At 33.9% G+C, this 72089-nt stretch overlaps 2 protein-coding genes across 3 annotated transcripts; both read right to left on the bottom strand.

Moving 5' to 3' along the window:
• Positions 1-18554: 18554 nt before the first annotated feature.
• Positions 18555-21971, bottom strand: LOC117927451 (cytochrome b561 and DOMON domain-containing protein At4g12980-like). The gene is made up of 3 exons (XM_034846934.1): positions 21214-21971; positions 20314-20568; positions 18555-19044 (listed from the first exon to the last, which is right to left on the bottom strand). Exons 1-3 carry the CDS (start codon positions 21832-21834, stop codon positions 18760-18762), a joined length of 1161 nt encoding a protein of 386 aa, XP_034702825.1. The 5' UTR covers positions 21835-21971; the 3' UTR covers positions 18555-18759.
• Positions 21972-32651: 10680 nt separating this feature from the next.
• LOC117929342 lies at positions 32652-50925 on the bottom strand. Of its 2 annotated transcripts, XM_034849629.1 has the most exons (8): positions 50719-50925; positions 50525-50638; positions 47949-48130; positions 47551-47725; positions 47244-47458; positions 44676-44801; positions 44480-44583; positions 32652-33117 (listed from the first exon to the last, which is right to left on the bottom strand). In XM_034849629.1, exons 1-8 carry the CDS (start codon positions 50784-50786, stop codon positions 32947-32949), a joined length of 1155 nt encoding a protein of 384 aa, XP_034705520.1. In that variant the 5' UTR covers positions 50787-50925; the 3' UTR covers positions 32652-32946. The 2 variants fall into 2 exon arrangements, with proteins under 2 accessions (XP_034705520.1, XP_034705522.1); XM_034849631.1 differs by lacking the exon at positions 50719-50925 and having other exon boundaries at positions 47949-48143; positions 50525-50608.
• Positions 50926-72089: the final 21164 nt, after the last annotated feature.

Genomic DNA, 72089 nt, shown 5'->3' with positions numbered 1-72089 from the left:
AAATAAGAAAGGGACTATATCAAGGAAAATACGTGAAGATGAGATAGATAGTGACTGTAATGGGTGAGTGGTAAAACAATGTGCATGAAGAATGGAATGATGATATAATGGACATTAGTGTGGCTACGCATAGCCATGCAAAAGTGGAAGGAATGGGTTTGAAGGGCATTTGAAGAAAAATGGGTGCATGATGTGGTATAGAGAGAGAAGTGGGTAGGAAGCAGATGATGAACTGATTAATGCAAGAAAATGGATTCGGTGATAGTGGATATGATAGGTTCGATGGGTGTGAGTGAAAGATGCATGAGGGCATAGCGAGTGGGGGTATGAAGGATGAGTTTATGTGAAGACGGGTGTGGGGAGGTTAATGAGAAATGAGTATATAAATGATGACCATGCATGTAGGAGGATTGGTGAGTGGGTATCGGTAATATGATAAGAGAATGGGTTAGTGGGTGTGAATATGGGTATGGTGGGGTGGTTCACAGATGGCATGAAGAGCGGAGGTGAGGAGTGAGAAATGGGTTTAATGGATCAATAAGGATGTGTGCATGAGAAGAATCATATCAGAGTTCAGGCATGATGGCATCTCTCATACTTTCCCAAGGTTGATGATGTAAATCCCATTATAATAGTGCTTAAAGACGTAATCCTCGATCCGGAAGTTACAGTTCCTGGTTTTGAGGTGGATCCATGTGGAAAGCATAATCTGGATGTCTTGTTCTTCTGAGATAGGGCTCTTGGTCATATCAATTATAGCAATATGGGTTAGCAGATGAGGGATTCGATCATGGACGCAAGTATCTGAGTAGCAGCATCTAAGGGAATAGGACAGCAAAGTGAGTGTTAAAAACACTACAGGCCAAGATTCCAGTGAATAAAATTTCAAGTGCATGTTTGAGATCTGATATGCGCAAAAGTGGTTGAGAAGAAAGCAACCAATTCTGTATATGTCATTCTACTCCTCTCTACTGACGTTTCCAATTAAACAAGTCGAATGAAGAGAAAACTCCTTGGTATACATCCCATTTTGTGGTATTGAATACAGGAAGTGTGATTAGCCTCTACTGTCACATGTGTGTCTTTGGCAAGAATTATCCATTGAAGCTAGGCCCATGATTTGAGCACCAGACGTCGGACCCATGAACGAACCAAAAGATGAGTATCCAGGAGGTGCGACAGGAATAAGCAAATGTTGGAATCCGAACGGATGATGTAGGACATTGGGGCATCACATCACCCCTATGCATACAGTGGTTCATCCTTGGAGATACCAGCCTCAAATCACTAGTGGTCCAGTCAATCTCGCGAAGTAATGAAGCAAACTCAGTTTTGGCCAACCAAGGAGAGGAAATGGCCATATCTTAAAGGAATGCCTTACCTCCAGGATGAATCAAAGTGAGAAACTGGGCCCATCAACTGTGTTACTATAGTCTACCAGGTCTAGCTTCAACCCGATTTCTCCCAATCTTGAAGCCTTGAGTATACATTTAGGGGAAAAACAGTGGAACAAGAGGATAGCAATAGGAAAAAGAACATGAAGACTTTAACAAGCATATTGGACCCATTTCATCATTTCATCCACGGATCCAACAATCTGTGGATTAAGAATAGAAAAATGTTTGCAAGAATATAGCACAAAATGCAGCAAGCCATTCAGATATTAAACTAATAAACATCAAAGCACAACAACCTAACAAACAGAGTAGAAATCACAGAGAATGAGACATAAGAGATATGAAAAAATGAAAGTACACGGGAAAACCATAACAACCATGCCTAAAAGTCTTTTTTTCCTAAGCCCTCTAGCAGCTTCTTCTCCAGCACACCTCTGGCTTTTCTCTCAAGCTCCGAGACAATTTCCTCTCCCCAAAGCCCTTCGCTCTCCTTAAGACTTGCCTCCCAAGAAAAGATCCTCCCCAAAATATCTCCAGCCAGCCTGAAAACCACATCTCTCCCTAGCTTGATATGCTCCTCCATGACAGAAATATGTTTCTCCTTTACAGGTGTCACCTTTCCATTGGCTTCTCAACCCACTAACCTGATTGTATAAGAACCAATTGGGAATCAACACATGGTCATCCAAGATTGTGACACTTGTCAAAATTGAGCTGTAGAAAGTGAGCCCCAAATGAGAATCTACAAACAAACATCACAATTGTCCCATATTAAATAATTTAAATTGGCTAAGCCCATATCAAATATTCAAGTTATCCAACAAATTTCATCCATATTGTGGACCCAAATTTTATATCAATTAACAAGTTCACATTAATAATACACATTATAAAAAGAAATAATGTCTTAAGCTCTATTCAATAAGCCCAAATAAATAACCAATAAACAATAGGCCTAAGTCCAAATAAGATAAATAATATGCATACCAAAATCTTAAAGCTCAAACATATGACCCACAAACAAATATAAATGCATAAGCCCATATCCAAATCGTATAGCCCAAACATAAGACCCACAAACAAACACAAACCCAAGTTCAACAAGAATCACTATTAAAATCATAAGAAAAAAAAAAACTTACTTAATTTCAAATTTTGGAAAGATGAGAAAGTTGAGGAAATGGAAGAATGAGAGAGGAAATGAGGGAGTCACCGACTGGGATTGATGGTTTTTTTTTTTTTTTTTTGGAAATTAAAAATATGTAAAAAATGAAAAAGAAAAAAAAAATGGGAAGAAGGAAATGAGAGACGTGTGGAAGTGTATGGTGGAGGAAGAAGGGGAATCAGAGATTGAGAAAAATGGAAAGATAAAAATGGGTCGGTCACTGCGTGTGGGAGTTGTGTGTGTGTGTGTGTGTGTGTGTGTGTGTTGGGGGGGGTGAAGAAAAATGAAAAAAAAAAATGAAGAGAGGAAATGGGAGCACCCGGTTGGGAATGAGAGTCGGGGAGAAGAGAAAAAAAATGGAAAAAGAAAGGAAATGAGAAGATGGGGGAGCCCGCTGGGTGTGGTGTTGGGTGAGGAGCAGAAATGAAAAAAATGGGGAAGAGATGGGGAGTCGATTGCCTTGGGAATGGGGGGAGAAAAAAACTAAAAAAAGAAGGAAAAGTTGTGTTTCAGGAGCCCCATTTCCCAATAATATTGTTTTCAAAACCCAAGTTTGCATAACCTAAGATATGTCCACTATTTTAAGAAAAATTTTCCTTTTCATGCACTATATATTGTTTATAATTGCATTTTCGAAATTACCCCTCCATGCATTTCCTTTTCTTGTTATGTTTTTCAGAACATTAAAAACCCATTTTAATAAAGCCCAACAGCTGCAATGGGAGGTCTCGGTTTTCTGTGTCAATAATTTACTTTCCTTACAGTCAATTCTCACCAACCAAACAGAGCAACAAATGTAACACAATCAACACAACCCACACTTCTCACCTATTTTTTCGTAGACGAGTAGTTTCTCAATGCCGACATCGTAGGCCTAATCCTCTCCAACGACTGCCCCAAAACCTGATACAAACAACCATCAATTCACCATAACCACACTCCTTAACCAATCATTCACAACAAATCCACTCCGCAAACCAAACCATCAATATTCTCAACTCTACCAAAACACCTACTCACCTTCCGACTCACAATCCCCAACATCTTCGTTTCCTTCGATCGAACCTGCGCTAACCAAACATAAAACACACAAAACTCAGAAAAATTAATTCACCGCACAGAGATCTAACCAAACACTCAAAATTCCACAAACTGATGATTCGCGACCACGAAAATAGAAAGAAAATGAAGGTGCGAAGCGTCTATACAGATCGATTGATCCGAAATTGATACAGATCATAGCAAAGGTTTCAAAGGCGTATCTCAGGTGCACCTTGAAGCGCGCCTTAGGGTGAAGCGGGGCAAAAACGCCCTGACACGTAAATAATAAAACGCAACGCGAGAAAGGCGTACGCCTTTTCTAGTGAGGCATGTCTGAGGCGCGCTTTTTATGCTCCGAGAATAAGGCGCACGTGTTGTAGAAGTTGATGTGGCCATGAAGAAATTAAAAAGAAAAAAAAAAAACCTTAACTGATCCTTAAAGCAAAACCCGAGTCCCAATTGAAGGCAAACAGAAATTAGGAGAAAAACTCCAAAAGGAAACCCTACCTGAAACGGCGACGGAGTGCTCAACCTCAGGCGATGACCAATCGTAGAGCATCTTCTTTAGCGGCGATCCCTCTCGTTCATCTCCAAGTATATCGCGATCTCCGTTTCTTCGTCTCCGATGCTTCCCCCTCTCGGCTTCATCTCTTCATCTTTTTCTCTATCTTCCATGGCAGTCGACAAATTGACACAGAGGCTGGCTCTCTTTTGGTAGTCGAGGTCTCCCACTTCATCAATTTTTTTAGTTTTAATCAAATGTCTCTTCATCCAATATATATGCATATATATTTAAATCATTTGACCCCTCAGCCAATAATTTTGACCAGCTCTCAGTCTCAGACTCTCAGCCAGTCGTTTCTCCTTCATCCATTTCTATTTTGTAAATATTCCACTAAATCCTTTACTTATAATTATTTTTATATTTTTGGTTTAATTTTATTTTTCACCCAAACCATTTTTATTTTCTAAATATTCTGGTAAATTGTCTACTTAAAATAATTTTTTTATTTTTGGTTTAATTTTATTTTTCACCCAAAATTTCTTTATTTCATTATTAAATTCCAATTAAAATTTATGTGTACAATTTTTAAATTCCTCTAAAAAAAATTGGTTTTTTTAAAATTAAAACCAATTAAATTTTGAATTTCATTTTTAAATTCCTTTCAATTATGTCTTGTTATTATTTTTTAGTCAATTATATTGTTATATAGAAATTTGAATATTATTATTGGTGTTTTTTTTTTTTTTAGAATGAGTTCCTCCGATTTGAAAAATTCAAGAAAATATTTTGTGTGGAAGTATGTTATTAAAGTTGTCGGGGAGCAATATTTAAGATGTAAATTTTGCAATCAAAGATGCACGGGAGGGGTGAATAGACTCAAGCATCACTTAGCCGGAACTCATCATGGTATGAAACCATGCAACAAAGTTAGTGAAGATGCTAAATTGGAATGCAAAGAGGCATTGGCCAATTTTAAGGATAAAAAAAATGAAAAGAAATGAATTGCTCCAAGAAATTGGTATGGGTCCAACTTCAATGCATGAGAGTGCCTTGTCTAAAACAATAGGGACATTAAGGAGTGGGAGTGGGAGTGAGGAACCTATTCCTAGGGGACCCATGGATAAATTTACCACTTCACAACCTAGACAAACTACTTTGAATTCAAAGTGGAAGCAAGAAGAAAAGAAGGAAGTGTGTAGAAAAATTGGTAGGTTTATGTATTCAAAAGGTCTCTCATTCAACACTGTGAATGATCCTTATTAGTTTCCTATGATAGATGCTGTTGCAAATTTTGGGCCTGGGTTTAAGCCTCCATCTATGCATGAATTGAGGACATGGATTCTTAAAGAAGAGGTGAATGGCCTAAGTATCATTATGGAAGATCACAAAAAAGCTTGGAAACAATATGGATGTTCAATTATGTCAGATGGAAAGAGTAGGTGTCTTATCAATTTTTTGGTGAATAGTTCTGCTAGCACTTGGTTTATGAAATCAATTGATGCTTCTGATACAATAAAAAATGGGGAATTGATATTCAAATATCTTGATGAGGTGGTTGAAGAAATTGGAGAGGAGAATGTTGTGCAAGTCATCACTGATGATGCCTTTAATTATGTGAATGCTGGAATGAGGCTTATGGAAAAAATGAGAAAATTGTGGTGGACTCCTTGTGCTACTTATTGTATTGAATTGATGTTGGAGGATATTGGAAAGCTTAATGTTCATGCTACTACACTATCTCAAGCTAGGCAAGTAGTGAAGTTCATATATGGGCATACTTGGGTTCTTAGCTTGATGAGAACATTTACAAAAAAATCATGAACTTCTTCGTCTAGCAATTACACGATTTGCTACTGCATTTCTTACTCTCCAAAGTCTTTATAAGCAAAAGCAAGCTCTTATAACAATGTTCTCCTCAGAAAAATGGTGTTCAAGCACATAGGCTAAAAATGTAGAAGGTATGAAAACTCGAAGTACAGTGTTGTTTAATCCAAATTTTTGGCCTTATGTTGCTTTTTGCATAAAGACCACTGTTCCATTAGTTAGTGCATGTCTTGAGAGAGGTTGATTCAGAGGAAAGACCAGCCATGGGTTATATTTATGAATTGATGGATTCAACTAAGGAGAAGATTGCATTTAATTATCGGGGTGTGGAGAGAAAATATGGCCCAATTTGGCGAAAAATTGATGCAAGATGGACTCCGTAACTTCATCGACCTTCCATGCAGCGGGTTATTATCTTAATCCTCAATTGCAGTATGGAGATAAGTTCTCTAATGCTGATGAGGTGAGGAAGGGATTATTTGAATGCATGGATAGGATGTTGGATTATCAAGAACGTTTAAAAGCTTACATTCAGTTGGACTCATATGACCAAGCAATGGGTGAATTTGGGAGTCGTGTTGCAATTGATTCTCGAACATTAAGAAGTCCTACAAGTTGGTGGATGCGTTTTGGGGGTTCAACACCGGAGTTGCAAAAGTTTGCTATTCGAGTCCTTAACCTTACTTGTAGTGCTTCGGGATGTGAAAGAAATTGGAGCACATTTGAGTCAGTAATACTTCTATTTTTGTAAATTTTTATACATATATTTCTATTTCAATGTTAGAGAACCTTATTTCATTTTAACACATAAATTTGTTTCTTTTATTATTTGTAGATCCATACAAAAAAAAAGAAAAAGAAATAGACTTGAACATCAAAGGTTGAATGTTCTAGTGTATGTAAGATACAACACTAGATTGAGAGAGCGAAGTCTACAAAGGAAACAAAATGTTGAACTGATTTTGGTTGAGGAGATTGATTCGGATGATGAATGGATTGCGGAGAAAGAAGATCCCCCCCCCCCCCCCCACTTGATTTTTGTTGGCTTCAAGATAATGAGTTATTCAGTGTTGATGCCATTAGAGTTGTGTCATCCAACTCCCAAGAGACTGAAACATCATCGGATCACATGGTTTCTTCACATTCCTACAAAAGGAAACATAATGAAGTACCAAGTAAGTACTCAAAAATTGAAGTCATAAATTTGATTAAATTTAATAAAAAAAAACCTTATAATATTTACACTTAATTAATTCTTTATGCTAGGTACAAGTGGAGGCAACGACAAAGAGAAGGAGTTGAATTTGACACCAATTGATGAAGATGAAGAATTACATGAAACGGGGATACATGATAGTGGACATTTTCCTACTATTGATACATTGGATGAGGATGATGATGACCTTGGAGATGAGGATTTAAGTTGAAAGAATTGACTCTAGTTGTTATTTCATGACTTAGTTATGGATTTTTTGTAAAAGTTTAGAATTATTATTATGGTTGACTCTATTTTCTATTTCATGACTTAGTTATGGTTTTTTGTTAAAGTTTGAAACTATTAGTATAGTTGAATCTAGAATCTATTTTATGACTTTGTTATGGTTTTTTTTTGTGAAAGTAGGGTATTAGTATGCTTTTTTTATGATTCTAATGAATTGTTTTCATGTTTCTATTTATGCTATTTTATTTTATATATTTAAAAATATTAATTAATTATATAATGTGAGGCTAAAAAAGCTTACGCCTCGCCTCATGAACACAAAAACGCCTCGCCTTACGCTTTCGCCTTTAAAAACTTTGGATCGTAGAGTGAGAGACTAAAAAAAGGACGCATCTGAGCTTCGTCGGAGAGTTTGGTCCGCTAGGTATAAGGCGAACGGAGCAGTGATGGTCCAAACGACACCGTTCTGGAGGGTGGCTTGATATATTTTTCTTTGTCCTTTGCACTGTTCATTTAGTAGTTTATTATAGGGGAAAGTTATGTTTGCAGTAGAGCAGCCTCCCCTGACGGAGATAGATCAGCAACAACGTTGCCGGCGTGAGGATTGGACAAAGATGATGAAAGAGAGAAAGTACAGAGAAAACGTGAGGAAATATACGATGTTCCTCCACTATTAAGGAAAAAAATTGTGCGATGGTTGCTGACATGGAGATCGGTGGTTGCTGACAAGGAAAACTAAAGGGCAATTTTGGAATAGCTTACCGAAACAGTATATAGTGCACAAGAAGAATAATAGTTTTGTCATTAACGATCAAAGCCCATATTCCAATTTCTTTGGGTTTGATTTCCATACTACCTTCAAATGGGCCAATCCAAACACAACTTTCCCAAAAAAGAAAAAGAAAGAGAAATGAGAAGAAAGAGAAAAGGGAAGAGAGGAGAGAGTAGGGGGAAGTGACATGGGGGTATGGGAGGAGGGAGAGAGAGAGTGGGTGGGGTGGTTGAAGAATAGGGAGAGAGAAAAGAGAGAAGAAAAAAAAAAGAAAAAGAAAAAGAAAAAGAAAAAATAAAATAAAACATAAGAATAATAAAATACAAAAATACAAAAATACAAAAATAATAAAAATTAAGAATTAAATGGTGAGTGAGTCAAAAATATCATATGTAATTGGGATTTAAAATTTAAGGATAAAATTGGGCTCAAAATTAATATAAAAATAAAATTGAGACAAATTTTGGGGTCTACATATATATATATATATATATATATATCAATTTCTTAAATAAAATAATTTCAAAATATTTATTATTTTTTAAAAATTTATTTATTTATACTTTTTCTTAACATTTTCATGAGTTTTTGATCAATTTTGATACAATCTATATTTTGTATCAAAATTTCCATTGATACATACATAAAATTGAGTTTATCGAAAACTAATATTTTCATCTAGGGATGGAAGTCAATAATTATATTTTAAAAATATATTTAATATTATTTTAATATTTTTAAAATTTTAATAAAATAAAAATATGAGATGGTGAATTTCACTTATCCCCTTAGTTATCATAAGTTTGAAATTTCATTTTATTTTAAATCAAATGGAAGTGAGTGAAAATAACAAATGTAAAGAAGTTGAGAGGTATTTGATGAATTTTTTAATTAATGTTGGTTAAATTGATTTAACTCAAATCCAATAGTTATATTCCAATATATAAAAAATGCATTTTTAGTGTATTTTGATATGAAAAAATAATAATAAATAATAATAAAAATAATAAAATAGTATTACAAAGATATTTTGATAAGGTTTACAAGATAAATAAATATTTTATTTAACATTAATATAAAAAAAATCTTATACATAATTTCTAAATAATGAAATATAAGTTTTAAATTTAAACTTTAAACTATCAAATATATTATTATAATTAATATTTAAAAGGGATAATTGTGTTTTGAACCTAGTTGAGTCCAAAAATTAAGCTTTGGTCCATATAAGTTCACTATTTAAGCCCAAGACCTAAAAGAAGTGTGAAAATTGGGAAGAAGAATATGAATTTTTTATCTTTTCAAAAATAACCTTTATTGGCTGTGAAAAAAAAGAAAGAAAAACATTAATTTAAATTTTATTCATTTTGCAAACCTTAATAAAATTTAATATAATTTAGTGATTTGGAAAAAAATACATCATTTTCCAAAAATTAAAAAAAATTATTATTATTTAAAAATCAAACATCTTGGAATATATATATATATATATATATATATATTTAAAATTATGTATATAAAAATAACTAAAAATATGTCAAATTTATTTATTTTAAATGATATATTTTTATAATATGTATTTTTTTAAATTAGTTTTCTAAAAATAATAAAATTTCAGAATAATTATTAAAAAAAACTTAAGATAAAAAAGTTTCTCAAACATTATGGTAGAAAAATAGTTTTGAATGGTATATTGGTCTCTTCATATTTTATATCATCTCCATCAATTATGCAACTTTTATGGGCCAAGTCTTAATTTTTGAGCCCAATTGGGTCCAAAAGACAATTGTCCCTATTTAAAATCATCAAATATATTATTTGTGGAATAATATTTTTTTTCCATTATATGTTTATGTTTCTATTTAGTTTTTTATTATTAACTATTTATTATATATCATCATTTAAATTTTAATATGTCCAAAAAATGATTAAAATCAATAAATAAGAAGAGATTAGAGTGTGAAAAAAAAATGAAATTAAAAATGTTTTATGAGAGAACACATAAGCATATTAAAAAAATTGTCAAAGGAAAGAGAGAAAAATAATAATAAGAAATAGATAGGTGGCAATGGATATGGTGGTGAGCCAAAAAAAAAAAAAACAAACAAAAAGAACGTGGCAAGTGAATTAGAGAAGATTTGAGGGTAATTTTGAAATAAATTAAAAAATACTATTAGAGTGCATGAATAAGTGATTTTTTTTCAATGGTGTTGGATTGATTACTTGAGTCCACGTTCCTATTTTTTTTCTTTTTTATAAGAAGGATTAGTTTCTAAGCAATTTCATTTTTCTAAATATTTTTCATGGTCAAATTCCTATTTTCTTTTAATAAATTTTTATTTAAAATTCTATTCAAAATTAATTTTGTTTCGGCTTTTCGTAGAAGTTCACTCCATTTCTTTTTTATCATCATTCTCAATTAACTCAATATCACTTACCAATGTTTATTATTGATTGATTGTACAACAACGTTGAGGACTTATTGGTGATTTAAGTCACATAAAAACATATGGTAGTAATTCAAGATCAATGAAACAAAATTATCAATTTAATTGAGAGTGTGTTTGATAATAATTTTAGAAAGTGCTTATATAATAAAAAATTTTAAGTATTAAAAATATTAAAAACACTTCATAAAATAACTATCAAACACATTTTAAATAATCTAATACATTAACACAAAAAATAACATCAAAATAATTCTTAAAAAGAGGTCTTTAGAAAAAGTTTCAAAAATAATTCTCTAATATTTTCCACAACAAAAGTTTACTTCAGAATTTAAAATGTTCTCAATTTATTTCTATATTTTTAATTTTTTAAAATACATTTTTATAAGAAGTAATAATAATTTTTAAAAAATAAATTTTATTTATAATGTTTTATTTTTAATTATTTTTAGTACGATTATTTTTTAAAATAACTACTAAACAATAAGTTAAATTAACTTAAAACAATTAAGACACGTTCTTAAAAAATATCCTATTTTTAGAATAAGTTCTCAAAAAAATGTTTTCTTAAAAAATAAAAAAAAATTATTTTTCAAAATAATTCCCAAACAAACTTTAAAGGATTGATTTTTTTTTTCTTGTAATTTGATAAAACAAATTTGTTTAAGACTTAAGACATTTTAGAATTATTTGTCTTTTAACTTATCACTTTTTATAACACAATTTTTTCTTAATAAAAAAGTATTTTTAAAATTTTAATTTTATTGGAAAAGAGACACTTCTTTTTTCCTTTCTTATTTCAACATTGAGTTTTATTATGATACTTAACTCCACTTTCTCATATAAAATGAAACCAAATTATTTTCTAATTTTTTTTGAATAATTATGGTCTTAAATTAAATTGCTCAATTTTTTGCAATTTGGATGAGGAATGGATTTAATACAAATAACAAAGTTGTCATAAAACTAAATAAATAAATATGATTGTAATAGAATTTATAATCAACAAAATTAAAATCATTTTAATTTAGATATGAAATTAATGAAACATAAATTTACAAAATTGTAAATCCAAAAGTGAAATTCTACACATGCAACTATTATGCTTGCTTCATAATCCATCAAATTCTTAATGAATTAAATTTTATAAATTTATATAGATTCATCATCCTTCAATGGGTGAAGTTGGTGGTTCAAGGGGAGGAAGAAGAAGTTTCGTGGTGGAGGCCAAATCTTTTGAAATCTTGATTGAGGAGTTGGGAGGCAAGCTGAGAGGTTGCATTTGGGAGAGGAGCAAAGGGGTCTCCTCATGGATTAGATTCGGGGAGGCTAGCTTAAGATGTTTACTTGATGGAGTGGAAGTTTACTGTAGAGAGGTAAACAATAGTGTTTGGGCTACTGGCTGGGAGGAGGGGAATAGAAAGTATAGGTTGGAGCGCCGTTCGAACGGGGCAGGTAGGTTCATCTTCTGCTCAGTTCGCGACATTGATTCAAAAAAGCATAGCATTATTGTCCCTGAGGGAAAGGGTCAGTCTTTTGGTTGGAACTCCTTGGCTGAGAGGCTGAGAGCTCTTGGTGTGACCCCCTTAGGTGGCTTGCAGGGTCCTAAAGGGTCAGAGGACTTGTTGAGGTTGAAAGGGGGCTTGAAGGTCCAATGGAGGGAGAAAGGGGTGGAGCTGAAAACATATGCTGATGCTGTTAGGAAAAGCCCGGGAAGGGTAGGCCAGTCAGTTTGGATAGAGGTAGGGGAAGGAGAAGTGCGTGGAAGAATAGAACAAATGAGTTGGTGTCTGGTACGCTGGTGGGGACCTAGTTCAGCTCTTTGCCCTGAGATGGAGTACGTTAGAAGCTGGGCACCAAAGTATTGGGCTTTGAAGGGGAATCTGAGGGTGGCCACGCTAGGCAGAGGATTATTGCTATTTGACTTCGAGTTACCAGACGAGGCTGAGCGTGTTTTAGCCAGAGGTCTGAGAATCTTCAAGGAGAATGTTTTAGTCTTGGAGAGATGGAACCCTGAGGTGGGGTATCTTCGCAAGGAGCCCACGACAAAAGATGTTTGGGTAAGGGTGATTGGAATCCCTCTTCATTTAAGAAGCTCGGAGGTGCTTAAAAGAATTGGAGTTGAATGTGGAGGATTCATAGCTAAGGATAAATCATCTTTGCATGAGATGCAATGGGCTCGGTTACTGGTGAGGTGCGTGGACAGGGAGTTGCCTAGCACTGTCCATATTGTTCTGGGGTCGGGTTGTTATTCCCTTCAACTTTGGTGGGAGTCTTCTCCTTGGTTCACGCAGGTGGTGCCGGTGGGAAGCTTCAGCGGGGAAGGTAGCTCAAGGGAAGGAGAAGAGGCTGGTGGAACTGTTCGTGATCTTAGTCGTGGAAGTCAAAGGGAGAAGGTGGAGCAGTTGAGGTTGCAGAAGGGAAAGAGTGCCGTGTCAGCCTGTGGAGGCGATTCTACCCCCTGTCCCGCTGTGCTCTATGAGGCAGGGGATGCAGTGGAGGGTAGAGTAGGGTCAGTTGATGGACAGGTTAGAGAGGGAGACGGTTTCTTTTTTAATAAGCTGGAAAGCCCAGCTTTTAGGCCAAGTATCGGGCCAAAAAGGCCAACCATGGAGTGTCGTTGGGTCTTCCTCAATTAAGTGGGCTAAGGCAGGGGTCTTTTAAAGAAACCCAGGAGGAGTTGGGTTGTGACTTAAGGCCCAATGTCTCTTTCAGGGAGAAAGGAGAGGGTGTTGGGCCTGTAGGGCCTGTTGTAGAGGAAGGAGGAGATTTAAATGGGGAAGGAATCTCGAGTCCTCGAGCTAGGGCACAATCGCCAGGCGTGGAGAAAGGCTCAGGAGATGTCGTCTTTCTCCGTGGGGAAGCACCTTCGGCCTCTCGTCCTTTAACTCAGGTATTTAGCTCGGAGAGTCAAACTTTTATAGTGGAGGACCCCATCGTCGACATTTTGAGAGCTGCGTCGCAGTCGAAAGCCTTTGCGGTGCCGAAAATGGATCAAGCACTACGTGATGAAGCTTCCAGGTATGGCAGATTACCTTCGCCTTCTGTGGGGGGTCGGGAAATTTCTCATTCTTCTCTTTTTTCTGGATTCAATCGGGCGGGGACGAATGAGGGGGTTTCGTCGGGCTTGATTTCGGAGATTGAGGGAGATGAGCAACTCTCTCTTAGCATTATTCTGACAGATGGCTGCAATGGGGAGATGGGCCCTGAGGGGGAGAGACCCTCGGGTGATGAAGGAAGGGGGGATGAGTTCGAGGTATTATTACAAGAATTGGAAGGAAAAGGATGTCGATGGGATGATAGTTGCCTGGCGAGATTTAGCAAGTTCCTAGGCTTTTCGACGGAAGGATTTGAAGGAGAAATTATGAACTTGCTTCTAAGGAACAAGAAAAGAAGGGAGCAGAACATTAAGAAAGACATTTCGGGGTCCACTAAGTTTGATCGTGAGTTGAAGAAATTAGAGTGGTCCATCAATTACAAAGGGGCGAGGAAGGAGAAATCTCTGGTTAGAGATGGTGGGGACATAACCTCGAACCTTAGATGAAGATAAAGATCATATCTTGGAATATAAGAGGGGTCAATGATAGGGATAAAAGGAAAGTTATTAAGGCTTTGATCAGGTCGCAAAGAGCAGATTTGATGTGTCTACAGGAGACCAAAATTCAAGATATGTCCAGAGGGATTGTTCACAGTCTTGGAGTGGGAAGATTCTTAGGTTGAGGTGCTTTGAGTGCAAGGGGGGCAGCTAGTGGGGTAGTAGTGTTTTGGGATAACAGGGTTCTGGAGTTAATGGGCATGGAGGTGGGTCGTTTCTCAATTTCCTGTCGCTTTAAAAATTGTGAAGATGGCTTCTTGTGGACCTTCACGGGAGTATATGGACCCACTATGAAACAACATAGAGAGTTGTTTTGGGAAGAGCTAGGAGCCATTCGAGGGTTGTGGTCTGACCCTTGGTGAATTGGCGGGGATTTTAACGTGGTCAGATTTCCTAGCGAGCGTAGTAGAGAAGGAAGACTAACTAGTTCTATGAGAAGATTTTCGGAGGTGATTGAGGAGTTGGCTTTAAAAGATTTGCCTTTCCATAGGGGGGCTATTCACGTGGAGTGGAGGGCTGAATGGTCTTTCAAGGTCCAGACTAGACCGTTTTCTGATTTCGGAGGATTGGGAGAATCATTTCAGTGGGGCGTCTCAGTGTTCTCTCCCAAGACCGGTATCCGATCACTTCCCAATCCTGTTAGATGGGGGTGGGACGAGGAGAGGTCCAATTCCATTTCGGTTCGAGAATATGTGGTTGAAGGAGGAAGGGTTTAAGGAGTTGTTGAAGGGCTGGTGGCAAGGATTTAATTACAGTGGGTCCTATGGTTTCATCTTGACAGAAAAATTGAAGGCCCTGAAAATTAGGCTGAAGGAATGGAATTCGGAAGTCTTTGGCAAAGTGGGGGTGAACAAAGGGCTGGCTCTGGATAAAGTATCCTACTGGGATAATCAGGAGCAACTTAGAGCTTTAAATGAGCAGGAGCTAGAGGCGAGAAAGGAGGCTAGGGAGGAATTTAAGAAATGGGTTCTAATGGAGGAGACTTCATGGAGACAAAAATCGAGAGAAATTTGGCTGAAGGAAGGCGATAAGAACACGGGATTCTTCCACAAGATGGCAAATTCGAGCAGAAAGAGGAACTGTTTGAAAAAAATCAAAATCAATGGCACCTGGATTTCAGAAGAGCATGACATTCAAAGGGGAGTAGTGAGGGCCTTTAAGGATCTTTTATTAGATCCTGGAGGATGGCGTCCTTGCTGCAACAATATTGAGTTTGACAACATTGGGGATGAAGAGGCAGCCAAGCTGGAGGAGAGTTTTTCTGGGGATGAGGTGTTCTTGGCCCTTTCAGATCTGAATGGGGACAAGGCCCCTGGTCCGGACGGTTTTTCCCTTGCATTTTGGCAATTTTGTTGGGATTTTGTCAAAGATGAGGTCTTGGGTTTCTTCACGGAGTTTTATGAGAGGAGAAAATTCGTAAGAAGCCTGAACACCACCTTCTTAGTTTTAATCCCAAAGAAGTGTGAGGCCGAAGACTTGAGTGATTTCAGACCCATCAGTTTGGTGGGGGGTCGCTACAAGTTGCTTGCTAAGGTCTTAGCCAATAGATTGAAAAAGGTAGTGGGAAAAGTGGTGTCCTCTTCCCAAAATGCTTTTGTTGAAGGTAGGCAAATTATTGATGCTGCATTAGTTGCTAATGAGGTCATAGACTCCGTGCTGAAAAGAAAGGAAAGTGGGATCTTGTGTAAATTGGACTTAGAGAAGGCCTATGATCGGATTAATTGGGATTTTCTACTATCGATGATGCAAAGAATGGGTTTTGGGGAGAAATGGATTGGGTGGATTAGATGGTGCATATCCACTGCCTTGTTTTCGGTTTTGGTCAATGGTTCTCCTACCGGTTTTTTCCGGAGTTCCAGGGGATTAAGGCAAGGAGATCATCTCTCTCCTTACCTTTTCATGTTAGGAATGGAGGCCTTAAGTAGTCTCATCAACAGAGCAGTGAGAGGGGGCTTTCTTTCAGGCTGCAGGATAGGGGGAAGGGAAGGTGGCAAGATCCAAGTTACGCACCTGTTGTTTGCCGATGATACTTTGGTCTTCTACGATGACTCTCAAGAGCAATTGGCTTTTCTAAGTTGGTTATTAATGTGGTTTGAAGCCACTTCCGGACTACGCATTAATTTGAACAAAAGTGAGATTTTGCCGGTGGGTTATGTGGAGAATGTTGAGTTACTGGCAGCTGAACTGGGCTGCAAGGTGGGATCTCTCCCTTCCACCTATTTGGGGCTCCCTTTGGGAGCTTCGCATAAGTCTGTGAAGGTTTGGGACGGAGTGGAAGAGCGGATGAGGAAGAAACTTGCCTTGTGGAAGAGACAATTCATTTCTAAGGGAGAAAGACTCACTCTCATCCGGAGTACTTTGGCGAGCATGCCAACTTACCTTATGTCACTATTGCGCATGCCAAGAATGGTTAAATTAAGACTTGAGGAAATACAAAGGGACTTTCTTTGGGGAGGGGGAGCGTTGGAGAAGAGGCCCCATCTTGTTAAGTGGGCTGTTGTTTGTACTCACAAAAAGATGGGTGGATTGGGGATTAGAAATCTCTCCATTCTTAATAGAGCCCTCTTGTGCAAATAGAGTTGGCGTTATGCGGTTGAAAGAGACTCATATTGGAAGCTTATTATTAGTACGAAGTATGGGGTTGAAAGAGGAGGGTGGAGCACTTGTGGGGCTAGGGAGGGCCATGAGGTTGGGCTTTGGAAGGAAATCAGCAAGGAAGGTCTGCTACTGCTCAATAATGTATCTTTCTCGATGGGGGATGGTAAAAGGGTGAGGTTTTGGAAAGACATTTGGTGCGGGAACACCCCCCTTTGTGAGGCTTTTCCCTCTTTGTTTGATTTAGCGAGTTCTAAAGATGCGTGGGTTGCGGACTATTGGGATCCAATGGGGGAAGTGGGAGGGTGGACTCCACTTTTCCTTAGACCTTTCAACGATTGGGAGGTGGAGGAGGTGGAGAGACTCCTATCGTCCATTTAATGGAAGAGGTTGGATGTTGATGGGGAGGATAGGATGCTGTGGAAAGGGACGAAAAATGAGATTTTCACTGTAAAATCTCTTTACAAGTCTCTTGATCATAGTTGTGCAGTCTCGTTTCCGGGTAATATCATTTGAAGTCTGTTTGTTCCTTCAAAGGTGAGTTTTTTTGCTTGGGAAGCTTCTTGGGAGAAGGTCCTTACTCAAGATCAGCTTAAGAGGAGGGGCTGGATTTTAGCCAATAGATGTTGCTTGTGTTGCGTTGAAGAGGAAACGATAAACCATATCCTTGTTCACTGTTCTAAGACGAAGATTTTGTGGGCTCTTTTGCTTTCTCTTTTTGGGGTCAATTGGGTGTTGCCGTTTTCGGTGAGACACTCTATTAAGTTGGTATGTCTCTTTTAAGGACAAGAATCATAGAAAGGTTTGGCGGGCAGCTCTTCTCTGTTTATTTTGGACAATTTGGAAGGAAAGAAATAGGATAGTCTTCGATAACGAGGCTTTGTTGACTCAAAGATTGAAAAACTCATTTGTTTGTAATCTCTTATCCTGGGCTAATTCTTCTATAGTTGTAGGCCCTTTATCTTTGTTTAACTTTGTGGATTGGTTGGGTTCTTGTTGAGGGTCGGTGAGTGCTTGTGTTTTTGTTGCTTGTTTTAGGTGTCTCTTGTATACTTCCTGTATGCTTTGGGTTGCCTTTCAAGCTCCCTTTCTCAAATATATATCTTTGTGCTTTTGCCTATCAAAAAAAAAAAAATAATGAAAATAATAATATTAAAATCATAAAATTTGGATTTGAAATGAGCTTACTATGATTTTCAAACTTCAATCTCTTACCATGCAATAAAAGTTAAATAAACTATCACCAATTCTAATATATATATTTTTTTAATTAGAACCCTAAAATATAATGCATTGTGCTTAGACTATTTGATTAAAAATATCATTAAAAACCTAAATTTGAAAATCTAATATTTCATCCTTTTTTTTGGTCTCATTTCAATAAATTAAAGTATTAGATGTAAATTTTTCTTTTAAAACATTTTTTGAAAAACATTTCAAATTCCTACTTTTGTTCTATAAAATATCAATAGAACAATTTTAAAATATTATTCTCAAACTATTTTTCAAAATTATTTTTTAAAATAGTTACTAAACAAGGTGTAAGACCGACTTTATTTGGGAAGTTCTTTTAAAAACATATTTGAAAATTTATTTTTAAAAACTATTTTATAATGTTTCATAAAACAAAAATTTGTTGGAGAACTTAAAAAACTTTCTTAAAAACCCTAGGTTATTTTATATTTCATCATTTAATTCACAAAAGCCACCTTCCATAGCGCCTTGTAGAATTTCTACATGGCAACAATGTTAGAACTTCCAAGAAAGAAGAGTATAACCAAAGATAAGTAGAAGTCTGAACTGCAACTAGCATTTGTGAACAAAATCCCTATGTAACAAACCAAAAACAAGCCTTTACACAGGAAAGAGATCAAAGAGAAGTTTCAGGAAATAGATAAAAGAAAAAAGCCTAAACATATATGAAGAAGAATTTGCAGAATGTGCTTTGTGAGAAACTAACACGAATCTAATGGAGGATCATGTTGTCTGTTGCCCATGGTAGGGCATTGTAGACTTACGGGACTTCCTCTTCAACACAACAGCCCAGGTAATTAATTCCAGAAACAGGGCTATGCCTCCCAAAATTGCAATCACAATTATGTATGCCGATTTCCACTTCTTTGCAGGGTCCAAAATGTCAAGACCCTTGAAGACGTTCAGGATTCCCAGGATGAGTATTGCGTATCCAACTCCATGGTGGTAGATGTTCCAGTAGAACCGGAACTTGTGCTCCTTCTTTGGTCTCAGAAACAATGCAAAAATCTGCACCAAGCCATGGAGGGGAAAATTTCGATCAGCTTGGGACATCTCAAAAAAACTATGAACCAAACAAATGCCATCACAATGAGCACGCAATTCTTAACATTCAAGACTTCAAATATTTCATTCATCATTTTGAACAAGCAATTCATACTAGAATCTCCATTGGTAGTATTCAGGATTTCGTTTCATTTCAGTTTTCTTCGCACTATAGAACTACATATGGATACCCATTATCAAATAGAGAGCAAAAAAACATGATCAAAACACATTGAACATATTAGTTACAACTTCCAAGTTCCACATTAGTGACGACACCAACTTGGACAGGTTGGTCAGATTGATAACTAACCCAAATTAAGAAATAATTAATCCGACCTCAACTTAACTCGAATTTTAATCCGAGGTACTCAACTCAAGCCTAACTCAACCTCATTTTTCTAAACTTAGGTTGAGCTTGGGTTGTTTAAGTTAGACTAGGGTTGATCTAGTTAAACTCGAATTGATATAGTTGCATAATTCAAAATCCATCTACAATATTTTTTTAAAACTTTTTCAATGCATTTAAATAGTAAATATGACAAAATTTCAAGATAGCAACAAAAAAATAAACATAAATTTATATATTTTCTAAAAAAATGAAAAATATATGATATAATATAATTTGATTTTTTTTATTAAAATAAAAAAGGAAAATGAATATTATTATATAGGATAATATGCATTATAAATATTATAAAAATATTCAATCAAGTTTGAGTTAGGGTCAAGTTGTTTGAATCTTAGCTTAAGCCCAATCCAAATTGAGCTCGGGTTGAAAAAACCTAACCTAAACCCAATCCGAGTATTGAAAATGATTGCCCAAGCTTGCCTAAACGACCGGTTGGGTTTGGGTTAGGTTGGGTCAACCCAACCAAGTTGCACCCTTAATATTTGCCATATATAGTCTGTTTTTCATATGAGAAATGCTGCCCTAAACAGATAAGAGCTATAGCAAAGAGGAACTCTGATCAATTGTGGTTTCAATGCATCTGAAATTTTCTCAATTTTGGACCATTTTCAGAACTTGTGGATCTCAAAATCTTGAACAAGTTCTTCAAACCAAAATCTTCAGAACTAAATCCTGGAATTTCTTTTCAATTTTTCCCCAACAACAGAACACATGCTTAGGAAATATTAGGAAACTGATATTTACTGGAAAATGCAAATCCCAATGAAGACACAGGCTCAGTTACAACTTAAACCGGCAAAGATGTAAGGCGATAATAATACCTGCACAGTGGCAAGGGAGAAGAGAGCGATCCCAATGTTGCGATGAGTAGTGTACTGTATACCCTTGGATTTACTCCCAAGCTGAAGGCCGGTGGCCCAGCCAGCAACTCCAATAGCATAAGCAGATGATTGGCAGCCAGCATGAAGATAGAACCACGCTGGATCTGCAGACTCGAATGTCCTAAGGTACCTTGCAAGAATGACTCCTACTGGAAACAAAATTCCCCAGCTCACTGCATTCAGAATTCCATGAATCTGCCATCAAGAATCAACCAAATTCAGTGATACCCAGAAAGAAAAAATTGTCAGTTGATGCAATATTCAGGCTTCTGCATTCAGTGTGTAGTGAATCTGGAATGAAAACTAGATCTATTTCCCTTCCTCTCTGGGAAACTATGATCCATTAGTCTTATATACAGGGCACTGCATTCAGCATTGGTAAATCTGGCATGAAAAATAATCAAATCCAGTAATTGCAATACCGGGGAAAAAGGCTAGAAGCAAAACTCGACCAAAACTTCAAGTTTCAACCGTCTGAATTGAGATCAATATCAGCAAGAAAAAAGAAAAATAAAAATCATAGAAAATTTGACAAGAAGAAAATCAAATTCACTGCAATAATTTAATTTATTTTATTATTAGAATTTAATTAATAAAATGAACTTCCCAATATACTTTTAGAAACAAGAACAAAAAAGGATTAAATTCCGAAAACGGAGGAAGAAAATGGAAAGAGGCAGAAAATTGCTGAATTGAATCGTTAATATATTGAAAACGTAAGATGAACAACTCAGAGAACTTCAATCAAAATTTCTAAAATCTCTTTTCGAAAATAGGAAAAAAAGCATCCAAAAAATGGAATGAAATGAGATTTGTAGACAAAAGAGAATGGAGACTGACATTCCTCTTTCTGATCCTTGAGTCGCCGCCGGTATTAGTACCGGTTTGTCCTCCCACCAAATCTAGAGTTCCTTTGGCATTCAGATTCGGCGTCTGAGTATCATGAATTAATGGTCTACCATCGGTGACCGTACTCCCGACTTGCCACACCTGGTTCACAGTCGTCCAGTTTGCCGGCAGCCGGAATGTGGCGAAGATCATCATCTGACCGCCGGAGCTCTCGGCGCTCATGTCGGAAACCTCCAAGGTGAGGTTCTTCTGCTCCACTGATTGGTAGTTGTTCAACCTGTAGGGCCTCACCGTCATGGAGCCGTCGGTCTGCTTGAACGCGATGAGCGACTGCGCTCCGATCATGCCACTTCCAGTGGGGTTTATGGCCCACGAGATCCAGCCATCAGACTTCGCCGGCGGCGCCACGAAGGCAATGGAAAGGCTCCCATCGGCGTCGTGCGTCCAGTGGAGGGAAGAGCTCAGCGTAGGGAGGTCGCTGCAGTGTTGGAAGAGCTTGTTGTTGCTGAATTTCCGGGTAGCACAGGTTTGTGCCTCCGCGGGTAAGACTATCAAACCCGCCACTGAAAACCATAGAAGCAGACCTACAAGACGAAGATGAAGAGCCGGCATTGCAAAATGGCCGAGGTTTTCCTCCGAAAAGCGTAGGCCCAGTATATAAATATAGAGGAGTCTGTATTAGAGACATAAAACGGTGTCGTATCGGAATCCTAGCAGATATTGCAAGTCGACGGAGTTTTTTCAACGAGAAGCGTGTGCTGAGCGATTTTAAAGAGCAGAGAGGCGTGGGGGATGAAAGTTGAGCGAGCGCTTGTTATACACCGGCCAATTGGTGCATGAAACGTGGAGGTTATGAGTGTGTAGGTGTTAAAACGACGTCGTAGCGAGTGTGAAAGCGGAATTTTGAAAAGGTGGGAAACGAGGAGGGTGAGGGCCAGCTCATGAGGGAGGGAGGAATATAAAAGGGAAAAAGCATGTGAGTAATGAGTGCTGCACTTGCTCACCCTTTACTCATCGTGCAATGATTTTGACTCCTTTTCCTACTTTCTTCCTTCTCCTTTTTCCTTTTTTTTGTTTTTCTTTTCCCACCCCTCGTTTCTCATATTACAACGGCTAAAAGTATTTTATTATTTTTATTATTATTTATATATTAAAAATAAAAAATTAAATTAATTTTATATATAGTCATAACGGACAAAACAATATCTAAATTCTTGAACTCATCCCAAGTTTAAAAAAAAAAAAATCATTCTCTCAAGTTTATTTATTTAAATTTCAAATTTATCCCAAAAAACCATACTAATACCCAAAAGCACCCTCCGTTTCTTATGAAGGTATGTGATAATAGAAAAAAAATAAAAATTGAAGACAAATTTCCACACAAATTTGAAAATTGATGAATGGATAAATTGTCTTATGTTGATGCATATTATTTTTGGATGATAACAAGGAAAATATTATATGGTTAATCTTTAAAGGAATGGGTATAATGACTTGGAGTTTATGTTAAAAACAAAATTTAAGGAAATGGTATCTTTGTGATCACTCGTGATTGTACGTTATCCTTATTTGTTAAATTCTAATAAAAATGGCATTTTTATTCCATAAAAAGAAAATCTTAACAAAGACTCTAAAAGGGTTAAAAAAAATTGAGTTATCAATTTTTTTTTATATAAAAATCAATTTTATTTTACTTTTTTAAGAGCTTCCAACAAGGATTTTGAGTTAAGATACCTTTTTTTTTTATATAAATTAAAATTTCAATAATATTAAATATCCACCGAAGAAATTTAGCTTAAATTACAATCTCCTCATGTGGAGTTGCTTCATTCTTTGAAGAAACTATCAAACGTTTTTATGACTCCACCCTTGAGATTCTTAGTGTAGATATATATATATATATATATATATATATATATATATATATATATATATATATATATATATATATATATATATATATATATAGAAACCAAAATACCCAAAGTAAAGGATTCTTTAACTTACCAATAATTGCTCTATTTACTAGTAAGTTTATTGATGAATTTTGAATTCGATAAACTTTAAATTCTAAATTTAGATTTCCAACATCTCCCACTCATCCACATTGATTAAATAAAATTTTTGTCTTATTTTCCTCTCAATATGGAATCAAATCATTTTCTTCATACAAAAGATAGGATGTGTGAGGTAATGAGAAGTTGTAAAGGAGGAGTATTTTATACTAAGTATGTTGGGATAAAGCCTACAAAAACAAAGACATGATTTAATAAAGAGAAATTTTATTAATATATTCATATATTATGATTTTTGTTTTCATTATTTTTTATTTATATTAATTATTTATTTGAGCATCTAGAGTTGCATCACTTAAATTGTACATTATTTCGATATATTAGGAGTTGTAGGAAATATCTAAATCATAGGTTTACTGCAAGTTGATAAGTGATTCACAATCGATTCGTGGACTTAGGTAATCCATTTTAGGTTGTAGTGCACTAACTCATAATTTGATGGATCACTTATCTTGGTTATTTGTATGATTTTTTTTATTATTATTATAAGTGCACTAGTTTATATAGTTACATATTAGATAGCACCTACGGTGAGTCATGATTTCATCAAACTATTATGATGCATGAGGTCTCAACCTTAAGAGAATATTAAGTTAGTGTTAAGATCTTTAATGGTTTGTTATATGGGATTTCCTCATATTGTCGTATATTCCTTATGAATTAGGTCACTATTAATTAAAACAAATGATAATAAATATTCTTAAGATAAACATCATGATATCTCATGAATTTAAAACAGTATATCCCCCTAAGGTGGTCTTAAGGATTTGTGATCATAAAATTTATGATGTTATAGTAAGTTTTTTAGTGACATATATTCTTAGTAAGTTAGAGTATATCAATTGATCACATAATGGGAGTATTTGAGACTCAATAATGGTAAAAGTAATCTTTAAAGGTTGATAGCATCTACCTTGTTAGATTATGTATGTCAATTTCTAAGGAGCTTACATGTTGAGATTAGTAGGTCACATACTTGAGTTTCATATTTTAATATAATATTATAAGATACCGAAGTGCAATTGACTCTTTATAATGAAATTTTGAATAAACTTTAGAATTAGATTCTCAAAGAACCAGTATTTTTCTATGGGTCTCCATGATCCATGCTCGAACTCACTTTCCTTTATGCACATTATTAGAGGGATATTTGGATTCTTTATTCATGTGTACATATGAACGTTTTAGTAAATATGTAAGGTTACATAAAAGTTTATGAATCATTTTTTGAATTGAGCTAATTAATTTATTAGATCTTAATAAGGCTAATTAATTAATTAAAACCTAATGGGTTAACTTAAATTACTTAAGCCTAAGATGAGCTTAAGTCACTTAAGCTCATAAGGAAATCTATATAAATTTCTTTAAGAGTTTAAGATTACACACTTCATTCATTTTGTCTTCTAGAGATAGGGATCCCTCGCCTTTATCGCCACATAGAGTGAAGTCCACCCTTCTACAACACCCAATTTTGAGATAGAGCCATTAGGTGGAAGATCTATGGGTTTTTGAGATTCCTACATCAACTAGACTATGATCTAGGAATATCTAGATCCAAAGATATGTTTTCAAGCACTTATATCTAGTGTTTTAATTTTAAAATGCTTCCACTACCTCAATCTAGTATCCTTAGGATGATAGTTACATACACCTTATGATCTAGTATCCTTAGGATGATATCCATGAAGAATAAATGCATAATGTACTCCTAAATAAAATATCAATACAAGAAGTGTCCAAAAATAAAATACATATTAAAAACTACAAAGTCTCAAACTCCTAATATGAGCTTGAGAGACATAACTAGCAACAATTTTAGTAAGTGGATTAAACATCGTTTTACTACTTAAGATATGTTTCAAAACAACCTCCCTCCATGCAATAATGTCCTAAATGTAGGTTATGTTTGGTTCCCGGAAAATACTAAGGAAAGAAAAAAAATGCAAAGGAAAATGATTTTTTTTATGTTTGGTTGTCCTATGAAAAATATCAAAGAAAATCAAATATGATTAAAACTAATTAAAAATTTATGTATTTTTAAATTATTTAATTTTTATATTGATGAGTTAAAATAAATAAAATGAGTTTGAAGTAACAAAAAAAATAATTTATCAACTTTTAATCTATTTTTTTATTTTCCTTCACTTTTTCTTTCTCTCTGCTTTTCCTTTGTATTTTCTTTCTCTTGCATTTTCCTTCAAATTTTCTGAGAACCAAACATAGACGTAGTAAAAAAAAAATGAATATTTATGTGTTTAATCCTATCATGGTATTTTGGATCCTTACTACATGCTCGAGCATCCATTTTATCATTGAAAATAGTGATAAACTCTTCGGGTAGAGTCATGAGTCTCAAGCATTGGAAGAATCTCCTTAACCAGATAGCCTCATGTACTTGTTAAACTAAGGTTTGATTAATCTCATGTTTTGATAATAACAAAATAAGGTTGGATGTAATAGTTACATTTAAGTATGATAGGTAATAAGATCTCCTTAGAGTCATTAAGGAAGAAGATACATTAAGCAAATGAGAAAATTAGGAAGAATCAAGAACAAGTTTATCGAGTTCATAATTTAGATAAATGGGGTGCACTAAGTTTGAATTGCGTACTTTTGTTAAGCACCAAAACATTGATGCATAAATTCTTAATTGGTTTTATACTTTTATAATTTAGACAAAAAATCATTTCAAAAGTAAAAAGACTTAGGTGATGTTTGTTTTTTTGGCTTTTTGCTGAAAATCATTTAGTTTTAGAATTTAGGTTGTTTGTTTTTTTACTTTTTCAAATAGAAAAAATAACACAATAGTTTTTTTTACTTTTTAATACTTAATAGAAATAAAATACTACAAAAACAAACAATCTAATATTTAATACTATTAAGTATTAAGGTTCTATTTAGAATTAAGTAAAAAAACAAACACCACCTTAGCCTAGGAAACTACCTTGGATCTCAAGCATTTATGAAAATCTTTTAAGGTTTCTTAAAAATCTCATCAACTTAACCAAATGATGTTATACTTGAAAATCTCACTACATATCAATTTAAGTTTTTGTTAAAGATGGTCTAAATTCATAGGATTTAGTAAATAAGTCATATCCTTAAAACATGTATAAACTTAAAAAAATATTATGTTAGAGCACATGTGAATGATAAGACAATCATCCACTTGTTATATGGACAACCAAATAGTCATCGACTTGACATGTGGGCAACCATGTGACCTTCTACTTGTTTTATTTTCTTTGGTGTATATATATATATATATATATATATAAATCATAGAAGTTATTTTAGCCCAAAAACTCTTAAATTAGGAGAGAAACATGGAGTGAAGATTTTAAATTTTATGGAAATTTTTTCTTTTTATTTTTTAGTATAAAATAATATGAAAATAGGAAAAGTGGAATTTTATTCACTAGTATAAAAATATATGAAAAAAACCTCAAAAATTTTAAATTAGTATTATCTTAATCTATTTAAAAATAATTTAAAATACATATATTTTTTAACCAATCATTCAATTATTCCAAAAAAATATCATTTTATTTGTCATATTATTCAAATCAATTGACAACTAAACTCCTTAATATAGATGTTACATTTCCTTTTAATATTTTATTATCATTATTATTATTTTATTATTTGAGTTTTTTTCTCTGGAACCAACACCTCATAGGATTATTGTTTTAGTTTCCTAAAAATTTAGGAAATATTGTGCAAAAAAAAAAAAAAAAATCATATTTAAATAAAATTAATATTTATTTTTTTAATTTCCTAAAATTTTAAGAAGAAATATTGTCAAACAAATTCTATTTAAACAAAATTACCAATTCAAAAAGTAAAAAAGTTGTTTATTAAATAATATATAATTATTTTAATTATGATTATTTTATTTAATATAAAATATTTATTTATTTATTTTTATACTATATATCAAAGTACAACCATATTGTAAAACATTTTACAATTGAAAAAACTTATAACAAATTTTATTCTCTATTATATTAAACAATTGTTAATATTATATAATAAATATAAATTTATTATTGATTTATTTATTATCAAAAATATGAATTTATTTTTAACTTATTAATATTAGAATAAACTTTTTTTTCCAAATTCTTACTTTATAATGTTTCTAGAATAAAATAATAAAAATAAAATATCTAAAAAGAAGGAAAACATTAATATAGAGGAGTCTAATTAGAGGACATGTAAAAGGAATTAGTAAGTATTATGTTTCGTAGGCTTCTTTCATACAAAAATAATAATAAATTTCAATGTAACCTCTAATTAACACGGGAAATATGTTAGGAAGGTTTTCCTTGTGACCCATACCGCCCTGTCACGTATGTTTGATGCATTGAATGAGAAAAAACCAATAGGAAATTGACACGTAACACTTTCAATGTACGGACTTGGAAACGGTGTCGTATTTGCAGCAGTTTTGGAAGGGAATTCTATAAAAGGTAGGAAATAAAAGCCAGCGCGTAGGGGTCCAGAGGATACATGATGATGAAATAGAATAGCACGTGAGTAATGAGTGCCACTGCGACTTTCCCGCCCTCACATGTATAAGTCAACCTTTTTTAAATTTTAATAAAATTATGGGTAAAAGAAAGAATCATAGGTGGGTTTGAGAGGATGTGAGGTGTAATGACACGTGTTTTCATCTACCATATGGAAAAGGAAACAATCTAATTATTTGTTGTTGATACAATATTGACCACAAAATAATTACCCATTGTATAGGAAAAATTCATTATTATTCTTTTAAAATTAGTAATCAAGTACAGAAAACTTGGGAGTTGAGTGGTAGATGTTGAGGTGTATTATCAATAATACAAATTAATTGTTGTGTTCTCGAGAATATAGTATAAATTTGGTTTTGCTTATAGTATAGTGGTAGGAGGGGACAAAACTAGTTGCTTAAGTCTAAAGGAAATCAATAAAAATGAGTGTTAAAATTTGGTTTTGCTTTCTCAATTTATGCTAAATACATTTATTTTATTTTGTTTATTCTTTTCCTTATAGTGGTTATACTTGTAACCTATATTATAGGTGTACCAAGAAAATTATGTAAAAAGAAAAAAGGTTGAGAAGAAAAAAAATAAAATAAAAAAATTTATAGACTTGATAGCAGGAATGATAATGCGTGGGTTTGGGACGCGTTGCCCCCTTTTGAACTCGTCTCATTTATTCAAAATTATTCTCATTTCCATCTTATTAAAAAAAATTAAACAAGAGAGGACGAGATGCGTATGCGAATTTCCCATTCTTACCCTACTCTGCCTTTTTAACTTTTTTTTTTTTGAAAAGAAATTAAAATTTTTAATCACATTAAAATAAATTATTTTATAAATAATTAAAATATTATAACTTATTTTATTGTAAAGTATTTTATTATTATTATAAAAAAATATAAATTAAATTAAATTAATTTTAAATATAATCAGGGTGGAAGGAGGGATAAGACACTATATGAACCTGCCTCCAACCCATCATAAATTTTTAAATAAAATTATAAACTTGTCATATTAGGGATGAAACGGAATATGTAGTTGAAAAAAAAATGCTTTATCGTTATCCCTATTTATAGAATGTACGCATTAAAGATTTTTAGCCTAAATGAGATTAGTCCCTATACACACGAGAGGTTCCCACCTACCTTTCCATAAGTCTATGAGACTAAGAAGGTCTATATAAAATTTCCCCACTTTTAAAAGTATGATATGACACTTTCAAGCTTTTCCACTTTAAAAGATACACACTACACTTTTCCTATCGAATGAAATTCTTTTTATTAACTTGTATGTGAAGGTGCGACAATCTCTTCCATCCCGGGCATCAAGAGGTACTCCTTTTTTACGAAAGATAAGTAGGGCAAACCTAATCACACGACTTGGTGGGACAAGATAAGACAATATCCGAACTCATCCCAAACCCGTGTCGGGTTTAAAAAAAAAACTTTAATTTATCATTTATTTAAATTTTAAATCCGTACCTCCACAAGACAACTCAAAAAAAAAAAGAAAAAAGAAAAACTACAACCATCCCTAGGCAAGAGTCAACAAAGACTAAAAAGAAGAATGAATTAAACGGTGCTTTGGATAAGGGTCAACGAAATTTCGGAGGACTTAAACAGGTGGTATGAAGAGATGAGAAGAGGCTAAACCCACTTGGGCTTCTACCTAAGAAGGCTGGGCCTCGGGCAACTTGGACCTTATACTTCATGGAGTGCGCTTTTCCTTTTCTAGTTAATATTTTAATTCTTTAAATATGTTAATTGACTTTAATTGAAAATGCCACTTTGCATTTGTCTCTTCTCCAATTTCTCTTTAACAAGTGTTATGATTTGTGATAGTAATTAAGAAAGACAAAGATAATATATATATATATATATATATATATATATATATATATATATATATATATATATATATATATATATATATATATATATATATTTGTAGTGTTTTTTATTTTATTTTTTATTATAGGACAATTCTATAGCAATAATGAGATACATATTAGCAATATATGCCAATGGATGGATCCATATTGGTCTTGGATTATCTTAACTTGGAAAAATATATAGTGGAGCACCTCATTTATTCAAAATATTTAATCTTGTTTTAAATAAGTGGTGATAGATGATTTTAATGGGTGTTTGGTAAATCAATTTAATAAATTAAAGTAACTTAATAACTTAATTTAAGTTATTAAGTAAATTAAGAATGTTTGGTAAAATAACTTCATAATATGAATTAAAGTAAAAAATAACTTTAAATAATAAGTGAAAATAATTAACTTATTTTTAAGTTCACATTTTCATTTTATCCGTTTACCCTTATTTACCTTAATTCTCCCAATGATCTTTTTTACTATTTCATGATCTCCATTATTACGCGACCTAATTTTTTCTAATTATAATTTATAAATATATATAAAGATAAATATATTAATTTAATGATTTAGAATAAATTTTAAGGTAACTTTATTAAATAATTTTAATACTTAAAGTAAAAATTAAGTAATAAGTTTTAAGTCAACAACTTAAATATAATATAACTTAAAATCAATTTAAATTATTAAGTAACAAGTATTAAGTTTTACCGAATATTCTCTTAATTTATAAAAAGATAAAAATCAAATAATTGGAAAAAAAATCATTTTATAAGTAATATTATATTATTGTTGGGTTAGGAAAAGTAATGGCTAAGATAAAAAATAGTTGTGGGCAACAATAATGAGAGGGTTGAGAGATTGCGCCCTAATCGTGTACTTGTTTGGTTAGAAAAGTATGAAAAAACCGTTGGTAATAATAATAATTTAATGTTGGGATAGGGTAAGCAATGGCCGACATGTAAAACGACTGTTGACAATGATATTGAAACGGTTGAAAAAGTAGAAGAAAAGTGGTGGTAAGTTGAAAAAGTAGAAGAAAAGTGGTTGTAATTTGTTAAGTAAAAATGATAATTTGTAGTCAGTTGATTGATGATGCTAATGAAAAGTGGTGGTAATTTGTAAAGTTAAAATGATATGATTGATGATGATGATGATGAAAAGTGGTGATAATTTATTAAGTTAAAATGATAATTGTAGTTAGTTGATGCAAGACGACGAAGACAAAGACGACGACGACGACAATGATGGTGATGGTAGCGTAGTAAGAGATAATAATAATAATAATAATAATATTTCATCCCATTCATATTGTAATCATATTATTTATATTTAATCATATTTTTCATATTCTACACTACGATTTTTAAATTATAACTTTTTTTATATGTTTATACATCTCAGTAGGATGACAATAAGGATGGATTCAAGATAGTTCACCGTCGTCTTGACCCTTCCCAATTATTTAAACTTATTTCTATTCCTATCCTAAAAAATAATTTAAACACAATTAAGTATAAGTTTTTTTTTCATACTTTTTCATACTTGTCCAATCCCATTTATTTATTTTTTTTAATTTCACTTGTTTTAATCTTTTAAATTTTAATTGCATTAAAAATAAATAAATCTTATAAATTTTTATAAGAAACCTTTTTATTTTATGTGTAAAAAAATTAAAAATTATATATAAACGGGAACTTTATCTAGGATATAAAAATAAAATTCTCTAACCTAAACCTAACGGTTTATTTGTATCTCAGACTTATTCTATTAAGTCATATAGACATCTGAAAAAACCCATCTCATAGTTATACTTAATGTTCAACTTGGTTCCAGTGGGAGAATTGGACTTTTGGATTTGCCTTATTTTGGTTTAGGAACCTAATGACTCGTATCCTTTATTTTATAACAAAATATTAATTACCAAGTAGGATTTGGTTAAATAGTTTAATTGCTTTCCCCTTCCTACCATTTTGGAAGGGTTACTTAGACCAAATTTATACCCTTATAGATTTATATACCATTTCTATTTAAATGAATTATGATTTTAATTACATTTAATTTATTTTTATAAAATGTATTTGTGAATATGGCCAAAAAATTATAGATTTATATGCCATTTCTATGTGTGATTTTATTCACACTAATATCAACCCTGATCTAGAATTTCAAAAAACAACAAAGTATTGTATTATCTAAAAAATAAAGAGATAATGAAAATGAAAATACACCCACTTCTTTGGTGGATGGTGTTTCCAAAAGTGTGACACTCCAACTAGAGTTTATTCCAAGACTCAAATTGACCAAATTCATTTTTCTTTTAAGCCAAAACACATTCTTAAAGACTAAGAAACCATCAAGAAATCCAAAATCTTTATATATTCATTTTGTCACCATTCCCACACTATAAGTCCTGGTTTTTACTCATCCCTCTTGAATAAGATTTGAAATAGAATGCTTCAATTGAACACATTGCTCATGCCCTAAGCTCCAAAACTAAACAACCCTACCCATGAAAAATTTTCCACCCTAAATCCATTTAAAAAAAACAAAAAAAAAAATTATCATCATGAAGTCACCCCCTCAAATCCCCTATGTTCAAGGGGCCAACACCTATCACATACCTAGATATATCCAAACAGTCACCATGCATTCAAGCATTTACTAGATATATCTAAAAAAACTCCTATCACATACCATCTGCTACAACTAAAAAGAAAAAAAAACCTCAATGCATAATCAGAAGAGTTAATGAAGACATCATACCTAATCAACCTTACAGTAGCTGAGAAACTTTACCTTTAAAGCCATTGATCACTTTTCACATTTTACAAGTAGTAATTTGAATACTTGAATCTGAATAATTATTGAATCATCAACTCCAAGTGAATGAGATCTAGACCATGGAGCCCAAAAATCCAGGAGGAAAAGTTCAAGCACAGGAAGTGTAGACAACACACAGATAAACTATCCAACAATCTTCATGCTTTGGAACAAGTTTGTTGTATTCTGCCTATAAAATAAATACTAGACTTTTCTTACATAGACAAAGTTAAGGGCTAAATAATATTGTCTTAAAGACACTTTGCATGTTTGGATGTCCGACAGTCATACACAATGCTTTTTCAGTAAGATGAAAGTCATCAGTTATAGAACAACCAATACATGAATATATACAAACTTACAAACAGTAACCACTGAACTAGTTCTATACATATCTTAGGTTGACAGGCAACTAGTACTACCACAGGTGTCGGATTGCATGCCAATCGATGTGAAATTCTGGAGGGAAATCAGTGTGAACTTTTGGATGGGCACGACGCATATGGACATGATAAATGCGGGTTGAGGCAACAGAAAGCCACAGGATTATTAATAGAAATATGCATGCCATCAGAGGTACTACACGACCCTGCACAAAATTCATGATCAGCCCCATCATGAAAATATCAATAATTTGTAGATAAGAGAAGACCATCAGACAGCTCATTTGTAAAGAGTTGCACATCTAGAGTTTAAACTTCATGTCATTTGTTGAGCATTATACATACATGTAATGTAAACAACTTTAAGCATCTCAACAGTGTCAATGAACACATTTCCTTTTGTTTTCCAAGGCATTTGAGGGAACACATCCATCCCTTACAATTAAATGGATAAACGAGTCTATGGACTCATGTAACAGTGACCTGACTCCCCACATCTGCATCACCTGTCTCTACAGAACATTGTAGGTCCTTAATACCAATATTAATGCAACACCCTAAACTTAACACTAGGGGTAAAATAAGAATTTTAAAATAAAGAAATATATATGATTAAATTAAAAGGAAATAGAAAGGTCTTTTCACATTAAGAACCCTAGATATGAATAATAAGATCTTTTGACTTCACTGTATCGAAGTCCAGCACAGAGACTAGAGAGATTAGATAATATAGATTTGAAGATGTGAGAGTGTAGAATCTGAAGGTTCGTTTTTCCAAGTAAGATTCTAATCCTTTGATTATTATTTTAGATTCATTAAATAGTTTTGAATAACTTAAATGTTCTTTTGGAAATCTAAATTTATATAAGGCTTTGATTTCTTTAAAAAAATTATTAAAAATGCATGAATTTAGATTGATTTATTCATGGATAAGAAATTTCAAAGATTTGATGAGTAGAAAAAATTAAAAAAAAAAAAAAAAGTCCAATACGCAACAAATAGTAGGATGTTGGAAAAAGAAAACAACTATATGATGGTTGGTTGTAGTATTGTGTGCAGAATACTTTTTTGAAGTTTTTTAAGGGAAAAATATGTTTTTGCTTTCTCTGAACATGAATATAGTAACCCATAACTTTTCAGTTATAAGATGCTTGTTTGAGTCATTTGCACTTAAGTCTCCAAGCTTGAAGTGTGAAATGACCATCATGCCCTTATAGTAGATGAGGGCGTGACAGTTAAGATTCATACTTTGACATACATAGATGGTTATTGTTGAAGAGTATCTCAGATTCCTTTCTTGGGTCAATTTCTACTTCCTTGATATTATTCTATTTGGAGATATTTTTGTAACGGAGCTTCCATTCTTATTATTAAAAGATTTTACTATAGACTTAAGTTTCTTTAGTAATTGAGGAATTGATTCTTTATATGAAATATTCCTATATTATAAAGGAAAGAATTAGTGAAAGATTTTAACATAAATAGTCTTTTGAAGTATATTTGGGCTTTGGGATTTGAGAATTCTTAGATTATAATCTCCTTGCATTTTACTAACATTTCTTTGTAGCCCATGCCCCTAGATACAAGCTTTGCACTAAGCCACATAGATTGTTGTAACCATACAAATTGTTGTAAGCTTTATATACTTTCTATTTTCCTTTTCTTATTTTCTTATTATGATTTATTTTCATTTGTTCTGGCTTGTTACAACAAATTGTATTAGAGATCAGTTTGAAAAGTTGATGGAAGAAACAATTTTAGTTTATGGCGCATCAAGATGCATGCTTTGTAGCTTTTCATAGAAATTCTATAAGACATTGAAAGGTAGGAAGGCTCTACTAGCAACAATGATCAACTAAGAGAAGAATGAACTTGTGGAAAAATCACCTAGTGCTATTATGTTGTGCTTGATGAATGGTGGAATGGCTCCCTAGTTAAGGTTTTCACGTGCATTTTGTAGCGTTATGCGAATCTGATTCCCTTATAGCCAAATTTTAAGCTAACGGTAAATGCTCGGCTATTTAATGTTTTACAAACTTTTGATGTACATGCAATTCCCTCACTCATGGCTGATACTTGAGTCCTCGAGAGAGTTGCCATGTCATATTGGAATGAAAGGAGCAAAAACATTGAAGAATCAGCATAGAGGCCATATTCATCCCACATCCCCATAAGGAGATGGATTAGAGGGTGTATTCCTCTAGCATAAAAACACTAGCAGTCCAAAAATGAATCTGCAGACCACCATAGGTGCGCTGATTACCCCGTAGACATTCAATTCCCCAACCACTGCACTTTGCCCTATTGGGCTATCCTCCTCATCAAAAGATTTTGCAATCTTTAAACCATCCAATCTTCCACACACTACTGAGAAGTCTCCACATGGAAAGCAATCCAGGGTTTCTTTTGGAGGGCTATAAAATATCATTTTTCAACATGGAAGGAGAAAGAGACAGTCTTCAGCTAGGGGTTTGACATGCCTCCACTTTCAGCTCACATTGAACTTCAATTTCTTCATTTCAAATTCAATAGTACACACTATCTTGTATCAAACATTAATAGCATCTTTTAATATTTCATTTTGTTCCAATTTTTGTAAGTTTTCATTTTTTCTTCTCCATTTCTTTTGGGTTGTACCAGCATATATTTATGGAGACTTGAAAATCTCATTTTGTTAGCTAGCTCGCCAAATAGCACAAGGGGGCCTCATTGGGCTGAAATCCTATGAATTATTTCTGCCATTTTTGTCCATGAATTTAATGCAATATAGATCAGATTCATTTCCTTTCATTTATTATTATCTTTCTCTATCTTCTCTCAGTAGGGCTTAGGTTTATTTAATACTTGATAACTGGACATCCCAGGTGCTTAGTGTTTAAGCACCTCGACCTAAGATTTCAAGCTTGATTAGGTAATTCCATGGCTGGTAGTTGGAGGAAAATAGGTAGTCTTCCATGATCAAACCAAGACTTTGATTTGAACTACATGTTTGTGAAATGTCTCTAAGAACCACATTGCAAAATCTTCCAAAGACCACTCATTAGTACCTCAGTTGTGATTAAATATTAGTATCATTCCATCAAGGGTACACAATCCCTAATGCCTACATCTTCTTTTGACATTGGCTTAGCTCAATCTCGCATCTAACAATTGCCTTACCAAATCTCTACACAACATCATAATCAAACCCATCACTAGTCTAGCACTTTAACCTCCAGTCTTCCCTTTCTAAACTGCTTTTGAGACCCCCATTCTGTGTGGATCTAAACCCACCTCACCATTTGTTATTACTACACTTGACATCCTGTGCTTGAGGACATCTGAGACCTACAATACTAGGAATAAGCAGTGCATGCGTGATAAGATACTTTGCAAGGTTGAAGAAGGGGATATGACAACTAGGTTATACTTGAAGATAGAAAGTTTGTACATGACAAAGTCTCTCAAAAAATAATTTGTATTTGAACAAATAGTTGTCCACTCCACATGCAGAAATGAGCAGTGTAATACAAAACATGACTTAGGAGTAAGAGCAAAAATGGAGCTTGTTTCAAGAAACATGGAAAAGAAGCTTTTTAAAAATCCAAATAAGCAAGAGTTGCAAATCTTATTAAGGAAGAATAAGCACACTACAAGAGGTTGATTAAACCATCGCAAAGGTACATCAATATAGATATGCACATGGTGTAGCAAAAGGTATTGAGGAGGAGAGCCTTCATACTTAAGTGAGTTAGGTTCTCATGTTGTTTGAGGCAATCTATAGATTGAAAATCAATTTAGAGAAGAGTGAATTAATCCTAGTGGGGTAAGTTGCCGATATAGGGGACCCTGCTATGATTTTAGGATGTAAGGTGGGAGTCCTCCCCACCTGTTATCTAGGCCTACCATTGGGAGCTCCTTTCAAATCTTCTCAAGTTTGGAATGTGGTGGAAGGAAGATTTTAGAATGGTTTCCTATGTGGAAGATACAATACTAATCAGAAGGGGGAGACTAAATTTGCTAAAAAGCATTCTCTAATATCCCAATTTATTTCAACTTAAGCCTAGAAAAGATTCAAAGGGGTTTCCTATGGGGAAGGTTCTATGGAGAAAAACCTCATCTAGTAAATTGGTCGACAATTTGCATGGAGAAGAGGGAAGGGGGTTTGGGCAATAAGGCACTTCTAGGTAAATGATGTTGGAGATTTGCAACAAAGAGGAAATCTTTTTGGAAGAAGGTGATTACAAGGAAATATGGAAAAGAAGAGGGAGGGTGGTGCTTAAGAGTATCTAGAGAAAATAATGGAATGGTAGCGTGGAAGACAATTAGAAGGAGAGGGGAGAATTTCAATAATAGGATCAAGGTTGAGGGTGGGCAATGGACGAAGGATAAAATTTTGAAAGGATAAGTGGTCAGCTAGGTTTCCCTTAGAGAGGTTTTTTCTACTGTATTTTCCATAATCACTGCCAAAGATGCTTGGGTAGCTAAAGTGTGGGCACAAGGGTAAAGAGAATGTTAGAGCCGTTATTTCTCAAGAGAGTTTCATGATTGGGAACTAGAAGAAGTGAAGGGTTTTTCAAGAATCTACAATTATGATGTGTTGACAAGGACATTGATGATAAAATGGTTCAGTTGAACTCAAAGGTCATGTTTGGTTGACTGGATATAGCATGAGATAGGATAAGAGAAGGATATTATATCTTATCCCATGTTTGATTGGTAATGGGATATGATAAGTTATCCCGTCACTTGTCTTATCCTATGTTCAACCAAACATGGGATAAGATAAGTGGTGAGATATATTATCCACCATTTTTTTTATCCTTTCTACATGAGATATGCTAATCTTATGTATCATAAATTTATTTTTTTTTTATCAATTTTTATTTTATTTTTTATATACTCATTTTGAAAAATAAATTTTTTATTATAAATTAAATTTATGGTTAAAAAAGAAAACTAAAAAAATTTATAAACTAATATTAATATATAATATATATAAATTATTCTTATATATTGAATAACATAATATAAGAATTTTTTATTTATAAAGTTTAAATATTTTCATCATGAATATTGTTAAGTATAAGAGAAATTTCAATTTTTTAAATAGAAAATATTGGAACGTGATACAATTTTTATTTTAAACACTGAAAATAATATATATTTCATATTATTTTTTTATTCATTTCACAAATTAAATATAAACATAATATATCTCATTGGATATGCTACTTTAAAATATCATATTTATGGAATATGTATATCTAAGGATATCATATCCCATTGGAAATCATATCCTAGGATATGTATGTTTTATCCAATGGGATATGACATCCTAGGATCCTATCCTAACCTATCCCGCCAACCAAACGTAGCCAAAGAGTGGTATTTTTTCAATGGACTCTCTATACTCCTCTTTGTCCAATGGAGGTTCAAAAATGTTTCCTTCTAAGACTATTTAGAACCCTTAGGGCCCATCAAGAGTCAGCCTTTTTGGTTGGGAAGCCGGGTAGGGAAAAACAAAATGAGAGGATGGATGATGCCAAAAAGATGTCATAAGAAATGATTTATCACATCACAACTTGACAATAGTAATCTTGTGGTAGTTGACTTTTGCTTTGTTTGGATTAGAGTGAGGTAATGGACTCCTCAATAAAGAAGGTCCTCCTGAGATTGCAGCGCTCCTTTGTTTAGGCAAAGAAGAAGATAGCTAGGAGAGTTGTTCTCTTATGTATTTTCTTAACCATTTGAAAAGAGAGAAATAAGTGAGCATTTGAGAATACTGAAAAAGCTAATCGAGCTCTCAAACAATCATTTATTTATAACTTTTTAGAATTGGTTAGAGTGTACATAGCAGACCACTTTGTATCCATGTTGAACTTTATTGCTTAGCTCAACTCTATGTAGTGTATGGGAGTTGTTCTTTGTGTATCTCTCCACTTGGTTATGACCTTTTGGTGCCTTTGTAGACATCATGTATACTTAAGTATGCATTTTTTTGTCTATCAAAAATATATAGTGAGTTAACACGAATAAAGAGTTTACATAGAAGATTGTTGCCATGAGTGGGGAAAATGAATCTCTACTAAAGAGCTAAAACTTGGGAACTAGTTATGAAGCCTAAGAGAAAAGACTTCTGCTCGTAAATGGGTCTTTAAAATAAAGAAAGGAATTCCAATTATGGAGAAAGCTAGGTGGTTAGAACTACACAAAGGATGTGAACTCTAACTAAATGTTTTTTTTTTCAATTGTAAAGAATAGCTCAACCAAGATTTTACCTAATATGGTTGCTTTATTTGATCTAGACTGCTCTTCTTCCAAGTAGTATGAACCATGTTTACTTGTTAAAGAAATCTCTCTATGGCTTAACCAATATCCTAAAATGTGGTGTAAAAGGTTTAACACTTCTATGATTGGTAATGACTATTGTAAAAGCAAGTATTACATTTACTTTTGTCATAGAAAATCGTCTAATGATTTCTTTACTTTTGCGTTGTTGTTTGTGGATTACAAGTTAATTGCTTTTTAGAATGTGTTCAAGATCAATAGGTAGAAAGCTTAACTTAGGGGAGAGTTTCAAATAATATTTGAAGTTGTAAAGAACATATTGGATATTAATTTTATATGGATCAAGAAGTGGGTGAATTGTACTTATGACACAAAAAATACACACAAAAGTGATAAAACGCTTTTATATGCAAAGCTTAAAGCCTGTAAATATCCAATTAGCAACTCATTTTCAAACCTAAGTCACTTTGTCACCACACATTATAGAGAATGTAGAGCACATGTTACACATTCCTTAAGCTAGTATAGTGAGGAGCTTTACATATGTTATGGTTTACACTAGCCCAAATATTCCACATGTCATTAATGTGGTGAGTCGATATATAGATTGCCTTAGAAAAATCCATCAGCAAGCTGACAAATGGATTTTTGGATTCTTGAAATGCATATCGGATGTTAGCTTAGAGCATCGCAAGGTTAGTGCCGTCTTTAAAATGTTGCTAACAATGTTGCTTTTTCAACTACTAAATCAAAATACATGACATCTATAAAGGCAATGAAGGGAGTTATTTAGCTTTGAGGTTTGTGATTAGTGATTTAGGCTTACATCAAGAGTTGACCTTCATGTCTTGCGATAGTTCAAGTGTCATAGATATGATAAAAATCAGGTATTCTATCAGAAGACCAAACACAATAAAGACAAGGTAATCACCATGAAGGTGGATCCAGTATGTATGATTTATAATTTTAAAAAGAAAATTCACAAACAAGATAATTCTTTGCATTAAACTCAGTAAGTACAATGAATGCAATAAAGAATGAGAAAACCTTCCAAGAAATCGACATTACACCTTTTAAGAAGTAAATCAAAACAATTTACAACTCAAACAACAATATAGATCCCAAGAGGATACCAAGTTTTATGTATTTCTTATGCTAGTGTAGTTAGGAGCTACAAGTATATTATAATTTGCACTAAGCTAAACATTCCACATATTATTAATGTGGTGAAGAGGTATATAGATTCCCTTAGAACGATCCATCAGCAAGTTGACAAATGGATATTTTGACATTTTGACATGAAACACACATTAGAGATGTTAGTGTGTGCAAAGGTAGTGTCATCTCTAAAACATTGCTATCTATGTTGATTTTGATTATATAGGACAAGGTCTCTAAATAGGAAACATTCATTTTACGTGGTAGTATTATTAGGTGGAAAGCATGATTGCAACCTACAATTGCTTTGCCAACTATTGAAGTAGAATACATGGCATCTATACAGGCAATGAAGGAAGTAATTTAGCTTTGAGGTTTAATTAGCAACTCAGGTTTACATCAAGAGTTGACCTTCATGTATTATGATAGTTACAGTATCATATATCTAATAAAAAATGAGGTGTTCTATAAGAAAACCAACACAATGATATCAAGGTAATCCACCATAAAGGAGAATCCAATATGTATGTTTTTTTCTCAGAACAGAAAAAGATAATTTGTTGCATTAAGCTTCGTAAATACAATGAATATAATACAGAATCAGAAATCCTTCCAAGATTTACTAAAAAAATTATCAGAAAGGGAGAAAAAAACGCTCATACCTTCAGAAGTTAGTAAAGTTGCACCTTTTACAAAGGAAATCAAAACAATTTACAACCCATGACCACCTTACACATCCAAAAGGGGTAAACAGTCCCTCTTCAAAGAACACCAAGTTTTAGCCCCATACTTAGATAAATGATCTACTTCTTGGTTAGCAACACATGGTACCCCAAGAAAAAGAACATCTCAAGTCACTCATGACATCAATAATTGGATGAATCTGCTTATCAAACTTGAATCAACCTCTTTCCATCTTGAATACCCACAAAAATGACAATATCAGAGTCATTCTCAACTTATAGATCTAAAAACTTTCAAAGATTGGGTATGCAACATACCCTCTAAAAACCTTAAATCTCTAGAAGAAATAAAAGAATATCTAGTTTTTTCAACCCCAAAAAATTGAAAAAAGAGTTTGCTTGTTTGCCAAATATCTTCCAAAAAAATAAGGAAAATCAAACTAGTAAAATCAAAAACCGTGTTGGCATCCCATTACTTAAAACAACTTCATGCCATAAATCACAACTTTCTCTTGGCATCTCAACAACCACCTCTCTAAAAGTCTATTCCTGAATGAAAATCCTCCCTAAATCCAACACCTTCCCATTTTGGCTTGCATAGCTGGTCCACCAACCCATATGGTAGTCTCTCATTCCTTCCCCAACTCTTAACCACAAAATATTCATTTTCAATTTTCAATCCTAGAAGCCATTTTAACCATAATCTTAAACATTGATAGAAAGTAACTAGGAAAATGAGAGACAACATAGTGCACATATAATTTCTTGAATCAAGATGTAACCATCTCATTTGAAAATCAACTAGTGTCCAATAAGGATAGGTCAAACCTTTTATAACATTCAACATCATATCTCGTGGGCCAATTCTAAGAGTCATCCTTAGGGTGACCAATTCCCCAAGCTTAAGAGTGACATTGTTGCACCTTAACAATCTTTTCCTTAACATGATACTCTAATAACTTAAGCTCATAGCCCTTAGCTTTAATACCAATTCTTAGATCAAACTTTGACAATCTCATCTAAAAACCAATTAATATCCAATGAAAATAGGCCAACCATTTTATGGCATTCGACATCAAATCGCACAAACCTATTATGAGAGTCATCATTTGGATGATCCATCCCTAGACTTTAGAGCAACATTGTTACATGCCAACATAATTCTACCACATAAAGATGGGTAAGCTTTCTTCTAACCCTCCAAGGCCCAAGAGATCTTATATAACACCAAGATCCTAAAAAGAGAGGGCTTTGGGTTCCCTCTAAGGGGAGATAAGTCTAAGGTTTTCTAGTTCTCTTTCACATTGATTCACATTCTTTTGCTCATAGCACTAATCTACTCAATACATCAACCGCAATAGTAAAAAGAAAGGGTGAAAAAGGATCACTTTGTCTTAATCTTCTTAATGCCTTCATCCAACCTTCGGCATTACTATCCACTAAAACAACAAAAATGACCAACAATAAGTGGCCAAAAATCCAAAATGTCTATCTTTGACTGAAACCTTTCCTTTCTAAAGCATGTTCTAAAAAGCCCTAGTCCATGAGATCATAAGTCTTTCTAAAATCAATCTTAAACACTACCCATTCCTTCCTAAGGCACTGGTATTCTTATTGATGACTTCACTACTGAACATTCTAAAATAGATCCTCCTTAATAGTCTACCAACAATCTTGCTACAAAGTTAAGGTGAAGCAATCAGAACTAGGTGCATTTTCCTTATCCATCCAAAAAACCACTTCATGAATTTCCCATCAAATGAAGGGTTATCCTAACCACTTAGCACTCTCTATAGAGATGGGAGACTAATCCAAACCTACAAGATCTACTCGAAAGTTTCCCAAAGAAATTCACAATCTCCTTCAAAAAATATTGTCTTCTTTATCAAGCATCAATCCTTCCTTATACTTCAAAGCTTTTCTGATGGGGGAAAGCCTTTTAAAGTTTATTCAAGGAAGAAAAGGAAGACCTAAGTAAACTTTAAGTAGGATTAATATTAATTAGAATTGAATTGGGATTGGTATTTGTTGGAGTTTAATTAGGATTAGCTAGTTGATTTATAATATAATTAGAATTTGAGTCATGATAGATTATTAGAGTCCTAGTAGACTTTGAATGTTATAATTAGAATTATAATCATAATAGGTTATTAGAGTCCTAGTAGACATTGGATTTCTTAGAGAAGCCTATAAATAGGCTAATCAATGTAAATCAAAGAGATGAATTGATATGAATAATATTATATTTTCTTTCATTGCAAGGTTGCAACCCTTAATGGTGAGACTCCGTTGATTTTCTTCTAGATGAGACTCCTAGAAGGCCTTAGTGAGACTTTAAGGTTTTCCATCTTTTCTTCATTGTTTCTTCTTTCTCTCTATTTCTTATCTTATAATTTTCTCTATCATAAAATTTATTCCTCGTTCCTCTCCTTCACCCTAAAAAATAAAACCCTAGTCCACCTACCCTTGAGTGTAGGCAACCATCCTAGGGTTGTCCTACATCATTTTCTTTCTTCTTATTGACTACCTCATGAAAATAATTTTAACAGTAATACCCTTCCTTCCCTCACTTGATCCAAGCCTTCTATCTTCCAATGTGTCTCTTTCCTAGGCAAGAAATCTTGAAACTCCACTTTCTTTGAAGCTCTCAAGGCTGGAAAATCATTTTTCAACTCCCCTTCCTCTACCATAGAGTCAACCATATTTTTCTTTTTGATAAGAAGCTATCAAGAGGGATGTCAGCCATATAAACATCCCTATTGATAGCTTCTTTCTTTTCCCTAATATCCCCAAAAGGCACTTTGCTCCCACGTTTTCAGATTTGCTTCAATGCATTGCAATCTTTGCATGAAAAATGAGACTCTCTCCACCAAGAGTTGAAAATATACTTAAAAGTCGGGATGCAGCAACCATATGTTTTCAAATCTAAAAGGAGTTGATCCCCACTTAAAATGAAAGTTATCTAGGGCATAGGACAACTTTTTTACATATTCAGTAACAAATGGAAAAATTGAAGATGAGTGGGGAAGCAATGCATGCGAAAGAAAAGGAGGAAAAATAAATAAATATGTGAGTATGTGTGTGTGACAACAGCATATATGACTATGCAAGAATCATCAGAAATTATTTGAAAGCTTTGCAAGTAGCTCAGGATTCTTTCGCAATAATAGTCACATGGAAGAATATTTGTGAAATATTGATTTGAAGGCTATAAATTTTGGTGCTGTATACTAATGAAAATGTCCCATACAATTCAGACATTTTTTAACAGTGCTCATGAAACCATGCTTATCAAAATTTAATGGAAATATAGAGCAGATGAAAAACAAAAGATAGAAATGCCACTCAAATAGAAGTTCCAAAATTTACCATAAATTTCCTAAAAGAAAATAAAAAAAAAACATAAAAAGATTGGAACTATCAGATCAGGTAATATCGTAAGGAAGGTAGATCTGACCTTGTCCAGAAACCAACCCTTACAAGGAAGATTCCTATCAGCATGCTCAAGAGAATAACGTAACATGTCAATGATTGTCAATTCTGTCGCTTTGCCACAACTTTCTACAAGCAGAATGGGGTTTAGTCAATCATGTGGGTTAATATGAAGCAAATTTCACAGAAGAAACAAAAGTTAAGTTTCTTGATTAGACCACCTGGGATGTCAAAAATTTGTTTTTCTGGGGAAATACCCAGATGCTCTCCCAAATGTACACGAACACGAGCACGGTCAGAAAGTGAGAGCAGATCGCCATGTGTAACAACAACAACAGGCATGTCATCTGCAGCCCAAGCAATATGAAAGTATTGGTCCATTAATCCCCCAAAAGTGAGTTATGATCAATCATTTAGGAAAGGGAAAAAAGAACATGTCACAAAAAATGAAAGAAAACATAGGACATGGAACTGCATACCATGATGCTTAGTATGCTCGTTCTAATGAATGAAGGAAAGGGAAAAAAGAACATGTCACAAAAAATGAAAGAAAACATAGGAAATGGAACTGCATAACATGATGCTTAGTACGCTCGTTCTAATGAATGAAATCAACAGCTTGCACTATGCTATAGTGTGTGCAAGTGATGTCAAAATCAGAGGAGCAATATAAATAAAGAAATAAAGCAACCATTGCAACAAAAGTTCAAGTAGAAGTTTCTTCAATTCACCCCAGGAAAACAGACTGTGAAAAGTCATTTTAGGCAATGCTATGCAAGTATACTATTGGTTTACATAAAACAAGAGGAAAAGAAATATTATACATCCAAACATACATACATACATACATACATAACACATTATTTTGAATTCTTTTCCATCAAGTTCCTAAAGGCTTGATACAGTGGGTTTGGGGGAGAAAAGCATTACAGAGTGTCAACATTCTGCAAATGGAATGTTTGATGGTAAGGCATGCTAGGCTCCTCAAAATTTATATGTTTTAAAAACAACTTGGACTAAGACAGAACCCATGACTAATAATGAGAATTTCTTCATCATCTTTCTGAAAATATGATGCAACCTCACAATTTGGATTCTCTCTTTTAGATTGTAAGGTCAAGCCAAGCAGCCAGAGCCACTACTGGAACTAAATTCCCAACACCCAAGTGCTAATGAGCCAAATTGCTTCCTTCCTTTCCCTCCCTCTCTATCTTAATGAAATTTCTTTATTAAAAGAGGTATGGAAAGCAAGTTATTTGTAAACATGTCATCTTATAGCACATCCAGGTGACAGCTTTGTCCAACCATAGCCTAGGATTCAAGGTCTCACCATTACACCACATATCTAAAGATCCACTCATATAAAAGCAACAGAAGAATGAACTATAAAAATTGTCTCTCTAATTTTGTCAGGATTATCATCAATTATTAACAAAGAAAAAGGTCATCCACACTATATAAAATTGCCTCAAAATTGTGTGCAGGTTTATATAAATTACTACTATGCAATAAAAAATGGTCAATCCATGAAGTGTTGGATACTAGATGTGCCCAATTGGTAATTCAGTAAACCCATTGATGCAATACAGCTTGCTTCTAACAGTTTTTTTGCAAGAACAGGGGAGCACAAGGTTCTTTTAGACTACAGCTATACCACTCTAGACAAGATCAAAGTAGCTATTACTGTTTTGGGATTCATTTAATAAGAAATTTAAAGGAATTTCTTTCTTTATTATTCTAAAACTGGAAGATTGAGTTCTACTTTACTTATGCCTACACATTCTCCCAGTGGCCATTGGAGCTATCCTCCAAAAAAATTCAACTCCTTTCTACATTGCTCCTCAGTATATCACAAGATTCAGGGTCTAGGCATAATTAGAGATCATTGTGGTGACTCAACCCTGCTTCCTCTAGACTACTTGTTAGGCAAACCTATCCTCAGGTAAAGCCAAAAGATAAGGTCTTCCTATGATTCTAATGGATGAAGACTTCTTAACTCTCCAAGGTAATAGAGATTGCATTTTTTCTGCTAGTTTTGGTAGAATTTGAAACAAAATGAAAATGAAAATTCTCTTCAAAACTTCCCTGAAACTTGGTACTTTTTGTATGTATCAACATAGGATAGAAAATTTCATAAAATGGTTCAAAATTCAAACCAAAAGAAAACAGATACACAAACATTGGAGTCACATAAATGGTTCAAAACATTGACACAATCACCTGGAGCAGCATTGTTACTGGAGGACCTAGAAAACTACCTCCTCTTCACAAGAGAGATTGTGACTGCAATCAATTGGGTTGTAACTTGCATTCTTGAGTGGAAAAAATTAAGCCAATCAGAAAATTTAATTCTAAGATGATAAAAGGGATTCAATGTCTAATGCATCACATCTTATATCCCTCCTACTGCTCAAGTTTTCTTGCTTTCTTTCTTCTTTTCTTTGATAGCTGAGGGAGTTTTAGCCATGCATATCATTCATGATCCCTCAAACTTTTCTTCTTTTGTTCTCTAGCTTTGAGAGAGTTTTAGCTTTGCATTCTATCATTGACAGTTTCTGTGTTCAGACTTTCATTTGTGAAGATATCCACCTCATTTCCTTGGGTATTCTTTACAATTTTAATACATATCTATTAGGTCCTCACCTCCCTAGTATTCATCCCTTTCATAATTTCCATAGGCTAATGATAAAGAAAACAGAAGTAAAGTAATCAATTGAGAAAGTTAATAATTAAAAGCACGTACATGTTCATAAGGTAATTACAGGCAAAAGACAAAGAATGTGCAGTACCTCTAAATGACAAATATGGGCAGCAGAACATTTCAGCTATCGTCTGGATATAAAACTGTGATGCACCATCATCACAACTGTCTATGGATTTCAGAACTGAAAGCCCATTAACAACAAATATAACAAAATTAACCAGCCTGGTCTTACTGGAATTGTAACCACTCTGGCGAGCTTTGCACTTCATTCTAGCTCTTATGCTTGAACTATCTGAATTCCTAGTAAGTAAACCAAAGAACAAATATTGTTCAAAAATAGGCCAAACCTGAAATGCCAAAAGGAAATTCTTCATTAAGTTTAAGAAAGAGACCTGATAGCCAGTTCCCCATGACGAACACCTTTGGTAATCCAATGCTTTAGCATTTGCATGTTATCAGATGAGACATCAGACAAACCTCGGGTATCATATAAACAGAAAGAAGTTGAACCTCTGGGAATCATATATTCCTGGAGGAAGTAAGTCCCATCTCCAACAGATAAATTATCTGGCACAAGAAAAATAGTGATGAGTTGAAGCTGTGTCAAAGCAAATGGAGTAAGTAAATTCAATTTTTAGCAATCATTATCAAGAACCATATATAAAACAACCAACAGTGATGTCATGATTCACAACACTTCAATTTTAAATTGATATGCAAATGAACATATAAAATGGGAGATGCTGCCTTTGGAATCATGTCAACAAACATGTAAATAAAATGAGCATACATGAGACTTGAGCCCTTTCTGGTGCAAATTTGTCATCTTCTAACACCCTTGAAATTTTATTGATAAGACTGCTTTTACCAGATCCTTTTGGGCCAACCAGTATGAGAGATGTTGTCTCTGGCACATTGTAGTCACTCAATTTCATGCCACCAGACATCTCAATCCATGCGCCAGGTGTATAGCTATAAACATCAACTATGAAATAAGTTCAGTGAAAGCACAATACATTCTATAGCCATAAACAAATAAATAAAACAGCTAGCATTTTGTGTATTATAATAACATCTGTTATATCAATCTTACAAAAGAAGCATCCAATATTTACAATGATCCGAACATATAGGTCTCCACAAATGAAAGGAGAACCTGTAGTTACAATCATCCTAACATGATGCCAAAGTGAAGTCATATCTTCAGGGCCAATACAAAAATGATCCAAAGTTGATTCATAGGCTTTGAAGCTTTTAAATATCCACCAATCAAATTATATATTTTGAAACTTTTAAACATCTACAAACTGATTCCAGCTTCAGAGCCAATTCCATAAGAATGACGTAAATTTTCTATCAGTTCAAGCCCTATATGAATCCAAATTGTATGCCGTTGAAAAATTTAAGCTTCTACAAATTATTCCAATTTCAAAGCAACTTAAGTGTAATTGGAAGCAATATATCCAACAAACAATAACATCCCAAATGTTTTATTTTGGAATACAGCATCTACAATTAATTAGGTACAAGACTAAATTCAAATTTAGGACATATATCCTCGAAACTTCTACAGTTTCAGAGTATCTGAGGTTTAACTAGACATATATCCTCAAAACTTCTACAGTTTCAGCAATGGTTTTATGATTACAAAGATCAAATTATTGGTTATACCAGCAATAGCAGAACTCTTAGAAGAAAAATTATTAGCAATATAACATAAGCATGAAAAAAAAAACAGTAAATCTAGATTACTTGCGCAGAACCCAGCAAAATCAAGGTTAGCTTCCATAAGTAAGCTCAAACAGAATCACTAGGTCCAATAAAATGAACCCAATAACAGTCCTTGAAATAATTCGATCATGTTCTCTCTTATGCAAAGTGAATAAATTCATGAGGCAGCAAAACACATAAGATAATTCCACTAAACGTCTACTCTATGGTCATGTTTGGAATATTGGAATAGAGAATGGAAATGGACTATCAATTTTATTTCTCATTCATTAATGGATTTGGATTGTCTTTTTTTTTTATATATAAAAAAAAAAACTAGGAATAAGAGTCAAAATTCATTGTCATGGAAACCAAAGCACACTATTTTTTATTTTTTATTTTACATGAAATTATAATTCACCTCTAGAACCTTCCTATTTCCATTTCCATTCCCATGTACCAAAAACACCCTATATATACCTTGCTATGGTTAATGGGGTACTAATTCATGATTACAATGGATACTAGACTAGGGTCCAAGTCATAAACACATCCATTCAATTTCAACATCTAAAGCTCTTTGGATTCAAATCCATTCCCATTCATCTAGTGACCACCAGCAGGGAAATCCATGGCGCTATTCATGAAAAGTCCAATAAGTTTAATGAAACAAAAATTATTTTTTAAATCTAGCTCATCCCCATAAAGTCGGAGTTCAATACAAAAATCATAGAAAAGTGGGGTGATTAAATAATGGTGTGAAAGACCAACAGTAAAAAAGCTAGCAAAGTCATTCAAAATAATTTTTGGTCTATGATTTTTTTAGTGTTAATTTGATCAGTTTTGAGTTTCATGACTTTTTAACATTTATTAAATTTTTTTTTCTCTAAAAAACGTTCTCTATTTCACTTTGTTTTTAAAAATTATTCTCAAAAACAACAATCAAAGAGTGAAATAAATTTTTAGGCATAATTTTGTCTTTAAAAACAGAAAATCATTTTTAAATCACACAACCGAACACACTTATATTTAGCAAAACAGGAAAAAATAAAAAATAAAAAATAAATAAAAACATCTCAAAAGATGCTCTTTTAAAATGAAAATAAAAATTATTTTAAATTATGCGCAAAGATATTATTCTCAAATTATTTATTTTTCCATTCTCAATCCCATTGTTGCCCAAAATTGAAATGGAAGTAAATAATCATTCTAACCTTAGATTCCTTAGCGCATCCAAACACAATAATGGGAATCACCAAAATCATTCCTATTAAATGAGAAATAAGAATGAAAACAAAATATTCATTCCCTTCTCCATTCCCACCTACCAAACATGGTATTGAAGTCTTTACATGGCTAAAAGTCATCTCCAATAAATTATTTTTCAAATTTGTGCTTATAATTTGCATGAAAGAAAAGTCTTTCTAACAAGCTGTATTTGCCTATACTCCAATCCCATATCATTATTTCCATATGTGCAGACATAGATACAGTTATGTATTGTTTTCCCTAATTCTATTGTCTTTTCTGATTTCCAAATGAGAAAATGCAAGGCCCAACACAGAGCCAGAATAGTATCAGTAAATAAACTGCAGCGCACAACATCAATCAAAGCATAAGCCCCGCACAACTAAATTTGAGATGGACTTGAAGTACCTCAGGATTCTACTCTTGGCCTCTTCCAAAGCGTTGGTACGAATTCTCACATCATCGTAACTCTGTAAAATTTGAGAATAAACAAGGCTTCTCCTCCTTTGATGGGCATCATTCCTGATACATTCAAATTCTGATAGTGAGCGGTTTAAAGAGGGAATTAAACGATAGAAAGAGAAAAAAGAAGGGCAAGTTACTCGAGAAAAGTCGATGTTTCCTCCGGAGAGGATTCTTCTTCTGCAGAGAAGATTCTCTCTCCGCCCATGTTTTTTCCTCTCCCTGGATTTCGGTTCTCGCTCTAGAAAAATGAGTAGATTGCACTAAGGCTTTGACTCTGACTTTGCCTCCCCTTTCATCATCGGGTGAATAAAAAACTACCAGTACTTCTGCTGGACGCAACCAAATTTCTAATGCCACTACAAAACCAAGTGTAGGTAGGAAGTCTGCGTTGGTGGTTCTAAAAATCAATCTTCTAATGATATTTTCAATTATAAAAATTAAAATAAAGTAATAACTAAGAAAGTGTATTTTTGTTTTTTTTTTTTTATATTTAAAATATTTTTAAAATAATTTTGAAATATATAAGAGAAGTTTATATGTTTTGTACATACACGAAGAGAATCCATATTTGTTAATGCTAAGGATGTGTGGACATCACTTGTTGGGATCACTCATAAGACATCTACAACTCACGAACTTCTCTGTAACTAGTTTCTAATCGATTGATAAAAGAGAAAGGTAAAAATAAATATTTATACGGATGAGAGAATTTTCACCTTGGAAAAATCTCTGCAACTCTTTTATTGATTAAAATAAGTAGATGATGATATACTATACTACACTTATCTTCTAATTGGGTTGATCCACTATGGGTGCTCCAATTAGGCCACACAAAAACCCAAAACACAAACATCTCTTATTCACACATAGTCGTTGCAATCATACACATCTCTCACAATCTTATTAATTATTTCATTCATAATTAGTTAATGAGCTATGTGAATGTCAAACCAACTACAAAAACAAAATTAAGAGTAGTGTACCAAATCTTATTTAGAGCAAGATAGAGCATCCCCTATAGTGTCTTATTATTATAGAGAAACCTAGATTACTCCATTTTCCTGATCTTGGATCATAAAGTGTGTATGCTACTAATACGAGGCTTCTCTAGATCTAATCACAACGAAAAACGTGGTAATAAAAACCATATATCTAGAAATTAGATATCACAATTGTGATATGGATGTTCCTAAATCAAATCCAATTCATAGAAGTCGTGAAAAACGAGTTACATCCTCATCAACTAAGCATTTTTTTGCTCATTTACTCTCTTCACAAATCTTTGCATAAGAGAAGTATGGTCTTCTCTTTGGAGAGGCAGGCTAAGGTTTTCTTTTCTGGAATTAGGAAGACAATGAGGTAAAAGTGAAACCATAAGGTGGTTTACATAGGTTTTCATATGAGCTTAAGTGGCTTGAGTTAATCTTAGGCTTGGGTCACTTAATCCAACTAACTTGGGTCTTAATTAATTAATTAATTAGTCCTATTTATCACCAATTAATTAATTAACCCAATCTAGAAAGACCATTTATAAGATCCAATGCAACCTTACCTTTTTTTACCAAAATTACCTTATGCCCTCGTATGAATTATGAATCTAAAATTACCCTCAAAACTGTGCTACTATGAATCAAAAGCTCAAAAGGGAACCAATGAGACCTATACAAAAATACTGGCTTCCTCAAAATCTAATTATGAAGTTAACTTAAGATCATATTACATTCCAGTATATAATGTATATTACAATGAGATATAATTCGAGTCCATGACCTACTATTTACTATATGCAAACTCCTCATGACCCAATGTTTGTAATCTAACAAGGTATGTGTTATCATCCTCTTAAAATTACCTTTCCAATCCTTAAGTTACAGATCTTTATGTTATTTGACTAATTGACATACTTTAACTTACAAAGAACATATGTCCAATTCCACTTAAGGAATTACTACAACCAATTTTTTTTATCACATGTTTTTGGGATCATCTAAGGAGACATGCTATCTCAAACCATGAGATATCATAAGGCTTTTATTGAGAATATTTGTTGCCACCAACCTCTATTAATAGTAACTCAATTCATAAGGAATACATAACTACCTTTGGGTCTAACCCATAAGTCAAAGCCATTGATGATTTCAACATAGACTCAATATTTTCTCAAGGTTGAGAGTCCATGCAATATAGTAACTTGGTGAATTATGACTATCTGATAGCTAATGTCATGATTCACTGTAAGTTCTATTCAATCTATAACCATACACACTAGTGCACTCATTATTAGAAAACCATTCCGATAACAAAGACAAGTCATCTCCCAATTAGGAGATAATGCACTCTATAATATATTGCTCAAATCAATAAACCAACTATAAACTATTTATCATCTTGCAAGGAACCCCTAACTTGGATTTTCTGAGCAACTTCTAATTCATCTAAATCATGTACAATGTTAGGTTGGGATAAAGCTCTTAAAAGCATGACATAATGTAATATCTTTGAAATTCATTATTTACCTATCCTTATTTCATACATTATATTTTATGAGCATTCTGGCCTAGTATCTCTTACATTATACATGACTTAGGTGTATTATGAGTTGCATGGAAGATCTAAGTCATGGGTTTCTTGCAAGTAAATAATTTGTTCATAGTCGATTTTATGGACCTATGTAATCCATTTGAGGTTGTAGTGCACCATCTCCTAATTGGAGGGATGACTAGTCTTGGCCATCTGATAAAGTTCCCATAGTTATTGCATTAAGGCATACGATTACACATTGGACATGACCTATGGTGAGTCATGACATAAGGCTATTGGGTAGTCATGGCTTCACCAAGCTATTATACTGTATTGTCTTTCAATCTCGAGAGAATATTGAGTTTATGCCAAAATTAGCAGTGGCTTTCACATAAGGATGAAATCCTAAAATGATCATATATTCCATATGGTTTATGTCACTATTGATTGAAGCTAGTAGTAATAGGTATTTTCAATAGAGACACCATGATATCTCATAAACATTCAGATAGTGTGTCTTATGGGTGCTCCTAGGGACATATGATCATGAAATAAGTGGGCTTGTAGTAATTCTTGTTGGAAAACTCATATTACTTCGTTCCCAAGCCTTGGATTTCGTAGGGTGCATGCATCCATCCTTATGACTCTCGAGATCTAATGTAGGGAAAAATAGTGGCTTTAAAAACTATTTTAGGATAAAGATCTAGAGATTGAGAAACTCATACCTGGTGTAGACCCTCAATTTTGTCCCTTTAGCACATGTCTTTAAATTCATTTTCAGTGCTCCACAGTAGTTCCTTGGTCACCCATTGCTACTCATACTACTTACATTTTCTGTCATCTTAGAGACTTTGGTTGAGGAATTACTTGATCCCTTATTGTGACCCTTAGCAGTCCTGATTTAGACTTAGGGTTTTCTTTCGTTTTTTAGGATAGCTTTTAGGGTAGCCTACTTAGGCACCCTAGGCCCATTTAGACACCCTAGGCCTATTTAGATACACTTAGCCCACTTAGGTCACCTTTTAAGTAATTTTTTGCATGTTTGCATGATTACATTTTTTTTTTGTATGGCTTGCATGACTTGCATGGCTCGTTTATTTTAAAGTGGCATGACTTGAATTTTTATTATTTTATTTTGATTTATTATATTCATTATCTTGTCCATTTCTTCATCTATTTTATTTCCTTATTATTTTGTCACTTTTTCCGTAATAATTGCCCTTATTTATCTATTTTAATTTAAAAATTTTATTTATATGTTTTATTTTTATTTTATAACTACTATTATTATTATTACTTTTACTCATTTTTATCATTATTATTATGATTTTTTTTATTTAATCTATTAACTTTGAAATTTTGTAGGAAAAGTATGGAAGGTGTGCACAATCACATTGGGATTGAATAATTAGAGGATTTCCTTGGATGCATGGTGGGATGGATACATTGAAAGGTAGGCGTGAACGTTTTGGGAAGAGTCCTCATTAAGGAAAGTGAGATCATGGCTTCAAATGGGAATTCGGGCTGCATATAGAAAGAGGAGATCACGGCTGAATGGAGGAGGGGGAAAAGAAGATTTATATTGTTAAAAATAAAAAGGAAAGGGAGGGAATGTGATTCTGGACTGGAAGGGAGAGCAGATTCGGTGATGAAGGGGGCTGGTTTTGAGAGGAGAATAGGGTAGAGGATAGAAAGACAGGTAGAGCACCATTGAGAAGGAAGGGAAATGAGGCAGCCACACCGAAAAAGTTTCGGGAAACACGACTGCACCTCGAAGGGCACGACAACAACCAGATCAGATTGTGTTTTCATGAACTGCAATTCACGGAGTGATCGTTTTAAAAAAAAATTGTTGTCCAAGAAATCCTCGCTTCGGTTAAGACGCTGAATACTTTCGTCTTCGCCAGACATGGGTTTCTCATCGAGATCATCCACACGTTCTGAACTTTGAAAGGAGTTCACCAGATTTTGCCTAGAAACCAGCCACCAAGAAGGACTCCATGCACGGGTTGCACCGAAGGCGATCATGTGGCCCATAGAAAACGTCATTCAATCTTAGGGATTGCCGCTTGGAGAACATGAAGGGAACCGCCAGATTTTCTTAAAGGCAACATGCATCATTAAGGCTCCTCCGTCAAACATGTGCTATCAATTTTGAATGGCAGCATAGTATGCACCGTTGAGGCTCCTTCGACAAAAAATCATGTAGGCGCGTCCAAATTTTCTAAGGCCGTTATCTCACTTCGAGGAGAGATCATCACGCACCTGAATTTTGAGGGGGAACACGCAAGTGAAGAATGTTCTAGGGAGGAGAGAGAATTTTCTGGACAAAGGAGACGTGATATTTTTTAAAAAAGGAGATAGGCACAGAGGATTTGCTTAGGGGAGCCACCTTAACGCATCAAAGGCAGATTTTTTTTTTTATAATACAGGTGAGTTTTTGAAATAGTTTTGATTATTTTTGTTTGTAATTCATAAGTCCATGCTAATTTTGTTTTAATCCATATGATAGTTAAAACGTGTTTGTGAGTTTAATTTAATTAGTTTTGTCTTAATTTACTCCTTAGTTTAGTTTTGTTATTGATTTTGATTTCTTAGTTTAATTAATTAATCTTTTTAAGTACAATTTGGGTTTCGATTTGGTTTATTAATTTATTCTATTCATAATTTTAATTCAATTGTTTGATTAAACCTTTAGAAAGATTGCATATTGTTTTTCCAATTTCGATTATTTTAGTTTTTGAGTCACTAAATTATTAATATGTTTTATTTTAAAAAATGCATTTTTGATTAATTGATAACTCAAATCATTTTATTAGACGAAGTGGATTTTTTTTTTTTTAATTCCAATCTAATTTAGTATTAATTTATTTGTTAGTTTAGCTTAAATGAGTTTGTATGTTTTAGTTTTGATTCATTATATTAAGGAAAATATTAAAAAAAAAAAAGGAATGATTTGATCCCTATTTAATTTTGATTGATTGCTTCAGATTGAAAACGTTTGAATTTTATTCATTCAGTTATTCATGTATTTGCTACTCTTTTAATTACTTGTTATTCATTCATTTATTTGTTGATAAAATTGATTTCTTGTTAGAAAGTTCATTTTTTTTAGTTTACTCTGATTTAGTTTGATTCATCTATTTAGTTCAAATACATTTATAGTTTTAATTCATTGATAAAATTGATTCTATGTTTGAAAGTTTGCGTTTTTAGGTTGCTTTAATTTAATTTGATTTATTATATTTAGTTTAAATATTTGTTATAGTCTAGTTCATTAATGAAATTGATCCCATGTTTGAAAGTTTCAGTTTTTAGTTTGCTTTAATTTAATAATTTATACTTATTATTTTAGGTGTTTTTTTTTTTTTTATAGTTTTAGTTTATTAATAAAATTGATCCCATGTTTGGAAGTACATATTTTCAGTTTGCTTTGATTTAGTTTGACTCATTTTAATTAGTTTAAGCACTTTTCATAATTTTAGTTCATTAGAAAAATTAATTCTATGTTTGAAAGTTCATGTTTTTAGTTTAATTTAGTCAAACTCGTTGTAATTAGTTTAGGTACTTCTATAATTTTAGTTCCTTACCTGAATTGATCCTTTTTTTTAGTTTTTGTTTCAAAATCATTAATGTTAGATCCTGATCACCCTCATCTTAAATTATTGCTTTTAAAATCCTAGCGGTTAGTTCATGAATTGATGCTCCGTTAGTTTGTCTAATTTAGAATGTCTTGCCTGTTGCTTTAGTGATCCTGCATTTAATTTGATTTTCTTTCTGAGGTTTTTGGAAACTCATGAAGATTAGCCTCCATTCTCACCTTCAATTTTCTTGATTGTCAAAAATTCTACTTTGTGATTTTGTTCTCTTTTGTTTTGCTTGGTATTTTGATTCATACACTTTATTGCTTTCAAATTAATTTATTTTATTTTTAAAATATAACACTATTCTCAAAATCTCATTGCCCTTAAAAATCCATTTCAAAAATTCGTTTAGAGTTTCTTAGAGTCAAAAGATCCACTTAACAATCCATTTCAAAAATTCATTTAGAGTTCTTAGAATCAAAATCTCATTTTTTAAAATAATGTGCAACCATGTTTTGATCGGTTCACATCTTTCAAATAAAATTACAGTTTTGAATAAAACACGAATCAAAGCTTATGGTCCCAAATAAATGGGATAATTCTAAGCTAAATTCGTGTATATCGATTGGGGAATTGGTGAAACCCCTATATAAGAAAATTTTTTCAAAAATTATTTTTGTTGCCACTTTTGTCACTTGTTGAAATTATGTTTATCTTTTTTTTTAGGAATTGTATACAAGATGAGTGTGATAATTAGTGTTTTCATATACTTTGATAATTTCTGCTATGCTAATTAGATAACGAGCATGCTAGGATTTCTATATTTTATTATTTATTATCTAACCCCTCATGTCTTATGGAAGCGCATTGTAAGTTATTTATGTTATCTAGGTACATCCCCTATCACCTATTTTCTAAATTTTGTAAACAATCATGTCACTGTGAAATATGCATATGTTTGATAATCCTTAGGTGCTTAGATGTATGCTAGATTCGCTATGATTAAATACATGTTGTGTGCTATACTTCTATACTAATTCTGATGTTTTATGATAGTGCTTGAGAAGTGGTCCGAGTATGTATCCTAACCTTCATTTATTGTAATTTGATCTTGTTTGGCATGCTATTTTTTTGGAACCACCTAACCTACTTAGGTATCCATAATTAGCCGATTAATTGCCACATTCCCCTTAACTTAGTTAGTAGAGACTTTTTTAGGGCTTAGAGGGGTGCTATCTCTTAGAAGTACTTTCCCAATAAGTAATCTGATCCCCGGACCTAGACTCGGGGTTTTTTTCAAAGACATGCTTTTTCCAAAAATTATGGAGTCACATTTTAGGGTTTTTCTTTCTTGTTTTATTTTCCCTTTAAAATAAAAATAAAATAAGTGGCAGCTCCAACTTTTCCAAAACTAAATATTTTTTCACAAATAAAAAGCGAGTCTCGCCGATCGAGTGGGGACGCACGTGAAAAATGCGGGTCCACAAATTGGCGACTCCACTAGGGATTTTGAGGATCAAGCTTGAACACTAGTTGAGGAAAATATGGCGTTTAATTGGTCGATTAGTGGATACCTCTTTTTTTTTTTTAGGCATGGTGATTCGATTTGCTTGCTTGTTTGGTTTGCTATCTTAACATGTTTGATTGCCTTGGATGATCACTTGATTGTTTTGCTCACTTTAGCATGATTCACTCTCACATATGCTAGATAGGACTTTGATTTTATGATACCTATCTTCTTGGTATGACTGCTTGTTGCATGACAAGCCTTACTCCTGCATGATTGTATGATTGCTTGTCTTTGTTCACTATCTCACTTTAGATCTTAGGTTTTTCGGATGCACCCACATCCTCCATTGTGCACTTCAGATTATCCCTGAGTGTTGAGAGATGGGAGAGCCTTCACTATTAAGAAACCCCCTGGGAATGCGAGGAAGTGCATGTGTGGAGGTGATGACCACCTTGCATGGAAGCACCCCGTCTCCTTGGAGGCATGCAGAGGGTTGCGTACTGCCGGAGGGTACGATCGCTTCTGCTAGGGATCCTTTAACCACCCATTTTTATCTTATAGAGCCACCTTAACCTTGTAGGCTAGCCTAGACCCAATTAAGAATTCACTCCTACATGTGGGTGCATTTGTGGACCTTCAGAGCTGCCTTGGTCATAATTGGGTTCAGTTATCCTCTTCATGGTCTCTTTTTGGTGTACTCAGAGATTGGTACATGTTTGAGTTTCAGTTGGGCCACCTTTTCTGTGTTGTGATTAGTGTGTTTCCACCTCTTCTGAGTTTCCTTCATGTCATTTATCTTTTCGTGCCTTTGTACCTTATAGGAGGGTTATTCGCTTCAGTTTAGATCAGAGTTGGGGATAAATTGATCAGGGTTTCAAAACAGTCAGGTATGGATCTTCAGCATGTTATAGTTGATCGAATTACAGTCACCATGACTCTATTCAAGAGACATTAGCAGGTTTGAGCTAGAGGATTGATGGACAGTGAGATAGATAGCATCCAGTTTAGGATGAGATATTGTATGATTCATTACCACCCACCCCCACCACCCAGTTAGCCAGTGACATTGTTGAGGGTGACTTCGTACATATGATGAGTTTAGTGGATTATGAGTCAAAGTTTATCGGATGAGAGTTCTTATAAAGGATGTTAGTTTTTCTCAGATGGGAGATTTGATTGACATGATTTTCTTCATGACGAGCATGAGATAGACGTATTGGATGATAGTTGGATGCTTGGCACATATTAGCCAGAGATAGTTCACTCTCTTGATATGCTTGAGATCTTCATTGTTGAGAGTTCAGAAGAGATTCAGTTTATTTATGTTGGGGCATCCCGCTTATGTTGATGATATGTTTGAGGACGATATTAGCCCGGTTATGGTCATGGAGATTCATCTATTCCAGGAGACCTTAGGGACTTACTTGGAGTACACCACTTGTGATTAGAGAGTTGACCCCAGAGAGGAAATATGATTGACATATCTGGATAGAGACCAGTTCTCAAACCTCACCAATGTGGATTAGTTGAAGAAGTATTACATTTGAGACCATGGTCGCAGGATGGGTGGCCATCATTTCGGTTAGCCTTACACCTTATCACCTTTATTGATATATTAAACCATTACTAGCCCATTGAGCCTCACGTGGTATGTTATAGCCTTATTTCTTTCTTATAGCCTTGATTACCATTTCTACACCCGGGTTGGGACCCTTTGGTGTATATGCATGCTTTGCTATGAAAGTCTCATGAGCTTTAGACTTATAGGCCTATCTTCTCATTCTTGTCATTATCTCCTTATCACCTCGTTTGTTCTATTTTGCTATTATCACATTTTCATTTTCTTTCTTGCTTTTATCATTATTTGCTTCATTTTATCTCTTCTCTTCCTTGGGCTGATGATTCTTCACATCTTGGTGCAAAAGAGGGCAGTCATATCACTCCATCCATCCCATTATTTGGCATTGATTCAGAGATTTTAGTCTGAGAGGTTGTCTCGTGGGTTGGGGTTCATGTATTCATCAGTGATTTGAGAGAGTTTATTCATTTCTTGTATCTTTCCCATTGGAGTTTGACTTATTGATGATTAGAGAATGCGCTAAAAAAAAAAACAAAAACAAAAACAAAAACAAAAACAAAAAAGGAAAAAAAAAAGCGCAATGATATGTTTGTGTGTGGAATCTTGCTCCATTGGGCACTTATGTCACTTTTTGAGGTCTGTTTATTGGGTATATTTGTCATTGTGGGTTCTTATGAGATTTTTATATGAGTTTTCACTCCTTAAGCCACTCTTGTTATGCATTTGGAGTGTTAGGGATTCATGTGAGAGTTCTATGGTATCCTATGCTTCTTGGACCATGGTTGATATGTATTAGGTATGAGAGATGAGCGACCTTTTACTAGGGTCTCCGGATCATTGTCTTACCCACCATTCCATCATTGGTGATATGACTTTCCTTTATTGTACTAACATGGGTTGATCATCACTCGTTCCACTTTCTCATTGCTTCCTTTTGTATCCCATTACCTCTTTCCAGATCTTTGTTCCACCTTTTATCCATTCCCTACATGTTGATACCCATTACTGATTTGATACCTTTTTCACATCATTCACATATTTCATTGATGGTTTGACTACTCATCTTTCTCTCATTTCGCCATCGACATTTCCTTTGGTTACCTTTAAGTCCATGGCTCATGAGATTTTTCTATGCATTACATCTTGTACACGAGGGTATGGGTTTGATCATTGGGTATTTGAGCTTAGTTTCCCTTCATTTCTTTCACCCTATCACCTTGACCTACGTTACGTCCCGTGTCTTAAGACCACTCTGAGACCATGAGATCAGATGTTATCTTTGACAGCCTCTCCTTAGGCTGGTGTTTGGGATTTGGTTGATATATAGATGTTGTCATGTTTCTTCTTCTGGGAGATGCTTCTTTGATGCTTGGAGGTGATTTGGTGATGGATATGGATGATTGCTTCATTTTATGGATGATATTTGATGCTATCCAGATTTTCATTCTACTGTGCATCAATTATCTTACTGAGGCATATTCCCCTTTCATTTGGTTGAGATGAGCCCCTAGTGGAACACTTTCTTTGAGTCTGGGCATTTTCACCGATCAGAGATCCCTAGTAGGGTATGTTGAGACTATATCAGTTCTAGTGGAGCATCGTTGAGCCCCTAGCGGTTCCATTCGCGGAGTATTTATGAGATAGACTAGTGGATTATTACTGAGTTGGAGGCAGTTTTCAGTGCAGTGTATAGATCTGGCATACTGGGGCATATTTCCCCATTTTGAGGTTACCGAATTCCTATCAGATTTAGTTAGGGTTTCATCAGAGACATGCTTCTAGTCCTGAGATTACCACATCCCTCATCATTTTGGCTGTCCATTTGAGATTAGATTTAGAGTGTCCCCTTTGAGGCATTGGTCGATACTTCATTCTGACTTCTTAGCAAATTATTGTTGAGTTGAGGATAGTTGATTGATGATGTTGGATTCATCCTTTGGTTGTGTATTAGATATCCACACTGGGGCATATTTTCCCCCTTCCTCCGAGGTTCTTATCTGTTATTGGGCGGTATAACTATCTTCATTCATGGTTATAGAGATGTTTGGTTGATTTTGATAGACTCTTTATTGTACATCAGATATCCACACTAGGGCATATTCCCCCTCCTTGATGAGATTGTATTTGGGCAGTGGTACAAGGATGGATGATCATTGTTAAGTGATTGCCTCACGATTTCGACATCAGATATCCATAGTGGGGCATATTCCTCTCTCCTTGGTGAGATTTTGTTCGCACAATGGTAGGATGGATGATTAGTGTCGGTTGTTTACCTTGTGACTTTGATATCGGATCTTATACTGGGGCATATTTCCCCATTTTCTTTGAGTATCCTTGAGATTGGGACAGTAGCCAATTTGGTTTTAGATTGAGTACTAGCCCAGAGCTTTCAATGATTGATTGTATCAGGACCCCCTTATATGGATTTGTTGAGATAGAGATGGATCACATTAGATTTTACCTGAGGAGCATGGGTGGATCCTTTAGCTAGATGTTCATGAGATGGATTTGTTTTCGATCATCATTGTTATCTTGTCGATTGGGTTATCCAGATGAGCACCATTTTGTGTACTTTGAGATTTGCTTTTAGATGAGCCACGATATACACACTTTAAGATTTATCTTTTGAGATTCGTTGACAGAGCAGCTTTTCAGACATAGAGAGTTCTTTCAGTTTTGACTTTTCAGAGGTTTGTTGTGACGTATTCGGTTCCTGACCCATTGATTTCAGTAGATGATTGATTTACCGACTGTTTCAGCAGTGTGAGCACCTTGGATACTGGGGCATATTTCTCTTCTTGGGTTTAGTAGTCCGACCCTTGGCATTTTGAGTATTTGCTTTTGCGCCCATTTATTTCATATCCACTTTCGAGTTGGTTTTCTCTATTATTCCCTTCTAGGCCCTGAGCCTCGTAACCTTGAGTTATTCTTTTTCCCTTGGGCCCTGAGCCTAGTAGCCCTGAGCTGTCCTTCCCTTCTAGACCCTGAGTCTTATAGCTCTGAACTATCTTTCTTCCTTTAGGCCCTGAGCCTGGTAGCCTTGAGTTATCGTTTCCTATAGACCCAGAGTCTTTCCAGCCCTGAGCTGAGCCTTCATCATTTGGTCGCCCATGAGTGGTTTGACCTGGAGTTTACGTATCACATTCTCCTTCTAACCGATCAGTCATAGAGCCTGGAGCTCATAGCCCTAAGCTATTCATCGTAACCCTGAGTTACTCATTGCATCATGACCCAGAGTCATTCATTTCATCCATAGCCCTGAGCTCTTCATCGTAACCCTGAGTTACTCATTGCATCATGACCCAGAGTCATTCATTCCATCCATAGCCCTGAGCTGTTCATCGTAACCCTGAGTTACTCATTGCATCATGACCCGGAGTCATTCATATCATCCATAGCCTTGAGCTATTCATCGTACCCTAAGTTACTCATTGCATCATGACCTAGAGTCATTCATAGCACCTTGAGCCCTGAGCTCACGACCCGGAGTCATTTGCATCATTCACATCCCTGAGATGTTTCGTTTTCATCATTCTAGCCACTTGTGAGTGGCCTCGACTCGGCACCTTCGACCGGAAAGCATCCTGATCGGCTATCCATTTAGAGCCCAAAGCTCTCGACCTAGAGTCGTTTTCCATTTATGACCTAGAGTCATTTCTTCTCCATTTAGAGCCCAGAGCTCTCGACCCAGAGTCATTTATTTCATCTAGAGCTCAGAGCTCTTGACCCAGAGTCGTTTTCCATTCATGACCCAGAGTCATTTCTTCTCCATTTAGAGCTTAGAGACCCAGAGTCGTTTTCCATTTATGACTTAGAGTCATTTCTTCTCCATTTCGAGCCCAGAGCTCTCGACCCAGAGTCGTTTTCCATTTATGACCCAGAGTCATTTATTTCATTTAGAGCTCAGAGCTCTCGACCCAGAGTCGTTTTCCATTCATGACCCAGAGTCATTTCTTCTCCATTTAGAGCCCAGAGACCCAGAGTCGTTTTCTGTTTATGACCCAGAGTCATTTCTTTTCCATCCAGGGCTCAGAACTCTCGACCCTGAGTCGTTTTCCTTTTTATGACCCATAGTTATTCTTTCCTTTTAGAGCCCTGAGCCCATGACCCTGAGTCATTTATCCTATTTTAGACCCAAAGTCGTTCATCTTGTTCATGACCTAGATTCATTCATCTCATCCATGACTTTGAGTCATCCTTTTCACATTTTTCCATCTTTGTGCTACTCGTCACATACCATTCTCTCTTTATTGTCATTCCCCCTGCATAGAGTTGTCCCATCCATGTCATTGAGACCCCATCTTTTGACCGTACCTCTTCATGTGCTAGGACAAAATCTCTGATCCTTCTTTAATTCTTCGGTATAGTTCACTTCATTCCGCTCATTATTCGTGTTTCTACTCACATTCTCTACACTCGTGATCTATACCGAAGAAGGGCATATTTGTAGACCCTCAATTTTGTCCCTTTAGCACATGTCTTTAAATTCGTTTTCAGTGCTCCACAGTAGTTCCTTGGTGGCCCATTGCTACTCATACTACTTACCTTTTCTGTCACCTTGGAGACTTTGGTTGAGGAATTACTTGATCCCTTATTGTGAACCTTAGCATGCCTGATTTAGACTTAGGGTTTTCTTTCGTTTTTTAGGATAGCTTTTAGGGTAGTCTACTTAGGCCCACTTAGGCACCCTAGGCCCATTTAGACACCCTAGGCCTATTTAGATACACTTGGCCCACTTAGGCTCACTTAAGCCCACTTAGGTCACCTTTTAAGTAAATTTTTGCATGTTTGCATAATTGCATTTTTTTTTGTATGGCTTGCATGACTTGCATGGCTCGTTTATTTTAAAGTGGCATGACTTGAATTTTTATTATTTTATTTTGATTTATTATATTCATTATCTTGTCTATTTCTTCATCTATTTTATTTCCTTATTATTTTGTCACTTTTTCCGTAATAATTGTCCTTATTTATCTATTTTAATTTAAAATTTTTATTTATATGTTTTATTTTTATTTTATAACTACTATTATTATTATTACTTTTACTCATTTTTATCATTATTATTATGATTTTTTTTATTTAATCTATTAACTTTGAAATTTTGTAGGAAAAGTATGGAAGATGTGCACAATCACATTGGGATTGAATAATTAGAGGATTTCCTTGGATGCATGGTGGGATGGATACATTGAAAGGTAGGCGTGAACGTTTTGGGAAGAGTCCTCATTAAGGGAAGTGAGATCATGGCTTCAAATGGGAATTCGGGCTGCATATAGAAAGAGGAGATCATGGCTGAATGGAGGAGGGGGAAAATGAGATTTATATTGTTAAAAATAAAAAGGAAAGGGAGGGAAGGTGATTCTGGACTGGAAGGGAGAGCAGATTCGGTGATGAAGGGGGCTGGTTTTGAGAGGAGAATAGGGTAGAGGATAGAAAGACAGGAAGAGCATCATTGAGAAGGAAGGGAAATGAGGCAGCCACACCGAAAAAGTTTCGGGAAACACGACTGCACCTCGAAGGGCACAACAACAACCAGATCAGATTGTGTTTTCATGAACTGCAATTCACAGAGTGATCGTTTCTAAAAAAAATTGTTGTCCAAGAATCCTCGCTCCGGTTAAGACGCTGAATACTTTCGTCTTCGCCAAACATGGGTTTTCATCGAGATCATCCACACGTTCTGAACTTTGAAAGGAGTTCACCAGATTTTGCCCAGAAACTAGCCACCAAGAAGGACTCCATGCACGGGTTGCACCGAAGGCGATCATGTGGCCCATAGAAAACGTCATTCAATCTTAGGGATTGCCGCTTGGAGAACATAAAGGGAACCGCCAGATTTTCTCAAAGGCAACATGCATCATTAAGGCTCCTCCGTCAGACATGTGCTATCAATTTTGAATGGCAGCATAGTATGCATCGTTGAGGCTCCTTCGACAAAAAAACATGTAGGCGCGTCCAAATTTTCTAAGGCCATTATCTCACTTCGAGGAGAGATCATCACGCACCAGAATTTTGAGGGGGAACACGCAAGTGAAGGATGTTCTAGGGAGGAGAGAGAATTTTCTGGACAAAGGGGACGTGATATTTTTTAAAAAAGGAGAGAGACACAGAGGATTTGCTTAGGGGAGCCACCTTAACGCATCAAAGGCAGATTTTTTTTTGATAATACAGGTGAGTTTTTTAAATAGTTTTGATTATTTTTGTTCGTAATTCATAAGTCCATGCTAATTTTGTTTTAATCCATATGATAGTTAAAACGTGTTTGTGAGTTTAATTTAATTAGTTTTGTCTTAATTTACTCCTTAGTTTAGTTTTGTTATTGATTTTGATTTCTTAGTTTAATTAATTAATCTTTTTAAGTACAATTTGGGTCTCGATTTGGTTTATTAATTTATTCTATTCATAATTTTAATTCAATTGTTTGATTAAACCTTTAGAAAGATTGCATATTGTTTTTCCAATTTCGATTATTTTAGTTTTTGAGTCACTAAATTATTAATATGTTTTATTTTAAAAAAATGTATTTTTGATTAATTGATAACTCAAATAATTTTATTAGACGAATTGGATTTTTTTTTTTTAATTCCAATCTAATTTAGTATTAATTTATTTGTTAGTTTAGCTTAAATGAGTTTGTATGTTTTAGTTTTGATTCATTATATTAAGGAAAATATTTGAAAAAAAAGGAATGATTTGATCCCTATTTAATTTTGATTGATTGCTTCAGATCGAAAACGTTTGAATTTTATTCATTAAGTTATTCATGTATTTACTACTCTTTTAATTACTTGTTATTCATTCATTTATTTGTTGATAAAATTGATTTCATGTTAGAAAGTTCATTTTTTTTAGTTTACTCTGATTTAGTTTGATTCATCTATTTAGTTCAAATACATTTATAGTTTTAATACATTGATAAAATTGATTCTATGTTTGAAAGTTTGCGTTTTTAGGTTGCTTTAATTTAATTTGATTTATTATATTTAGTTTAAATATTTGTTATAGTCTAGTTCATTAATGAAATTGATCCCATGTTTGAAAGTTTCAGTTTTTAGTTTGCTTTAATTTAATAATTTATACTCATTATTTTAGGTGTTTTTTAGCTCATGACCCGGAGTCATTTGCATCATTCACATCCCGGATGTGATATATCTGGAGAAGGTGGAATGGCGGCGGATAGAATTCCGGATGTGATATATCCGAAGAAGGTGGAATGTTGGCCGGACAAAATTCTTCCAATTCCAAGAGTTCCAGAAATTGCCGCCTAACGGAGACAGGGTACCCAAAAAAGAAGCTAGAAAAAGAAAAGAAAAAAAGAAACGAATACAAAGAGAAAGAGCTCCAGAAAACAAAGTAGAGATAAGAAAAAATAAAAATAATAAAAAAAAAGAATAACCAAGCCAAGCCACATTCCATTGCTTTGTCAATGGGCTTGGAATGGTGAGAGAGGTACGACCAGATTCCAGCAAACAAGTATGGCCATAGTTCTCATGTAATGCACAGGAAGTTAAAAAAAAAAAGAGCCTTTCAACCCTAAATCACAATTAGAGAACTCTAAAGAGACAGATTAACAACATCTATAGAAACAATCAAGTACCAATGCAGACAAACATATGAACTCTGTCATTCTATCCCCTAGCATCCAAACGAGACTCAAAATCCAACGAAAATTCATACATCAAAAGGATAATCGGAATTAAGAAGGGGTCTACAGTAAATATACCTGGAAACACTTCCTTCCGATGAGAAAATCTCTGCTGTTTTTTTTTTTTTTTTTTTTTGTATTCTCAGATTTTTCCCACTGGTCTTTTCCGTGCTTCCTTCCTATTCTTTTCAAAAACTTCTCTCTCTCCCATTTTTACAGTCAAAGAATCCCCTCCCTAAAAAAAAAAAAAAACCTCTATTTTTCTTCCTCTCTCACGTATATATATCAGCCTTCCCAAAGAACCCCCCAAATCCGCTGGAGGAAAATCCCTTCCTCTCTTCCTTTTTTAAATCTACTTTATTTTCTTATTTTCTTCCTTTTTATAACCGATTCCCCCATAGAAATAATATATGTGCTATCCCTCTAAAAAACAAGATCTCATTTTTTCAAAATTCTGTTGATTCTCCTTCCAAATAGATGGCGGCCCATTTCCTCATGCCCAAAAGCCAAGAAATATGATTTAGAAAACTTGTAATAAGATAAAATAAAATAAAATAAAATAAAAATGATAAAGAAATCCATATAAGTCACACAAGTCATGTAGGTCATGCAATCATGCAACCATCCAAGAAAGTGAGTCAATGAATGAACTAAATGGGTTGGGGCCTAGTGGTGCCTAATGAACTAAGTGTCTTAAAGTGATTGGGATATTGTCTAAGTGACCTAAACATGCTTAAGAACTATCCTAAGAAGGAATGGAAAGTTTAAGTCTAAATCAAAACTGCCAAGGGTCACAATAAGGGGCTAGGCAATCCCTCAACCAGAGTCTCTGAGGTGGCTCAAGAAAGGTAAGTAACGTGAATAGCTATGGGCCACCAAGGAACTACTGAAAAGTATCGAACAAGTATCTAATAGGACATGTGCTAAGAGGACAAAATTGAGGGTCTACACATACACATCAATAAAAAAATATGAATTTTATAAGTGTATATTTATTATTAAATTACATTAAATATTATTTCATAATAATATTATGATATTTAATTATAATATGTCTAATTTAAAATATATTTAATATTAAAATTATGAACTATTTAATTCAATTATATTAAATAATATAAAATAAATGATGATATATGCATAGTTGTGATATTTATCAATAATGTTTATAACTTGAAAACATACTTTATGCATAATCATCTAATTTGGATGTATTTAATGGCATAAAAGAAATAATAATAATTTGTAAGTATTTTTTATTTTAAAATTTTGATAATTTTATTCAAAAATTTATATTTATTTTGTATATAATTATTATATAAAAGTCACAATCACAAAAAATAATTTATTTATAATAATTTTATTCTGATTAATTCATAATATATGTATATAATTCATAATATATGTATATAATTTATAATATTTGTTTATATATATCGTTAATATATTTAATGCTAATAATGTACATATATATATATATATATATATATATATATATATATATATATATATATATATATATACATAAAATGTGTACATCTTGTCAAATGAAACATGGTTGGTTTGTTGGTGTTGGTGTTGGTGTTGGTGAGGAATTATGAGCAGGTGGTCAGGGTTCAAATCCCCTAAGTTCCATTTCCTTGGATTTTCCCTTGCCTTTTCAAAATTCCAATTCTTGCAATCCCACATCGACAATTCATTACATCGAAAATGTTTATTTAAGCATTGGAGTGGTGGATGGCTTGTAGGCGTGCATTGCACGTTGGGCTGCTGAGTTGTGCTAGTGGGAGAGTGTGAGCTGGGTTGGGCCAGCCCAATGTCTAAGCCTATTATAGGAGTTTTAGGCCATTCTAAGATATTTGGGGAGAAAAAAAATTAAATGGCCGATATTTCTCCTGCATGTATAACCACCAATACACGATATATCGGCAAAATATCGCCAATATATCTCGACATTTTCATCCCTGCATAGGACCATCTAATTGATTAATTAGCCCCATATAGGGAATAATCCTAGAGTCAAAATTATCAAAATGCCTTTATGCACAAGAATAAACCTGCATAGGACCTTGTTCACTATCTTCTATGCAACCTTGTATAATTATCAAAATGCCTTTATGCACAAGAATAAACCTAGAGTCAATCCAACCCTCATAAACCATGTTATCATGATATATAAGCTCAAAGCGAGGACCATTGGGACCTATAGGAGTACTAACTTCCTTATAATCCAATTCTAAAGTTAATTCAACATTCCACTATAGAGAATCAATTGCACTCCAGTACCTTATGTAAATAACAATAAGACGAAACTTGGGTCCATGACCTACTCTTTACTATATGTAGACTCTCAATGAACTAGTGATTGTAATATAACAAAGTAGTGTTATCACCTATCAAGATTACCTCTCCAATCATTGGGTTACAAATCCTATTTATTATGTGATCAATTAACATATTATAACTCTAATGAGCATATGTCAAATTCCACTAAAGAAATTATTACGATCACAAATTTCATGATCACATATCCTTTGAATCAACCAAAGGAACACATTGTCTCAAACCCATGAGATATCATAGTGCCTCTATTGAGAATACTCGTTGCCACCAACCTCCATCAACAGTGACCCAATCCATAGGAATATATGACTACTTTAAGGTCTCACCCATAGGTTAAAGCCTCCTATTGATTTCATCATAAGCTCAATATCCTCTTAAGGTTGAGATTCCATGCAGTATAGTAGCTTGGTGAATAATAAAAATCAATAGCTTTACATCATGATTCACCATAGGTCCTATCTAATGTGCATCACATACACTAGTGCACTTACTATGAGAAATTCATTCCAACGGCCAAGACAAGTAATCCTCTAATTAAGAGGTAGTACACTACAATTTCTACTGAATTGTTCAAATACATGAATTAACTGTGGACAACTTATTTACTTACAAGGAACCTATGACTTGTATCTTCTGTGTAACTCTTAATGCACTCAAGTCATGTATAATGTAAGAGATATGAGTTGAATAATCAAATCAATGTCAAAGCATAAAAGGAATAGCAAATAGACAATTAAGTCTGATTTTGTTACATCATGTCTTGTTTTTAAAGACTCAATCCTAAGAAACTCCTACTAACCCCAAAAACAAACTAGGCACTGCAAAAGAATCTATTATACAATCATTAAACTTCTTTTAACTTTTCCACAAAGCAAGTAATAGTTCATCTCTAAGATTTTTCTTTTCTACCGGTATCTAGGTTTTTTAGACTATGCAACAATCCAACTATATATATATATATATATATATATATAAAACAGGATATTGGATGATACAATTAAGGGAACTACCTGTAAGCCAAACGACTTCCTTTGTTGCTTAAAAAGCAACACAAACCAAGTAGAATATATGCATACTTAGAGATAAACCTATGAGAGTCCTCATTATATTGAAAGTCTAATTCCCGGTACCCAAGGAGTACCTACTCAATGCAAAGATTGACAAACATAAATTCTCTCATTCTCTTAAGATAAGTATATGTTTGACATTCACTCAAAGCTCTAATCCTGAATTGGACTAATATCTACTCATTATTCTTACAACAAAGCAAATTTGATCTAACACATAATATTGCATACATAAGGCTACCCATTGTAAAGGCAAAGGATACTACCTAATGTGATTTCTTTCCTTAAATGTACAAAGACACTGATCTTGAGAAAGATAACTCTAAACCTAAAGATAATTCTATGACATCTTGGTAATCATTTTACCATCTATACATGATTTGCAGACTAGAAGATCTTCTGAAGTCAAAACGTCCGAACTTGACTAGTCTTTGGGTTCTATTTGGATTAATATAACCTAGGTTTAAATACCAAATGTTTGATTAGTGTTAGGTTCAATATTGAGATCTAACTATTCTCATTACTTGACAAAGTGATAAAGAGCACACATAAAAAGAAAAAAATAATAACTCTCACTATCCTACACAACTAGCCTTGCAATTGAAGCTAAGGTAACTACAATCCCATTATATAACCTTTTCACTAGTTGAATACCCTATAAGGACTTATAGATAGAGGGCTTGGAATCTATCCACCACAAAATATTCAACAAAAAAAAATGATGTATACTTTTATTTTTCTTTAAGCAAATCATACATTCATTTTCCAATGTCCTAAAAAGTCATAAAGGAATCACCTGCCATTGAATTTTCTTTCATATCCCTTATCCTTAAAATTTCCTTATTTAGTGTTGTTATTCTTCTTGTTGGTAGAAGAACTAAAGAACCTTTAACTTTTATATAAACACCCTATAATATTTGAGAATCTACTTAACCATCTCGAAGGAAATTGGAAAGGTCTTTAAGATTATATGAAACCCGGTGTTCATAATAGTCATAACGGTAGCTTCTTGAAGTCGACCTACCCTTATCACCAAATAATTCTTGTAGATTAGAAATAAAATATCAATGAGTAATAGACATTTGTTGTTGTTGCAACACATTATCCAAAGACCTAAGTGTAAGATACTTGGTCTTCCGATCCATCTAAGGCTACCTTTTATATATCACTTTTTCTTCTCGCTAGGTTGGTTCATGAGGAATAACTAGCTTTACTTAACTAGCTTCTATGCAACTAGTTACTACATCTAGATGTAGA

Source organism: Vitis riparia, chromosome 13 (genome assembly GCF_004353265.1).
Source record: "Vitis riparia cultivar Riparia Gloire de Montpellier isolate 1030 chromosome 13, EGFV_Vit.rip_1.0, whole genome shotgun sequence".
Lineage (NCBI taxonomy): Eukaryota > Viridiplantae > Streptophyta > Magnoliopsida > Vitales > Vitaceae > Vitis > Vitis riparia.
Note: the sequence above shows the minus strand (reverse complement) of the source record. Positions and strands in the feature narration are given on the sequence as shown.

Coding starts and splice junctions, on each gene's coding strand:
- LOC117927451 (XM_034846934.1), bottom strand. CDS start 21,834: ATGCCGGCTCTTCATCTTCGTCTTGTAGGTCTGCTTCTATGGTTTTCA. Junction 20,569..21,213: donor CAAGGATCAGAAAGAGGAAT/GTCAGTCTCCAT, acceptor TCTTGATGGCAG/ATTCATGGAATTCTGAATGC. Junction 19,045..20,313: donor TCTCCCTTGCCACTGTGCAG/GTATTATTATCG, acceptor GGCTTGGTGCAG/ATTTTTGCATTGTTTCTGAG.
- LOC117929342 (XM_034849629.1), bottom strand. CDS start 50,786: ATGGGCGGAGAGAGAATCTTCTCTGCAGAAGAAGAATCCTCTCCGGAG. Junction 44,802..47,243: donor CCCATATTTGTCATTTAGAG/GTACTGCACATT, acceptor CTTGGGCTGCAG/ATGACATGCCTGTTGTTGTT. Junction 44,584..44,675: donor ACAAATTTTTGACATCCCAG/GTGGTCTAATCA, acceptor TTCTGCTTGTAG/AAAGTTGTGGCAAAGCGACA.